At 42.7% G+C, this 51,160-nt stretch overlaps 1 protein-coding gene across 4 annotated transcripts; it reads left to right on the top strand.

Moving 5' to 3' along the window:
* Positions 1-3,665: 3,665 nt before the first annotated feature.
* On the top strand, positions 3,666-46,295 carry Atxn3 (ataxin 3). Of its 4 annotated transcripts, none has more exons than XM_052185224.1 (11): positions 3,683-3,764; positions 11,036-11,200; positions 11,425-11,469; positions 13,645-13,730; positions 14,088-14,154; positions 17,301-17,388; positions 21,711-21,843; positions 24,657-24,823; positions 26,312-26,408; positions 38,218-38,315; positions 45,638-46,294. In XM_052185224.1, the coding sequence occupies exons 1-11, from the start codon at positions 3,741-3,743 to the stop codon at positions 45,733-45,735; spliced, it is 1,068 nt and encodes a 355-aa protein (XP_052041184.1). In that variant the 5' UTR covers positions 3,683-3,740; the 3' UTR covers positions 45,736-46,294. The 4 variants fall into 4 exon arrangements, with proteins under 4 accessions (XP_052041187.1, XP_052041184.1, XP_052041185.1 ...); XM_052185225.1 differs by having other exon boundaries at positions 3,686-3,764; positions 45,641-46,295; XM_052185226.1 differs by having other exon boundaries at positions 3,686-3,764; positions 11,428-11,469; positions 45,638-46,295.
* Positions 46,296-51,160: the final 4,865 nt, after the last annotated feature.

Genomic DNA, 51,160 nt, shown 5'->3' on the forward strand with positions numbered 1-51,160 from the left:
TGGGTTGTTTCTACTATATATGTATATATGTATGTATGTATGTATGTATGTATATATATATATATCATACATATATAAATGGATAACAGTGAAAACCTGGGCACAGATGGCACAAAATATTGGCAAGCACAACAAAAAAAACATGGGATATATGAAGAATCCTAATGACCTAAAATGGATGAAATGATACGGCATTGTCTTAGTCAGGGTTTCTATTCCTGCACAAACATAATGACCAAGAAGCAAGTTGGGGAGGAAAGGGTTTATTGAGCTTACACTTCCACACAGCTGTTCATCACCAAAGGAAGTCAGGGCTGGAACTCAAGCAGGTCAGGAAGCAGGAGCTGATGCAGAGGCCATGGAAGGATGCTACTTACTGGCTTGCTTCCTCTGGCTTGTTCAGCTTGCTTTCTTATAGAACCCAAGAATACCAGCCCAGGGATGGCACCACCCACAAGGAGCCCTTCCTGCTTGATCACTAATTGAGAAAATGCCTTACAGCTGGATCTCGTGGAGGCATTTCCTCAAGGGAGGCTCCTTTCTCTGTGCCAACTCCAGCTTGTGCCAACTTGACACACAAAACCAGCCAGTACAGCTGTGAATAAATTTAAAGATGCTAACACACAAAAATGTTATAAAAATATTAAGTACAATGTACAGCTATCCCTCAAAACTGTAAAGACAAAAAAATATATAGTACTGTCTACTGGGAACACTAGGGAATAAGACTTAGAAATACTCCTTTAATTTCAATATATGAAAATGAGAGCTGGAGAGATAGCTCAGTGGTTAAGAGCACTGACTTGCTGAGTTCAAATCCCAGCAACCACAGGGTAGCTCCCAACCATCTGTAATGAGATTTGATGCCCTCTTCTGGGGTGTCTGAAGACAGCTACAGTGTACTTACATATAATAAATAAATTTTAAAAAGGAAGAAAAAATGAATTCATAAATAATGCTTTAAGAAACTAGCAATTAAGTATATAACATGGATATAATAGCTTCAGAAAATATTCACAAAATAGCAGGCAGGGCTAGGCATGCTGGCACACTTGGGAGGTAGAGCCAGGTGGTTCCTGAGGTTTGAGTTGGTTATAGTGAGAACTATATAGTAAGTTGTAGGCCAGTCGGGGCTAAGGCTGGGTTAGGGAAGCACTCGCCAGTAGCACTAGGCTTTGCCTCTCTTCCGTTTCAAGCATGTGTTCTTACTGCCAGCGCTAACGGCCCTCAGTCTTTGCTTGTTAAAGAGTACATAGGTATAAAACAATGTATGTCTCATACAACTTGTTGCCAAGCTCAATATTAAATAAATTAAATTTCCTCATGATTCACTTGCCAGTTTTCAAAAATACACTGTCAAGTCCAACTGCCCATTCTTGGAAACCACATTACATGAATTTGTTTTAGGTAAGAACAAATGTAGAAGTTATGATTATAATGAATCTGCTTCCTGGGTATCATTGACTCTTGTCAGAACACAGGAGATAAAACACTGTAAAATTTTAAATGGCAGACATTTAAACTGGTCTAGGGCAATAAAATTAATACCCAGGAAGATGGAAATATTTTTGTACAGTATTACTTGATACACAAACTTAGTGAAGAAAGCCATGGCCACAGCACAAAGAGCATAACAAGGTGTATCTCATGGGTTTTTTTTCTAATTTTTTAAATTATTTGTACCCATTTTTAAATAAGTGTTAGGCCCACATGTATGTATGTGCACCACCTGCATGCCCATTGCCCAGGGAAGTCGGAAGACGGCATTGGGTCCCCCGGAAATGAAGTTACAGACAGTGTGAGCCGCCTTGTGGGTGCTGGGAACCTAACTCAGGTCTTCCCAAAGAACAATAAATGCACTTAAGTGCTGAGCTATCTCTCCAACCCTTCATGGCTATTCTGACTCAGCAAAATGTATATCTCACTCAATTATTGTAATGCTTTCTTTGTACCACTCAAAAAGAATCTGCATGTATTCACTGTTCTGCACTGACCCGTAATAAACATGCTCAGAAGCTGAAAGCTTAGTAGCACATGAAGTGACAACCCTAGTATTAACCAAGCCAGCTCGGTCAACAGGTTCTCCAGGGAGGGAGCGAGGCTTAAAAAGAAAAAGACAGACAACACTGTAGCAGGACCCCAGCCAGTTTTGAGGCTGAAGTGGGTTTATTTTTTCCCAGTCTGCTTTTATAACATTTTACTTACATGCAAATAAAAAGTTCAGTTCTAGGTTAAGGAACAAACAAGAAGTCAATAAGCACAAACAGTCAAGGAACAATCAAGGCAGTAAACAAAGTCCCGGAATCATTGTTTCTCCAGGCTTATCTGGATGACCAAGCCTTCTTCCCCGCCCTAGCCCAAAGTCAAATTCTTGCCCAAAGCCTATTTCTTTGCTCTAGCCCAAAATCAGATTCCTTACTGAGCTTACTTCTAAGTCCTGGCTCAATGTCAAATTCTTGCTACGTTTCTAGAAGCAGCCCCAAAAGCTCTCTATATAGTATTGTATAGCGGGTACTTTAATACAGACATGTACACGATATATTGGGAGCACCCACAAGTCTTTCCTAACAATACCCCCACATTCCACCCCAGTTCCTCACCAAAGTCTTCGGAGTCTGTTTCCTAAAACTTCAAAGTGGTCTCTCTCCATTCTCAAATCACTACTGGAGTCCTAATCACCACAGTCTCTTCATTTCTCCCCAAATACCTTTCAAGTATTCTGTTCCCCAGTGATCCTCTAAAATCCTCATTTGATCCCATGTCTCTACTTTTAAAAATCTTTAACTTCCCATAGCTTTTTTTTTTTTTTTTTTTTTTTTTGGTGGGGAGGTGGTTGGTGGGCAGCATCGTCCTATTTATACAGGCATAGACCAGCTGTCCTCCAACACAATATACTCCTTCCTCTACCTTCAGGTGCAACGAGCCTTTAGGAGAATGAGCCTTTGTACCCAGTTTCTTTGCTACTTTGAAGAACCTAAAATGGTTTCACCATACAAGATCTGCGCCCATCCATTGCTTAATCTTTGTCAACCCCCTCCCAGATCCCTCCCTGGTGCGAGCCACTCAACATTTTGCTGGATTTTTCACTTCCCCACCACCACGCTTCCTCCTTCAGAGATTGAGCATTTACCCCGGGACCTGATAATCATTTCAACAGGCAACTATGTTGGACACTGTGCTGTTCCAATTTCTTCATGCCTACATTTCTTCATTTGTAAAATATTACAACAGACACACACATCAAAAATGCCGTATTAAATCGCACTTACTAAATAAGTTAGCCCTAACTAAATATTAGCTATAGTTTTTACAGAAATGCTAAGTATTGGGAGAATGCCTTTTCTGGAATTAAGGTTTTCAGTGGGAGAGGAAGTATTACATGCAGTTGAGCAGAAAGTACCGAAGAAGGTGGAGATAGAAAACAAAAGAACCTAAAACTTGGCCGCCAGGATTCTCATCTAGAACCCTAGAATCACAAGATTGTCCAGCGTAGAGAAGTTCCTCCGCCCAGCAGGCGGCGCCGCAGCATCACACTCGCAGCGGGAGGACCAGAGCCGCCCAGGTCACGTGTCCCGTGCTCCCTGGCTCGCGTGCCTCGTGACGTGCGCCCGCAGTAGTGATTGGTTGGCGGGAGGCACGTGGGTAGGGTGGGGCGGGCCGGGGCGGAGGGGTGGGGCCGGGGGCGGAGCTGCTGGAGGGGGCTGCTCCGCGCCGGGGCCGTTGGCTCCAGACAAATAAACATGGAGTCCATCTTCCACGAGAAAGTGAGTGTGGGCGTTCGGTGGGGAGCCGTCCTCGGCTTGGCGGCGGGCGTGGGGAGCAGCGTCGCCGCTTCAGGAACTCAGGCGGGGCCCGAGCGCCCCCATCCCGACCTAGCTGGGTGAGGGGTGCTTCCTGCTTTCTCCCCCTGGCTCCGCTTGTGAAGCTTCCCGCATGCGTCCCCGGCACCCTCCATCTAGAAGACCGGGCGGGTAGCCTGGGCATTTCTAGGGGTTTCACCCGTAGGACTAGCGCGGGCGTTCCTTGTCCACTTGCCACGCCTTTTCGGGTTTCTTCTATCTTCTCTCTTAAAGTCTAATCTAGCCTGTCGCCTTTTCACACCTGGCGGACCCTTCCCAACTCCTCCCACGCCTCCTAACCTATCCTCTAGCAGAACCAACTTTCTCTCTCAACTCAGTTCTATAATGGAATGTCCCATGCATTTAGATCTTGATGATCTGTCCCACGTCCTTCTGCAGTTGTGACCCTGGCTTTCCCATTGAAGGGCCTGACACTTATGAAGTAAAGTAGGAAACCCCGGAGGGAAGTCGTCATAAGAGTTTATTACGGAATGTTTGGGTTGCTCTCCCATTTTTCCGGACCAGGAGGCCAGCTTTGTTTTTAGGTATTATGGATAGATTAGTCTCTTCCTACTGTGTGATTTGGCTAGTCTCTTCCTCACCTTAATTCCTAAGTGACTACGCTTAAAAGTATTGTTGTGACATCCTGAGAAACTGGTCTATGCTCGCATACAATTATCAAGTCATTTGGGTGTTGCTGGGACAACTTTGGCGTGATACCATGTTTCATAATCATCTTAGGTTTGGAGAGGATTGCTAGTTGAGACTATTATTTCGTTGGAGCAGAGGCCTTTGTTTTGTATCACTTGTAAAGAAGCATTTACTCATAGCGTTTAAAGTCCATGCACGACAAAAGAAAGACAAAAATGATGTAAACCCAAGGAAGTTGTTAAATGAAGTGCTCTTCAGAAGACATTTCTGAGTGCTTTGGAACTGGAACAAGTTAGTCTGTGACAAGATTTCTTGTAGTCCAAGCTGGCTCCAGACTCCCCATCCTCCTGTTTCTGCCTCCTGGGTGCTGACTGGGATTTTGACTATGTGCTGTGACTCTGAGTGAGCCCCTTCCCCCATTCATTTGTAAATAATTTTCCAAAAGCTTTGGAATAAAACCCATTTTAAACATGTTATACTCTGAACACTTCATACACTGTTTCGTGAGAGGCTTGCCATGCTTGCTTTGTTTTGTTTTGTTTTTGTCCCCGTTCCCCCCAACCCCCACAGGGTCTCTCTGTGTAGCCCTGGCTGTCCTGGAACTCACTCTGTAGACCAGGCTGGCCTTGTATGAACTTGTGTGGAGGCCGGGGAGGGCTTTATAAAGCCTGTTGTCTCCTTCCACCTTGATGTGGGTTGCAGGCGTCTCGGGCTTCAGCCAGCCCCTCTACTCACTGCGCCATCTCTAGGGTGAACGAAAAGAGTAGTGGAAAGACATGGCTGCTCCTAGGTGTGGTGGTGGAGAAAGCTTATTAAAGAGATGCGGGGGAGCAGAGCCGGGGCAGACACATTTGGGAGAGCCCGGAGTGGACGTGACCCTGAGCCACATGGGGAGAGGGGAAGGAAATATGGCAGCCAGGAGCGAAAGGCGCAATTACGATAGAAAAGAGGGAGGGTAACCAAGATGTATGGATTACATAGGCAAGAGCCGCCAGCCAAGGGCAGCATAGTCCTTGGTCTGGAGGTTCAGGGCAGAGGGCTGGGTATACCAGCCATACCCTGTAACCGGAGGGACTAAGGGATGCTGGGACAACGTGGAGGCCAGGTCTGCTTTGATGTTAACTAGGTACCTCAGCCTCTAGGCCTGGGCTTGGAATTTAACATAGGACACTTTTTTGTTTGTTTGTTTTCCAGACAGGGTTTCTCTGTATAGCCCTGGCTGTCCTGGAACTCACTCTGTAGACCAGGCTGGCCTCGAACTAAGAAATCCGACTGCCTCTGCCTCCCAGAGTGTTAGGATTAACAGGCGTGTACCACCACCACCCAGCTAGGGCATTTAAACTATGCATTAAAGAAATTATATTTGGCCCACAGTGGTACGCCTTTAATCCCAACACTCTGAAAGGTAGGAGCAGGGGAATCTCTTGTGAGTTCAAGGCCAGCCTAGTCTACAGAGTTTTAAGATAGCCAGGGCTATGAAAAACCAAAAGAAAAAAAATTGTGTTTGCCACATATACACCCTTAGGTACACATCTGCATGTACACATATACAGACATGCATGCACAGATACCCATCTGCTTACCCCGAAGTCATTGAGTTACCAGCGGGTGTATATATTTAATAATACTTGAGAAGTACCTTTGCTGTATGTGTGTGTTTGTGTGTGTGTCTAGGTACTGTGTGTTTCTAGTGTCTACTAAAGCCAGAAGATCTCCTGGAACTAGAGTTACAGAGGCTTGTGAGTAGCCATGTGGGTGTTAGGAATTGAACCTAGGTCCTCTGGAAAAGCAGCCAGTACTCTTAACTGCTGAGCCATCACAATACCTTCTTGACTATATTGATCATTCCTCATTTGATTTCAGCGCAAGTAACTACTGAATCAGTATATGCAAAGTGCTAGGCTTACAAAGAACTTCCTCAGGCTGCGGATACACCTCAGCTGGTAAAGTGCTTGTTGTGTAAGCGTGGAAACCTGAGTTCAGATCTCAGCTTGCTTGTATCTGTGGTACAGAGGCAGGGAATGGGGCTAGGTGGATTTCTGGTTGTTGACCAGCCAGTCTACCGGAATCAGTGAGCACTGGGCTCAGTGGAAGTCTATCTCAAAAAATAAGGCGGGGGAGCAACTGAGGAAGACGTCTGACTTGGACCTTTAGCACACGTAGGTACACATCTGCATGTACACATATACAGACCCTGAAGTCATCGAGTTACCAGCAGGTGTATATACTTAATACTTGAGAAGTACCTTTGGTGTGTGTGTGTGTGTGTGTGTGTGTGTTGGGGTGCACATGTGGATATGCATTTAGAGGCAGAAGGACAACCTTGGTGTTGTTCCTCACAAGTAGGTGAATTTATGACCTCCAGTATCTGCCCATTTTCACCTCTTCAGCACTACGGTTACAGATAGGTACCACCATGCATGGCTTTTTAAATGAGGGTTCTGGGGACTAAACCTCAGATCCTAAGACCCGTATGGAAGCACCTTACTGACAGAGGCATCTCCCCGTCTTGGAGAGTACATTTGCTTTTGTCATCAATCTAACTGTATGTAGCAAGTGAACACTTAATGAAGCCGTAGCATATTTCAAGAACATGTACCTGTAACTGTAGAAGAGGCCATACTGGGAATATTTAGCATAATTGCTATTTTCCAGAGAATTCTTTTCCCTTCTATAATTTGCCTTTAACCAGGAAATTAACTAGAGCACTTCCTCTTGGAATTAGTTCTCCACTTAACCCCTTTGAACACTTACTGTTAAGTTAGAGTATAAAAGCAGTTGTCAGCCAGGCATGGCAGCACATGCCTTTAATCCTGGTACTTGGGAGGCAGAGGCAAGCAGGTTCCTAGTTTGTAGACTATCTTGGATGAGTGGTAGTGTAGCATGTTCATCGTCTGAGTCTAGCACAGTAAAATATGCACCCCAACTCGTAGAATTTTAATAGCAAAGAGTTTCTCTTCCTCTTGTGTGAAATACAAGTGTTTATTATATTTTATTGCATATGCGTGTTGGGGGTCGCTCCATGCCTGCCACTCTACATATGGAGGTCAGAGGTCAGTTGAGTGGGGCTTGGCCCTCTTCCCACTGTGTGGGTCCTGGGGATTGAACCTAGGTCGGCAAGGTCGCAGCAAGCCGCTGTTCCTGCTGAGCCATTTTGACAGTTCCTGCTTGAGTAAAACCTTGACAAAAGAGCTACTAGGATTAACTTGAGGAATAGCAATAAGGCAAAAAAATGCATGGTCAGAGGTGGAGGAGACAAGTAATCGATTGGTTCCTGTGGAATTTGACAGTCTGTGGCAATATGATTTTTAAATTGATTTGAACAATTTGTTGTTTCCTTCCGTTAATCATATTAGAAATTTAAAACATACTTCCTGTAGCAGTACCATTTTACTTGGTCACGGTTTGATTTTAAGTACTTATTATTCCTACTAAGAAAGCTGCTTGTTTTAGAGACTGAATGTAGCACATTTGGTAGAGCACTTGTGTGGCATGCATAACGCATACATTTTACCTATCCCAGTTCCACACGAACTGGGCATAACGAGATAGGTACTTTTGATTTTTAAAGATTTAATTATTTTTATGCATATGAGTGCCTTTATGAATCAAAGTGCACCACATGCATACAGTGCCCGAGGAAGCCAGGAGAGGGCACTAGATCCTTTAGGACTGCAATTATTAGCTAGTTGTGAACTCCCCTATAGATTCTGGGAACTGGACTCAGGTCCTTTGCAAGAATATCAAGGGTTAACTCCTGAGCCATCTCTCCAGCCTCCAGATCCCAATTTTTAATAGCAAGAATGTTTTATCAAAAACCTGGATGCCTTTCTGTATGTTAAACATGGCGCCCAGGAGCTAGAGATGTCTCAGGAATCCTGAGCACTGGCTGCTGCTCTTCAGAGGACCCAGGACCCTCAGCACCCACATGCTGACTTAAAACTGACTGTAGCTCTAGCCTCACAAGGTCCAACATCCTCTTTTGGCCTCAAGCATCTCCTATACAAGAACACACATTCTGAGAGCTTGCGGTCGAGGGAGCACAGGTGGAAATGGCCCTCAGGTGAAGTCACAGACTTTCCCTGAAGCCTCTGCATCCCCCATCCTTTCTTCCAGGAGCCAGCTCTTCCTCACTGCTTACTTCAACAAGGAAGATCTAACTTTGTGACTAAAAGATTAATTTCCCCTACTTAAGGTTTTTGTAAGAAAACCATATAAGCTTTTAATCCCAGCACTTGGGAGGCAGAGGCAGGTGGATCTCTGAGTTGCAGGCCAGCCTGGTCTACAGAGTGAGTTCCAGGATAGCCAGGGGTACACGGGAGTGGGGGGCAGAAAAGAAAAGAAAAAATGGCATACACGTAAATTTTTTATTACTGTGTATCTCTGCATGATATGTTGTATGAATAGGTGCATATCCCAGTGTATCTGTATAGAGATCAAAGGGAAACTTTATAGAATCTTCTTCCACTTTTGAGTCAGTTCCAGGGACGGGACCGAGGTCCCTAGGCTCCTCTCCCCCACCCCACCCTGCACTTTAACTGTCTTTGTTTGGTGGTGGTAGTACTGGGGATTGAACCCAGGTCCTTGTACAGTCTAGGTACATCCTTGGCTCTGGTGTCTACTTTTGAGTCTTGTGTGTATGTTTTGTTTTGTTTTTGCTTTTTGAGACAGGGTTTCTCTGTGTAGCCCTAACTGTCCTGGAACTCACTCTGTAGACCAGGCTGGCCTCGAACTCAGAAATCCGTCTGCCGCTGCCTCCCAAGTGCTGGGATTAAAGGCGTGCGCCACCACTGCCTGGTGTGTTTTTTACTTTTTTAACAGTATTTGAGAGATTCATCTATATTGTTAGTTACTTGTGTTTAATTTACTTTTATTCTTATATAGTGTTCTTTTGTTAATGTAATTCTGTGTTCTAAACTGTCTCTGGGTGTTTTCCAGTTTGGAAAGCTTGTAAGTCGTGCTGTAGTGAGTGCATTGCAGTGTATGTGTCTAATCACAGCACACGGCTGTTAAGCTTTGGTAGCGACTGAGGATTGCTATAGAGTGGCTTCACTAATTTATACTCTCTCTAACAATGGTTTTCTGTCATTCTAAACCTCCCACTGTAATGGCTGTTCTGGAATTGCATAGTAGTAACACCAAGTCAGTGTTTCTTTTGTAAAAGTACTTTTGTTTTCTTAGCTAGGTGTGGTGGTTGTAATACGGTTCTCTAGAGTCACAGAACTTACGGAATGTCTCTTTATGTTGAGGGAATTTATTGTGATGACTTACAGTCTGTAGTCTAGCTAACCCAACAGTGGTCAGCTGTGAATGGGAAGGCCAAGAATCTAGTAGTTGCTCAACTAGCTCACAGGGCTGGGTGTTTCAGCTGGTCTTCTGTAGAAGTAGGTTCCAACAGATGTGCTGGTTAGTAAGTGCAAGCAGGTGAAGAAGACTGAATCTTTCCTTCTTCCAATGTCCTTTTGTAAGCCTCAGCAGGTGTGGCCCAGATTAAAGGTGTGCACTTACTTTTTGTTCCTATAGGAGTGATACCTCAGTGGGGAAATGCATCTCAGGTGCTCTTTGGAGTCATCATCTGCCATGTAATATAGCTCAGACCAGGAGGGAGGCAGGCAGGCAGGCAGGCAGGCAGGGTTCAGTAGGCCTCACTGGCCCTGAACTCAAGGCCAGAGTTAACAGAAGGAGGTGGTGTGCCATCTGTCCTTCCTTCCAGAAGGGCCGCCTTAGGGGTCTGTGTCTTCAGGACTCCTCTACTCATGGGTCTCCTCCTTAGGAAAGCAATGCTGTTGGCCCAGGAGAGTGAGGAGCAAGGGGTCCGCTGTCTGGAGATGGGGCTGGGCTGGGAACCAGTTGTGTATAAAAGCCAGCTAGGCAGTGCGAGAAGCCCCTGGCCTCCCTTCATGGGGAGGACGATAATGACCCCCTAGGGAGCTGAAGTTGACTGAAGGAACTCTTACTAGTTTGTGCACTTGTGGACCTGGACTGTCCCAGTGTGGGACTGGTTTTCTCTTCTCTGTGTTACAAGGAATCTGTAAAGTTGGCTGATGAGAGCCTCTGCTCCAGAACTATGGCCTTAACTGGAAGTAAGACAGGGGTGTTCTCATTGACCCAGTTCTTGGATTTGAAAGGGCAGGCCTTTAAGGTCAGATAGCCACCTTGTTAAAAGATCTGTTAAAAGAATGAACAGTCTAGAGGTTTACGCTTCCTTTTTGCAGTAGTAATTTGCTATAAATAAATTCTAAATAAAGGGTAAATTCTAATAGGTACTGAAAAATTCAAAGGCTAAATGTTTTTATTGGTTAATTTTTAGGCTTATGTGATCGGGCAGATGAATTATACTATAAATTATTCTTCCTTTTTGTTCCTATAGTAAAGTAGCTGTAGAATACACATGGGCAAGGAAATGCATGTACTTGTGAAATCAGGTTTTCACAGGGCTTACCAGGTTTGTTTTGACTGCATTAGAAAGTTAGTAATTGCATTTTTTAGGAGCTGTTGTCCATATCCAGTGATGACATCTGCATTTTTTCTTTTGGAAACACTAGCAAGAAGGCTCGCTTTGCGCTCAGCATTGCTTGAACAACCTATTACAAGGGGAGTACTTCAGCCCCGTGGAGTTGTCTTCAATCGCGCACCAGCTAGATGAAGAGGAAAGGCTGAGAATGGCAGAAGGAGGAGTCACTAGTGAAGACTACCGCACATTTTTGCAGGTACTGATTTCAGGCTCGCTGAGTCCCATTTTATTTTGGAAATGCGGGAGCTCTTTAGAGGAAGATGAGCCATTCTCCCCCAGGAGTCTGACTTGTTAATTATAACTCTGCCCCTCACTTGGTAAATGGGACTGTACAGCATGTTCTTTTAAATGCGCACACTAATTTTAATCCTTTTTCCCATCCCCCTCTGCCCACAACTACTGTCCGTGAAAATTGAACAGCAGCCTTCTGGAAATATGGACGACAGTGGCTTTTTCTCCATTCAAGTAAGTAGTCCGGAGTGAAGTGCCGCCTCCTTTTCAGCCCTGCTTGTGCTTAGGCTCAGTCTGTGGCTGATGAGCCACAGTGTGACACCGCATTTCTGTAATGGAGGCTCAGCAGCTGCTTCTGTAAACTGTCTGCAGAAGATAAGACTCCAGACTCCAGAGTGCGCTGGGACAGAGATGCACACCAGGACAGTAGACTCTTCACTCTAGAACGGCGTTGGCCCCTCACATGCTTAGGACAGGCAGGCTCTTGCTGTGTAGTCCTTGCTGGTCTGAAACTTGTGATCGTCTTCCCCTCTGTGTCTCCAGACTGAAATTATAGGTGTGTGCTACCACAGTCAGTTTAGAATAGGGCCTTTAAAAATTATTTTCTGAGAGAGATTGCTTAATTTGCATGTAGGTGCTAATAACTCTAATAAATTACAGTGCTTCAGACTCCCCATCTCTGGCATATCTGAGAAATTTCAGTGTCTTGCAGTTTTCTATTGAAATCATCCTCCAGGATGGGATTCCTGTAGTGCAGGTTGTAGCCCTTCTGGAGGGTGGTATGGAGATTGGCCGCAAGGCCTTGCATGTGCTGAGCTCAGACTGCCACCGAGCCACATCCTAATACGTTAGGTTTTATTTTAATTCTGTGTTGATTTATTCTTTATAGTGCTGGGGATGATATTTAAAATCTTGTCACATATTAGACAAATATTCTGCTCTAGAAAATACCTCCAGCCCTGTGGTTTTGCACACACACACACACACAAACACAAACACACGCGCATGTTTTTTTTTGTGTGTGTGTGTGTGTGTGTTTATATGTGTGTGTCCTTCTGTAGCCTAGCATGATCTTGAACTTTCCAAAGTTCTTCTTTGGCATCCTAGGTGTTGGGATTGAAGTTATGGGCAGACATGCCTGACTTTATATGTGTATTTGAGAAGTCCATTCTGATGATGTGAGGGTTGTCCACATTCTTTCTGAATCTGTCTTTTGAAAGATCTACTTATGCAAGTGTCTTTCTTTATACATTCCTCCCATGCCACCCTTCTAGAGTCCCCATTCACTAGCATTTCCACCCAGTTCTTCACTTGTGACCTTGTGAGGCCCAGTGGGCCAGAGCTGAGTGCAGAGGTGAGCGTTGGCCCAGCCCCTGCATCCCCTGTGTGACAGACACTACTTCCGTTCTGCTCTCTGCACTTGCAGTTGTCTGAGTTGTGCGTGCTTCTTTGTTGCCTTCCTGGGATAACAGATGGAATATTGTCTTAATTTCTCTCTTTTTTTCCAGCTTGCTATCATCAGGTTTGATTTTCTGTTCATGACTCTGGAAGTTTAAAATATATCAAAACTTCTTTTTAAAGATTTATTTTAAAAATCCTCTATATACAGTATGTGCCTCTGTGTGGGTGTGTGCACATGAGTGCTGGTGTCTGTGGAGGACAGAAGAGGGCACTGGGACCCTGGAGTTGACTACCAGTGGTTGGGAGCCCTGACGTGGGTGCTGGGAACTGAGCTTGAGTTCTGTAAGAACAGTGTGTACTGTTGACCAGTCATCTCCCCAGTGCCCAAACCTTTCTTTTCAACCCCAGGGAGAATCTGTTTAGTTTGGTCACTGCCGTTGCAGGTGGTAAGTGTCTGTAGTGGAATAGTTTTACAAGCAGCACCCAGTGTGGAATGTGCTTCTGGGTGCTTGAGACAGTGTTATCTACAATTCTGTGGTCTTCTGACATTTCCCAGAGACCTGGTGTGGAAAAGCACTCTTTCAAAACGGACGTGAGGGGCTGGGGAGGTGGCTTTCCTTTTAAGAATGCTTAATGGTATTTCAGAAGATGACCAGGTCAGTTCTCAGCGTGTACGCTAGCCTGCTTACAACCGCCTGTAACTCTGATGTATGGGCACCTGATGCCGTCCCGCCTCCACAGGCCTCCTACCGTGGCCTGCACTCGCTCAGACACACTTAGATAAAAATAATAAAACAAGAAATCTTTAACACTTGCAATGAAATAAAATTAAGTTCACATCTGTATATTATTTATGGATTTAGTGGGATATCAAGGGGACATAATTTTTAAAAACTACATCCTCAAATTTTATATATGAAGTATAGTTGCTTACACAATGTAGCTGTGCTATTTTAAACTTGGACTTGAAGGTTTAGCTCATGAAAGTTGTTATTTTTCTTTTGACAGGTTATAAGCAATGCTTTGAAAGTTTGGGGTTTAGAACTAATCCTATTCAACAGTCCAGAGTACCAGAGGCTCAGAATTGATCCTATGTAAGATTTTTTCCTGTATTTTTTTTTTAATTTAAATTTGATTTTTAAAACTGTAATTTCTGAATGAGGACAAATTCATCATGAATGTCTTTGCTTTGATTTTGTACTTGATACCCTTGGATTTCACCCTGTCACCTTCTTGGTGCTGCCTTTATTCAGTGGCCCTGGTCTGGGTCATGTGGAGGTTTTTGTGCTTAACATCACTAAGCTCCTGTAGAAAATACATAGTTACATGATTTATAATTTTTCAGATAAGTAATTAAGTATAACTATATCCTAAATGATAGGAATTTTAGAGTACTTGCTAGTATATATCTCTACCATCCCAACTTAACAGTATGTTTTTTTTTTTTCTAGAAATGAAAGATCCTTTATATGCAATTATAAAGAACATTGGTTTACAGTTAGAAAATTAGGAAAACAGGTAATATATCTTCTATTCTCTTGTCCTTTTATCACACTCTGTATTCAGTTTGAAACTAAATTTTGAGATTGGTCTCTTTGGAATGAAGCCCAGGATTTTGTGCCCTCTACCCAAGTTTGGCCTCAATTCAACAGATAAAAATTTGCTAGCTTAAGAGAAGATAATTCTCTTCTTCATATTTTTTTTAAAAATAAACCCATATGTTATATCATAATGAAAATTCTATATCGAAAACAATACATATATGGCTTTTACAAACTATTACATATGTTTTTGTGTGACAATTTGTGTTTAGCACAGTACTATAACAGCCTGAGATCTTGTCAGGAATAAGCAAAACATTTAGAAGTTGGCATTAGTGGGATAGGCTTCTTTGGGCAATTCCAGTGTCTGGCAGTACATACATCTGTATAGTTACCACTGAACATGGTTTTTGTTTGTTTGTTTGTTTGTTTGTTTGTTTTTGTTTTTTGGGTTTTTTTGGTTATTTTTGGGATTTGGTTTTTTCGAGACAGGGTTTCTCTGTATAGCCCTGGCTGTCCTGGAACTCACTCTGTAGACCAGGCTGGCCTCGAACTCAGAAATCCGCCTGCCTCTGCCTCCCAGCGTGCTGGGATTACAAGCATGCGCCACCACTGCCCGGCTGAACATGGTTTTAAAAGTCATGTTAAGGCCTTACTAGAGTGTTAGACCTTACTAAGGGTTATTGAAAACCAGCTTATACAGTCAAAGGGAATGAACTGCTAATCTACATGCAGTGTGGATGAATCTCAGAAATGGGAGCTAGGATCTCGTGACAGAAAGTAGACTGACTAGTGCCTGTGCAGGGCTGAAGATGGGAAGAAGGCACACGAGGGAAAGGCCCAGAGGGACCTAGAGGTGGCACTGTGACGAGTGTACTCCTTGTCCTGGTCATGTTGATGGGTTAATGTGGGTAATAGAGATACTATTAAATGACAAAATATAAAGAGGACAGGTTGTCATCTAAGTATGTGCAGTTTATCCCAGTGCTATGGCCCACACCTGTGACCTAGGAAGCCCAGCCTGGACCACATAATGAAACCCTCAAGAGAGATGGGGGAGAGGGAAGGCAGTCTACTGCATGTCAGTCATGCCCCGGTAAAGCTGGTTTTTTTTAAAATAAAAAGAAAAGGCCTGGAGAGATAGCTCAGTGGTTAAGAGCACGGATTGCTTCTCCAGAGGTCCTGAGTTCAATTCTCAGCAACCACATGGTGGCTTACAACCATCTGTAATGGGATCTGATGTCCTCCTCTGGTGTGTCTGAAGACAGCTACAGTGTACTTATATAAATAAAGTAAAGGAATATTTAAAAAAAAAAAGAAATAGTTAAAAAAATATAAAAAATAAAAATAGAAAAATGTGGAGTGTGGTGGTATACACCTTTAATCCAAGCAGAGCCAGGGAGATCTCTGCGAGCTCAGCCAAAGCTGCAGAGTGAGACCCAGTGTTAAAAACCCAACAATAAGGAAGGTACGTAAGAAACGGTTCATTGAACCTAGAGACGTGGTTCAGCAGCTGTGATGTCACTGCTCTCAGGACCTGGGCTGCGTTCCCAGCGCCCACGTGCTGCCTCATAACTGTCTGTAACTCCAGCTCTATGACACCAAGCAGACCCATGATGCACATACATGCATATATACATACATGCATACATACACATGAAATTAATTAAAAAGAAAAAGTACAGTGAGTTAAGTCAACATATATTAGTTATATAATATGTGTATGTGTGTGTGTGTATATGTGTGTGTGTGTGTGTATATATATATATATATATATATATATATATTCACCGTGTTCTTTTTCTTTTTTCTTTCTTTTTTTACAGTAAACCATACTGTTAGCTTTTAATTCAGCCATCTGGAAGTAGCCAGTCTTCAGTGATTGTTTGGTGATGTAGATCATTGGCAGGCTATATACTTATAATAAACACAAGGTCCTAAGATTCCATCTCTTGCTCCAGAAAAATAAGGAAAAAGCAATTTTTAGATTCTTTGTAAGGTGCACTTTGTAAGGTGCACTTGAGAGAACTAGTTAGAGCTGTGTGTATAGTGGGGTAGCTTAACTGGGACACGACTCAGTTCTGAAGGCTCAGGGTCAACTCCATTTAACTTCTCTGCCCTCCTCCCTTGTAGCCACTGAGGGTTTATTTGTTCCTTTAGGAAATTATGATCCAGCATTATTTTCCTATATCAAATAATCACTGGAGTTTTAAGGTCTAGAAATATAAAATCCATAAAAACTTAGGAGAAATAGGAAAACATTGTTTTGAGCTTTTAACATTTTTAGTTCTTTTTTGGATTTTTTTACATTTTGGACTCTGTTTATCTTTAACAGGCACAAAGATGGCAAGAATATGTATATTGATCCTTGGTTCTGATTCATATTCTTGTTAAGAACAAAGTTGGCTGGATGTGGTGGCTCATATGTTTAATCCCTGCACTCAGGAGGCGGGGGCTTGGCTGCTCTGTGAGATCTGAGTCCAGCCTCTGGCCCCTGTGTAAAGAGAGGATGATTGGAAAAAGTACTCTGGCTGGTATCAAAATCCAGGAAGAGCCCTTAGTTGTGCATGGAATTTTGGAACCTTTTTGCATTTTTCTGTTTTAAGTTAGGGCACCTCTGAGGTTGTGACTTAATGCTGTTAATCACATGCATTGATAGCTTCGAGGTTTTGTTAGAATGAAGTGCTGGTCATAAATTCTCTTCCTAGAGTGTCTACCTTTTAGGAATTGGAGTCTTTTGGCCAAATGAAATGTGTTGCTGTCATTTTTTTTTTTGTTTGTTTGTCAATATGACATGAGTCTGTGTTGGCCTGATAGTGTGAAACCCTTAGCTACAGGTATCAAAGAGGGCACTGTAAGGTCAGTCTGCTGCTCTCCTCTTAGAATTTCAGGTTAATGCCGTAATTTTCTTGTTAAAAATTTGTTTTTAGAAAAGCATTTAATAGTGACAAATGTTGAGCATTTTTTTAAAGTCACAGTATTCAGTACTTTAAAAATTCTCAGTTTGATATATTTCTATTATTTAGATAGTCTTATTAAGTTTTGGTGGGTTATATGCTTACCGTGAGAAATTATTTTTACATATAATGTTTATTAACTTAACTGTTGATGTTTTTTTCCTAGTGGTTTAACTTGAATTCTCTGTTGACGGGTCCAGAATTAATATCAGATACATACCTCGCACTCTTCCTGGCTCAGTTACAGCAAGAAGGTAAATAACACCAGAACCACTATCTTTAAAAGTATCTTAAATAAAGCTGAGTCATGGTTTGTGACTATAAAAGCTCTGATCTCTGATTTGTGAGTGTAACAGTACTGATCTCTGTCTGTGGTTTGGGTGACACAGTGCCGTGGGGGTGTTCCCACACCACTGGGACATCTCCTGAGCCTGGGGCCTCCTTTCCTTTTATTTTAAAGATTTATTTATTTCATGTATGTAAGTACACTGTAGTTGTCTTCAGACACTCTAGAAGAGGGCATTGGATCCCATTACGGATGGTTGTAGCTACCACATGGTTGCTGGGATTTGAACTCAGTGCTCTTAACCGCTGAGCCATCTCTCCAAACCCTTTCTTTCCATCCTTAAGTGCTATCTTTCGCTTTTACATTCTCCACATCACAGGGCTGACAGGAGGAGGGGCCTGCTCCTCTCCTTCCTGTTGACTCATTTTCAGCCACTGTTCGCTCCGTGGACTCCAGTGCCTTTGAGTCACCTCCACTGGGTTAGCCGTGCCCTCTGTGCAGTCATCTGTGAGCTGCCTTTTTTATTGGAGACTTTGGATGTCTGGTTATCTGTCTCTTTTCCTTACATTCTTAGTCATTTCCACACTAGTATATATTCCTCTTTTTTTTTTTCCGGTTTTTTGAGACAGGGTTTCTCTGTGTAGCCCTGTCCCTGAAACTCACTCTGTAGACCAGGCTGGCCTTGAACTCATAAATCCACTTGCCTCTGCCTCCCAAGTGCTGGGATTACAGACGTGCACCACCACGCCCGGCTCTATTCCTCTTTCAAAGATCATTTTCTTCACTCTTGTCTTGGCATTGTTAATAACAACAACTACCTTCCAATACCTTCAGATGCTCATCATAAGCACCATAGTCTTTGACCATCACCTTCTTTCCATGGCATTTTGCTGTTCTGACGAGGCTCTAAAGTTACCATGAGATCCAGAAATCCTCTTACATTCTTCAAGGAGTTTTGTTTTTGTTTGTTTTTGTTTTTATTATATGTAAGTACACTGTTGCTGTCTTTAGACACTCCAGAAAAGGGCCTCAGATCTCTTTACAGATGGTTATGAGCCACCATGTGGGTGCTGGGCTTTGAACTCAGGACCTTTGGAAGAGCAGTTGGTGCTCTTACCCACTGAGCCATCTCTTCAGCCCCTGTTTTGGTTTTTTGAGACATTGTTTCTGTATGTAAAAGAGCTGTGGCTATCCTGGAACTTGTTTTGTAGACCAGGCTGGCCTCAAACTTAGATCTGCCTTCCCCTGCTTCTCAAGCACTGGTTTTAAAGGTGTGTGCCACCAATGCCTGGTGATTGTCTTCTTTTTTAAAGATGTTTAAAAATTGCCAGGCAGTGGTGGCGCACGCCTGTAATCCCAGCACTTGGGAGGCAGAGGCAGGCGGATTTCTGAGTTCGGATTTCTGAGTTCGGATTTCTGAGTTCGAGGCCAGCCTGGTCTACAGAGTGAGTTCCAGGACAGCCACGGCTACACAGAGAAACCCTGTCTCGAAAAACCAAAAAAAAAAAAAAAAAAAAAAAAAGATGTTTAAAAATTTATTTTCTGTGGTAAGATGTTTGCCTCATGATTCTGTGTGCACTGCAGGCATGCAGTTCTCAAAGAGGCCAGAAGACGGTTTTGGGACTCCTGAAAGTGGATTCACAAACAGTTGTGAGTCACCATGTGGGTGCTAGGACTAGAACCGGCAAGAACTGCCAGCGCTCTTAACTCTGAGCCATCTCTCCAACCCCTGACATTGTCTTCAGGTGCATCCCTGCCTTCTTTTTTTTATCTCCCCCATCATTCCTCAGTAACAAGAATCTTGACCACAGGTGAAGTAGATCTTGACCCTAGACATTCCTGTACCATAGCAGCCGAGCATGGCTTCACACTGAGGTAAAACACGTTGGGTATAATTTCGCGCTTACAGGTTTCAGTGACTCCTTGTTAGTTTTTCCACACCTTAGCTCTCCGTTTGTTACCCATTGCTATTCTTTGTGGCTTTCTCTTGAAGTCTTCTGAGAACATAGACATAATTCTCCTTCCGGTAGCAAATCTCTCGCCTTGCTTCTGTAGCTTGTGTTTGAGCCTGTTAAAATAGATAGCCCCAGCCCTCCACATAAGGGCAGCCCCTCTGCGTGCACTGTATCCCCGTGGCTCCTGTCTCGTCAGCATGCAGTTTTGGGCTAATGCTCTCCTGGGGTGAATATCCTTCCCATTCCCTTAAAAAAAAAGTCTGTGCATGGGTAAAAAGCTGTTTGTCTCCATTGATTAAAGATAAAGAGCTTTTCATAACTCTGCAACCTTAGCTGCTTGCCCATTTAAAATTTTCTTAGAATTATCTCTAGGGCATTATCTTTTGAACTCATTCCATTTGGGTTGCTGTAAACCAGAGATCTCCAAAAGTCTCTCTTCTCACTATTGGGGTGACTTCTATATCGCCAAAGCCAGAATTCAATTCTTAGATCTCCCAGTCTAAACAGAACACAATAAACTTTTTTTTTTTTTTTTTTTTTTTTTTTTTTTTTAGACAGGATTTCTCTGTGTAGCCCTGGCTGTCCTGGAACTCACTCTGTAGACCAGGCTGGCCTTGTACTCAGAAATCCGCCTTCCTCTGCCTCCCAAGTGCTAGGATTAAAGGCATGTACCACCACTGCCTGGCCACAATAAACTTCTTATTAAAAAACAAACAGCCCAAAGTAAAAACAAATATAAAAGGAGATCATTCTCCCTTTTTCTCTGTAAATATTTTCATGATAAAAGGCTCTAATACCGAATTCTATTTATTTACTTATTTTTATTTATAACTACACAACGACACTATAATTATTCCTAAAGTGCTGTACTTTGTGGTGCTGGGGACTGAAAATCCCAGCTGTGCATATGTGATGCAGAACTCCAGTCTGCTCTGTATCCCCGGCTGGCTAGCCACAGAGCTGTGATGCCTGGTGCCCAGGGAGGCCAGAAAAGGGCATCATCAGATCCCTTGGGACTGGATACAGATGGTTGTGAGCTGCCACGTAAGTGCTCGGAATCAAATGTGAATCCTCTGCAAGAGCAGCGTGCGCTGTTAACCTCTGAACCATCCCTCCAGCCGCAAAGACTTAGCTTCCATGGTTGTTGTTTGGTTGATTGGTTTTATTTGCCTGTCTTTATGTGCTTTCTCACAGGTTTCCATTTCAGTAAGAATCATTCTTGCACCCTGGTCTCTATATGTTATATTGATAAAGCAGAGTGCTTTTCTAAAAAATAAAATGTATATTATGTCACACCCTTACATTACCTAGCACACTCAAAATAAATTCTAAAGTCTTAAATAAAATCCAAAATTACTATGTTGTTTGCCTAAGGCAGAATGTCTTCTCTTCAGGACATGTTCAATAGGTACCACAGTGAGCTGGCATGCTGATTCTCGGGTTAGAAACAGTTTTGTTAGCAGAAAACACATTAAGACATCTGATAGTGAGCAGCCTTCTCATTCTTTGTTTCATTGAAGTACAACAAAAATGAATAGTAGAAAATGTTAAATAAAACTAAACTTAGTTGTGATTGAGAAAACTTATTAGCTTTCTTAGCTATTAGGTATGTATTTATTAAAAATTGCTTTGTACCAGTGTTTTGGTTTGTTTGTTTGTTTTTTGAGACAGGGTTTCTCTGTGTAGCCCTGGCTATCCTGGAACTCACTCTGTAGATCGGGCTGGCCTCGAACTCAGAAATCCACCTGCCTCTGCTTCCCAAGTGCTGGTATTTTTTTTTTCTAAAACACCAGGCACACTAGATTTGGGGTACTGACTTCCCAGCTCCTGTTTTTGGTTAGAAGGCTTCTATGTATGGAGCAGGGAGCAGGGTGCCATTTCCAGCATGTATTCCAGTGATTTATTTTATCCATGTTACTAGTTAGTGGACATACTAACCAAATACATCTTCACACCAGCCATCTGAGGAAGGTTCCTTTATTCTTGTTCAACAAAGGATACGAACAGGGATGGCGGAGATAGTTGACAGACTCTGTGGCACTGGCAAGTGACAGAGATAGGCTAAAATGCAGGCAGTCAGCTCCGGATCCTCCTCTCTGCTCCACTTTACCCTTTCAGAGAGTAGACTGCCTTTGATTCTTGTAGCCCCTGAGACTTAGCGATGAGCAGTGAGGCTTGAGATACTGTGTGACTCACTGCAGATTACCTTCCTAGTCCAAGCGAGAGTCACTAAATCAGGTCCTTTCTGGTTTTCCTACTGTGCGCTGTCAGCTATAATTTCTAACAAGTTTGAATTTTTTACTAGTTGTTTTAGTTTGTTTTTGCCTCTTTTTAGGTTATTCTATATTTGTTGTTAAGGGTGATCTGCCGGATTGTGAAGCTGACCAGCTTTTGCAGATGATCAAGGTCCAACAGATGCATCGGCCAAAGCTTATTGGAGAAGAACTAGCGCATCTGAAGGAACAGAGGTAAAGTTAGGGTGGTGGATATGATACAGCATGCCTTAGAAGAACTGAGTGTTCGTGCTTCCATTTCGCGTGTCTGTGTGAGTACGCACAGACGATTGTGAGCTGCATGACGTGGGTGCTGGGACCAGACCTCGGCCCTTTGGAGAGCAGGAAGAGTTTGGACCCCTGAGCCATCTCCTGACATTTAATGTGTGATCATTTTACCATTGGTGATTTGGGTAATTTTTATTTTGTGCATTTCTTTTGTAGTTCTGGGGGATCAACCTCTTGTTCATACTAGGCAAATGTTTTATTCAGTTATGTGCAGCCCTTTATTTATTTATTTAATTATTACTTTATTTACTTATTAAAAGTTTTTTGATCATTTTATTTATATGGACACACTTAAATGGAGGACAGGGAGTTCAAGACTTGGATGTGTGTATGTAATTTTATTTTAAATATTTATTTGATAATTTTATACATGTGTATAAATATTTATCATGTCATCATTATCTTTATCCCGTCTGTTCCCTCTGAATCCCTCCCAGCAGGTCCCCTATGGTCATTATTTTTTCTCCTCCTCCTCCTCCTCTCCCTCCTCTCCTCTTTTCTCCTCTTCCTCCTCCTCCTCCTCTCCCTCCTCTCCTCTTTTCTCCTCTTCCTCTTCCTCCTCTTCCTTCTCCTCCTCCTCCTCTCCCTCCTCTCCTCTTTTCTCCTCTTCCTCTTCCTTCTCCTCCTCCTCCTCCTCTCCCTCTTCTCCTCTTTTCTCCTCTTCCTCCTCCTCCTCCTCTTCCTTCTCCTCCTCCTCCTCTTCCTCCTCTCCTTCCTCTCCTCTTTCTCCTCTTCCTCCTCCTCCTCCTCTTCCTTCTCCTCCTCCTCCTCTTCCTCCTCTCCTTCCTCTCCTCTTTCTCCTCTTCCTTCTCCTCTCCTCTTTCTCTTCCTCCTCGTCTTGCTTCTCTTCTTCCTGACTCACTGAGTTTGATTAGACTTGCTTACATGGATAACCTACCAGTGTTGTACCACTGAAGAAAACTGACTCCCCTCCCTTAGCAGCCCTAGCTCTTCAGATAGGGACAGGGCCTCTGAGTACCCCCCACCATGATGGAATGTTGGGTTGATCTTGTGTAGGTTTTGTGCTGGTAACCATAGCTGCTGTGAGTTTATGAGAGCAACAGCAGAAGATAACATGTCACAGCATTTCTTCCTAATCTCCTGCTCTTACATCCTTACCCCTCTTCTCTGAAGTTCCTTAGAGTGATGCTATAGATGTCCCGTTTAGGTCTGGGCCTTTAACAGTTGCTTATTCTCAAGCACTTTGAACAGTTCTGCTGTTTGCCAGGGGAGAGGGCAGCTTTCCTGACCAAGCACTAACCTGTAGGTCTAAATGTATTTAGAAGGGTTATTGACATGCCCGTTTAGTGAAACAGTAATAATAGTTTCCCCCACTGAGGACCTGTGACCAACACAGCCATGGGCTTTTGACCAAGTTTATGGTACCAGGCATGAACTACCTAATGTGAAGTGGCCCTCAAATCCAGTAAAAAATGTTTAGGCTGGGCCTGATGGCACACCTTTAATGCCAGCCCTTGGGAGGCAAAAGCAGGTAGATTTCTGTGAGTTTGAAGCCAACTAACTCTACATACTGAGCTCCAGGACAGCCAGAGCTAGATAATAGAGGCACACTAAAATAAATAAAAAAAAAATAGAAGAAAAAGTGGTTGTTTGCCCCACTGTAGTCATGCCACTAATGTCTAGCATAGCACACGGAGGCTGGTTAAGAGGTTTAGGGTTTCTCTTCCAGCAGACTTCCTTTATGGAATCTTCCAGCACCATGAAAGCTTGTCAGGACAGTGGAAGCTTCTAGCTCAGTTCAGCTTGGTCTCTGTTATGTAACCAATGTCCAGCCATTAGATCTGTTTAGTTCTGGTGGGAAGCCAAGAACAATGGCTGCAAAGAAGATCCTTTCTCTGACTAGCGCTGGTCTGTAGTCCGGTGTGCTTAGAATGCAGTTTGACATGTTCACATACTATTTGAGGAGCCTGTGTAGTAATTTGCTTTTTGAAATAATATCTCAAGTAGCTCTGGCTGACTGGGATTGCATGTATCTGTGCCCCATGTTTTATTTATGGCGATGGACACTGAACCCAGAGGACTGTGTATGCTACACAGATATTTTACCTACTGGGCTTCATCTCCAGAATATACCTCCTCTAACCGAAATGATTTAGTGTCATATTATTTGTAGTGTTTTGGCTCTAATCCTGGATTTTATGCATATACTCTTATCATTGAATAGTCCCTTCCATGTTCCCTTCTGTTGAAAGACAGGTCTCATTAAGTTATCAAACTTGACATCCTTCTGTCTTTGCCTCAAAAGTAGCTAATTCTCAACAAGCATATACCACTGTGCCCAGGGAGGCTGTGTTTTAGTGAAGTTTATGGAATCAGCACTTTGAATTCCAAAAATACATTAGGTTTTTATCAGAACTCAGTTGTTGTTGTTAGTAGACCTTATCTGCTAGAACATGTTTTTGATTTAAAATCTTTCATTTGTAAGTGCCTTCATGTTTATCAAACTTGATCTAAAGTTGAAGAATATGGGGCTGGAGAGATGGCTCAGTGGCTAAGAGCACTGGCTGCTTTCTAGAGGGCCTGGGTTTGGTTCTCAGCACAGCCTCTGTCTCCTGAGCTCCAACACCCTCCTCAGGCACTTCACACACATTGTGCAAAATATGCACACAAACAAAATATCCATGCACATTGTTTTGTTTTTTGAGACAGGGTTTCTTAGAGACCAGATTGTAATTATTATGAATTCATTTGTTGTTTAGTGCCCTCAAAGCAGATCTGGAACGAGTCTTAGAGGCAGCAGACGGGTCGGGAATATTTGATGAAGAGGAGGATGAGTTACAGAGGGCTCTAGCCATCAGTCGCCAGGAAATCGACATGGAGGATGAGGAAGCCGATCTCCGCAGGGCCATTCAGCTCAGTATGCAAGGTTTGGACACTTTGATGTGTACTTTAGTCGTTTCTGGAGAAGTGGGTCATGTCCTTAGCTTTTCTGAAAGTTAGTGTGTTTGATAGTTCCTGCAAAAGCAAAAGTTCCGAACTTCAAGTATTTTAGATATTCTTGATCTTAAATAATTTTTATAACTTGTATTATACTAGGACTGAATTGTGTTTAGCACATCTATCATTTTAGTTGTTATGTTGTTGAGTGTGATACTGAACCAGTACAATACTAATTGAATTACTTTTCTAGTGGCCAGATGCCCCTTACCCAAGCCAACTGTTTTAACAAATGCATGCAACAGTTACTGGCTATAAAGACTTATATAGATTATACAGATTAAGACTTAAGCTTACTTTTGCAGGAGACATCTCTTTCATTGATGTAAAGTCCATCATCAGTGGAGGAAAGTGAAGATAAAGTCCCTTAGGAATGTAGGCAGAGAAAAGTGTTGAGACATTCAAACAGTTTCCTGAAAGCACAAAGTACTTTACTTTTGTGATTTTGGTTTAATCTAATTCATATGAAGCTGCATCTACTTGTAAAGAGATTACTCATCATCTGAATTCCTTAACTGTCTTAGTGTATTAGATACTTAATACACTAAGTATTAAATGTCATAGCCATTGTCATCACCCTGGCCTCCTCACCTCCAGGCTTACCTGTGTATACTCTTTGTAGTGTGAAGTCCCGGGTTTTATTAGGAGGGGTTTGGTGTGGTATTGAAGTAATATATAGAAAGCCATCTTACCATTTTCATAATTTACATAGACTCTCTGCTTGGTACAATTACTGTTGAGAGCTTAGAAACATTCAGGTTGTTATACGCAGATGTTATGGTCATCCATCAGCAGTTGTGAGGAATGGCTTGCCTTTGGAGGTGGAGATGCAGCCCCAGGCAGTGGTGGTGCACGCCTGTAATCCCAGCACTTGGGAGGCAGAGGCAGGCGGATTTCTGAGTTCGAGGCCAGCCTGGTCTACAGAGTGAGTTCCAGGACAGCCAGGGCTACACAGAGAAACCCTGTCTCGAAAAACCAAAAAAAAAAAGAAGGTGGAGATGCAGTTTTGAAAGTTAAAAAGCACAGAAGTGTGGTCTTGATAGTTTTTTGTTTGTTTGCTTTTCGAGACTGTCCTGGAACTCACTCTGTAGACCAGGCTGGCCTCGAACTCAGAAATCCGTCTGCTTCTGTCTCCCAAGTGCTGGGATTAAAGTTGTGCGCCACCACTGCCCAGCGGTCTTGATACTTCATATCCGAGGTGAACAGTGGGCACGTATCCTCACATCTGATGTGTCACAGACAGCATCAGCTTTGGCTGCAGTAACATGGGATTGTAAGTCCTTAATAGATTTCCATAGGCTTCTTCTAGTTACAGAACAGTAGTGGAATGTGTTTAGGAAGAAAACTTTCTAGAAGCTTGCTCCAGTAAGAACAAACATACTACTGCTTGTACAGATACATAAAATAATTTTTTTAGGTAGTTCCAGAAGTATGTGTGAAGATGGCCCGCAGGCGTCAAGCACAGACCTTTCTTCAGAAGAGCTGCGGAAGAGAAGAGAAGCCTACTTTGAAAAGTAAAGTAGTTGGTACAGATTAAAGTTACATATTTAATACCTGCTTATTTTGTCTGTTTATAAATTACTGCTTATCGCCTAAACCTAAGAATATATTTTTAAAACTTTTTACAGAGAATAAGGTGTGAAATACTTAATACTTACTTAGAGAAAAAACATTGCCAGATCTAGAATAAAGGAAACCTTGTGAAATTTTACTTATCAAAGGGAAAATGGACTTAGGACAAGAGGAACTGTGCCTGTGCCTGTTGATCCTTTGTATGTAGCATTGGTAATCTATGAATCCGTCAGTAGACAGGGAAGACAGCATCTGAGGAGGGTGGAGCTTGTTCCCAAGTGCAGGCGGTACGCCATCCCTGGTCTTGCTCTTGTCACTTTTAAAGAGGTCCGAGCCCATCGGCATCAGAGGCATAGAAGCATAAATCTGAGGCATACGCTTCTGAAACCATATGTTGTACTGTTTATAAGAACTCTGAAGAGAAATAATTCCACTTTTATAGTGTCTTCCTTTATAGTAATCATCACTCACAAGTCTTCCTTTTATCTTTCGTTTTGGGTAGGGCTTTACTGTGTCCTGCTGGCCTCACTGATGGCTGTCTTCCTGTAGTCCTAGTTGGCCTCACTGGTGGCTGTCCTCCTGCCTCAGTTTCCCTTGTGCTAGGACTACAGGTATATGTCTCTATACCTAGCTTTTTATTTTAAACCATTCTCCACCTTAAAAGTTACATAATAAATAGTAGATAATTGAGCCCTCTGACCTCAGATCGGAAAGGTAAGGCCAGGGGTGGACTCTGCCCTGTAATATACCACATCTCTCAATTCAGTGATGCATTTATTTTCACATTATTTCTAAAAAGACTGGGATGCGGCTCAGGGAGTGCTCACCCAGCATGAATGAGAGCCCGACCCCGCTCCCCCCACCCCACCTCGCTCCCCCCCCCCCCCCCCCAAGCACAGCTCAGCAGCATAGCAGCACCTGGGCCTGAGCAGCTGTGTCTTAGTCATAGGTGGCAGATTAATAAAGTTTGGACCGGGAGGGCGGCGGCGGCGGCGGCGGCGGCAGCAGCGGCAGCAGTGGCTGCTCCAGCTGAAGGGCCATCAGCAGTGGAACCAAGGCGTCACAGGGACCAGTTAGGCCCTGCGCCCACGACCACTGACCTTCGCTGACCAGCCGGACAGCAAGCAGCTGCAGTTGTGCGGCGCCTTTCCTGCAAGGAGGCCACTTCAGAACTCGGCCTCCCACCAGACAGGAGAGGAGGATCCATCTTGGTTCCGTACTCCAGGAATCGGACAGACTGAGGTACACAAACATAATCCGAGGCCAACACCGCGGTGGTCTGAGCCCGACGGGCGTTGGCCTGCACCCAGGCCCTGGGCGGGTCGGGGGGCCATCGGGGTGCCAACCCAACCAGGAGGTTTTTTGCCCAGGCCTGCGAGCGCGCCGCCGCCATTTTGCCTGCAGGACGACAGAGAGCTCAGGCGGGCAGACCTGTAACAGGCATAGCCTAAGGCTAACAAAGCGGGGGTCCAGGCCCCAAAAGGCACAGGACTGACCCCAAGAACTGGGCGGCTTGGTGGGCCATCTGTGAGTCAACCCGCCCAGGTGATTGTTAGCAAAGCAGACTCTCCCGGCGCTTTCAGGGAGCGCGGGCGCACACGCCCGCCATCCTAGTCACCTGGCAAACCCAATTAACAGTCAAAGCCGTAGGGGAACTTTGCTCGGACCTTGGCCTCCCAGGCTTTTGCCTGGACTCAGGGACTGGGCGGCCAGGCTAACCTTGTGTGCGATAGCCCGGTTGGCAGATCGGCTGCCCAGCGGAGTGAGCAGAACTCAGGGGAGGTCACAGTAGCATACACCATCGGCACTCCCTGGGAGTGCACACGGGCTCCATCTGCTCCACAGACACAATCTGGGGCAAGGCCTCAGGCAGAAGGCCTTAGCTCTACTCTCTCCGCTTCCGGATCCAGATCAGCCTGGGCGGCAGCATTACATCTCCAAGTCCTGCAAGTGGCTAGCTGGGCTTCCGGGCGGCCAGCTGGGAGAAGTCAGTGTGCTCCAGTGAATCCAGCGGGCCCCAGCGGGAGCCTTCGGGTGCCTGCTTTGGGATCTGAACAGCCTGGGCAGCAGCACACTGTCTACAAGCAGTGCAGGAGGTAAGCTGTGCACCAGAGGCCAACTGGGAAGGGGCAGCTTGCACTGGTGAGTCCAGCACTGACAAGATAAACTAACACCAGTGAGATCTAGATGGCAAAAGGCAAACGCAGGAACGTCACTAACAGAAATCAAGGCAATATGGCAACATCTGAACCCAATTCTCCTCTACCAACATGTCCTGGATACCCCATCACACCAGTAAAACAAGATTTGGATTTAAAATCACTGGTCATGATGCTGGTACAGGAACACATGGAGGTCATACGTAAAGAAATTCAGGAGACAATGGATCAAAAGGTAGAAGCCCTTGCAAGGGAAACACAAAAATCATTGAAAGAAATCCAGGAGAATACAAAAGCCAACAAGGAGGAAATGCAAAAAACACTTAAAGAAATACAGGAGAACTTTGCTCAACAGGCTGAGGTCATGAAAGACGAAACACAAAAATCTCTTAAAGAAATACAGGAGAACTTTGGTCAACAGGCTGAGCTCATGAATGAGAAAACACAAAAATCTCTTAAAGAATTACAGGAAAACACAAACATGCAAGTGAAGGAGCTAAGCAAAACCATCCAGGATCTAAAATCAGAAGTAGAAACAACTAAGAAAACTCAAAGGGAGACAACTTTGGAGATAGAAAGCCTTGGGAAGAAATCAGGGGACAGAGATACAAATATCAACAACAGAATACAAGAGATAGAAGAAAGAATCTCAGATGCTGAAGATTCCATAGAAACCATGGACTCAACAGTTAAAGAAAATGCAAAATGCAAAAAGCTTGTAACCCAAAATATCCAGGAAATCCAGGACACAATGAGAAGACCAAACCTAAGGATTATAGGCATAGAGGAGAGTGAAGATTTACAACTTAAAGGGCCAGCAAATATCTTCAATAAAATTATGGAAGAAAACTTCCCTAACCTAAAGAGAGAGATGCCCATGAATATACAAGAAGCCTACAGAACTCCAAACAGACTGGACCAGAACAGAAATACTTCCCGTCACATAATAATCAAAACACCAAATGTTCTAAACAAAGAAAGAATACTAAAGGCAGTAAGAGAAAAAGGCCAAGTAACATATAAAGGAAGACCTATCAGAATCACAGCAGACTTTTCACCTGAGACTATGAAGGCTAGAAGGTCCTGGGCAGATCTCATGCAGACTCTAAGAGAACACAAATGCCAACCAAAACTACTATATCCAGCAAAACTCTCAATCACCATAGATGGAGAAACTAAGATATTTCATGACAAAACCAAGTTTACCCAATATCTATCCACAAACCCGGCCCTAAAAAGGATAATAGGAGGACAACACCAATACAAGGAGGGAAACTTCACCCTGGAAAAAGCAAGATAGTAACCTTTCATCAAACCCAAAAGAAGTTAAGCATTCAAATTTAAAAAATAACGTCAAAAATGATAGGAAGTAACAATCACTATTCCTTAATATCTCTTAACATCAATGGACTTAATGCCCCAATAAAAAGACACAGACTAACTGAATGGATACGTAAACAGGACCCTACATTTTGCTGCTTACAGGAAACACACCTCAGGGTCAAAGACAAACACTACCTTAGAGTAAAAGGCTGGAAGACAATTTTACAAGCAAATGGTCTCAGGAAACAAGCTGGAGTAGCCATTTTAATATCAGATAAAATTGACTTTCAACCCAAAGTCATCAAAAGAGACCCTGAGGGACACTTCTTGCTGGTCAAAGGAAAAATACAAAAAGAAGAACTGACAATCCTGAACATCTATGCCCCAAATGTAAGGGCACCCTCTTTTGTAAAAGAAACTTTATTAAAACTAAAAGCACACATTGCACCTAACACAATAATTGTGGGTGACTTCAACACTGCACTTTCCTCAATGGACCGATCAGGAAAACAGAAACTAAACAGGGACACAATGAAACTAATTGAAGCTTTGGACCAATTAGATTTAACAGATATATATAGAACATTCTATCCTAAAACAAAAGAATATACCTTTTTCTCAGCACCTCATGGTACCTTCTCCAAAATCGACCATATAATTGGTCACAAGACAGACCTCAACAAATATAAGAAGATCGAACTAATCCCATGCCTCCTATCTGATCACTATGGAGTAAAAGTGGTCTTCAATAGCAACAGAAACAACAGAAAGCCCACATACACGTGGAAACTGAACAATACTCTACTCAATGATACCTTGGTCAAGGAAGAAATAAAGAAAGAAATTAAAGACTTTTTAGAACACAATGAAAATGAAAACACAACATACCCAAATCTATGGGACACAATGAAAGCAGTGCTAAGAGGAAAACTCATAGCCCTGAGTGCCTCCAAAAAGAAAATGGAGAGAGCATACATTACCAGCTTAATGACACACCTGAAAGCCCTGGAACAAAAAGAAGCTATTTCGCCCAGGAGGAGTAGAAGGCAGGAAATCATCAAACTCAGGGCCGAAATCAATCAAGTAGAAACAAAGAGAACCATACAAAAAATCAACAATACCAGGAGCTGGTTCTTTGAGAAAATCAACAAGATAGATAAACCCTTAGCCAGAATGACCAAAGGGCACAGAGAAAGTATCCAAATTAACAAACTTAGAAATGAAAAGGGAGATATAACAACGGAAACTGAGGAAATCCAAAAAATCATCAGATCCTACTACAAGAGCCTATACTCAACACAACTGGAGAATCTGGAGGAAATGGACAATTTCCTTGACAGATACCAAATACCAAAATTAAATCAGGACCAACTAGACCATCTAAACAGTCCCATAATGCCTAAAGAAATAGAAGGAGTCATAGAAAGTCTTCCAACCAAAAAAAGCACAGGACCAGATGGCTTCAGTGCAGAATTCTACCAGACCTTCAAAGAAGAGTTAACACCAATACTCTTCAAACTATTCCACAAAATAGAAACAGAAGGAACACTACCCAATTCCTTCTACGAAGCCACAATTACGCTGATACCAAAGCCACACAAAGATCCAACAAAGAAAGAGAACTTCAGACCAATTTCCCTTATGAACATCGATGCAAAAATACTCAATAAAATTCTTGCCAACCGAATCCAAGAACACATCAAAACGATCATCCACCATGATCAAGTAGGCTTTATCCCAGGAATGCAGGGTTGGTTCAATATACGGAAATCCATCAATACAATCCACTACATAAACAAACTCAAAGAACAAAACCACATGGTCATTTCATTGGATGCTGAAAAAGCATTTGACAAAATTCAGCATCCCTTCATGCTTAAAGTCTTGGAGAGAACAGGAATTCAAGGCCCATACCTAAACATAGTAAAAGCAATATACAGCAAACCGGTAGCCAGCATCAAACTAAATGGAGAGAAACTTGAAGCAATCCCACTGAAATCAGGGACCAGACAAGGCTGCCCCCTTTCTCCTTATCTTTTCAATATTGTACTTGAGGTACTAGCTCGGGCAATTCGACAACATAAGGAGGTCAAAGGGATACAAATTGGAAAGGAAGAAGTCAAACTATCATTATTTGCAGACGACATGATCGTCTACCTAAGTGACCCAAAGAACTCCACTAGAGAACTCCTACAGCTGATAAACAACTTCAGCAAAGTGGCAGGTTATAAAGTCAACTCAAGCAAATCAGTGGCCTTCCTATACTCAAAGGATAAGCAGGCTGAGAAAGAAATTAGGGAAATGACCCCCTTCACAATAGCCACAAACAGTATAAAGTATCTTGGGGTGACTCTTACCAAACATGTGAAAGATCTGTATGACAAGAACTTCAAGACTCTGAAGAAGGAAATGGAAGAAGACCTCAAAAAATGGGAAAACCTCCCATGCTCATGGATCGGCAGAATCAATATAGTTAAAATGGCCATTTTGCCTAAAGCACTATACAGATTCAATGCAATACCCATCAAAATCCCAACTCAATTCTTCACAGAGCTAGAAAGAGCAATTATCAAATTCATCTGGAACAACAAAAAACCCAGGATAGCTAAAACTATTCTCAGCAACAAAAGGAAATCTGGGGGAATCAGTATCCCTGACCTCAAGCAATACTACAGAGCAATAGTGTTAAAAACTGCATGGTATTGGTACAGTGACAGACAGGAGGATCAATGGAACAGGATTGAAGATCCAGAAATGAACCCACACACCTATGGCCACTTGATCCTCGACAAAGAGGCTGAAAACATCCAATGGAAAAAAGATAGCCTTTTCAACAAATGGTGCTGGTTCAACTGGAGGTCAGCATGCAGAAGAATGCAAATTGATCCATCCTTGTCTCCTTGTACTAAGCTCAAATCCAAATGGATCAAGGACCTCCACATAAAGCCAGACACTCTGAAGCTAATAGAAAAAAAACTGGGGAAGACCCTTGAGGACATCGGTACAGGGAGAAAGTTTCTGAACAGAACACCAATAGCGTATGCTCTAAGAGCAAGAATTGACAAATGGGACCTCATAAAATTACAAAGTTTCTGTAAGGCAAAGGACACCATCAAGAGGACAAATCGGCAACCAACAAATTGGGAAAAGATCTTCACCAATCCTACATCAGATAGAGGGCTAATATCCAATATATATAAAGAACTCAAGAAGTTAGACTCCAGAAAACCAAACAACCCTATTAAAAAATGGGGTACAGAGTTAAACAAAGAATTCTCACCTGAAGAACTTCGGATGGCGGAGAAGCATCTTAAAAAATGCTCAACTTCATTAGTCATTAGGGAAATGCAAATCAAAACAACCCTAAGATTTCATCTTACACCAGTCAGAATGGCTAAGATTAAAAATTCAGGAGACAGCAGGTGTTGGAGAGGGTGTGGAGAAAGAGGAACACTCCTCCACTGCTGGTGGGGTTGCAAATTGGTACAACCACTCTGGAAATCAGTCTGGCGGTTCCTCCGAAAACTGGGCTCCTTACTTCCAGAAGATCCTGCTATACCACTCCTGGGCATATACCCAGAAGACTCCCCACCATGTAATAAGGATACATGTTCTACTATGTTCATAGCAGCCCTATTTGTAATTGCCAGATGCTGGAAAGAACCCAGGTATCCCTCAACAGAAGAGTGGATGCAAAAAATGTGGTATATCTACACAATGGAGTACTATTCAGCCATTAGAAACAATGAATTCATGAAATTCTTAGGCAAATGGATGGAGCTAGAGAATATCATACTAAGTGAGGTAACCCAGACTCAAAAGGTGAATCATGGTATGCACTCACTAATAAGTGGATATTAACCTAGAAAACTGGAATACCCAAAACATAATCCACACATCAAATGAGGTACAAGAAGAAAGGAGGAGTGGCCCCTGGTTCTGGAAAGACTCAGTGAAACAGTATTCAGCAAAACCAGAACGGGGAAGTGGGAAGGGGTGGGTGGGAGGACAGGGGAAGAGAAGGGGGCTTGCGGGACTTTCGGGGAGTGGGGGGGCTAGAAAAGGGGAAATCATTTGAAATGTAAATAAATTATATCGAATAATAATAAAAAAAAAAAAAAAGAAAAAAAAAAAAAAAAAAAAAAAAAAAAAAAATAAAGTTTGGACCGTTTTTGCATCTGCTTGTGTCTAAAGATAATGTTTACCTTTTTCTGTTTTATTTTCACAACTCATAAGTATATAAAGGAACATTCTGATCAGCTGACACCTTCATATGAGATATTTCTAGTCTTTATTCAGTGACTCCATCTTTGCCCTTGTCTCTCCTACAGCATCGGACTCGTTCCGAGTCAGTCAGCATGCCATTACTTTTTTGTATGTGCCTCCAAAGTACTCTAGGACGTTTGTCTGATCTGTAGGGTCGCTCCTGGTTTTGTGGTGTTTTTTGAGCAGTCTCCCTCACTGCTGTGCAAGTCCTCAATTCCCGATCATCCTGACTCTCACCCTCGAGTGCTGGAGTGTGGGTGTGCACAGCACATCTGACTTGACTGTTTCTTTATTTCTCTCATAAGTGCTGTCGTCACAATATAGTAATAATAATAATAATAATAATAATAAGTTAGCAATACACTATATATGGTACACAGGTCTCAGGGTGCTCGGAGGAGTTAGTCCCTTTCCTCCCACCATGTGGGTCCTGTCAGTGGCCCAGGTCATCCAGCTTGGCAGCAAAAGGGTCTTCACTCGCTGAGCTTTGTCACCAACTCCTTTCTTTTATTTAAACATTTTAACTTTCTTGAAATAAAAATTTGAAACTTCCACTAATTTTTACTTTTAGTAATAGTGAAGGTAATTCATTAACATCCCATGATGAATAAGTAATCTATAACAGTCACAACTTAAAAGCCATAACTAGTGTTTTTGAGCTGATAGATTTGGGCCAATCTTGCACCCTTTGGAAAAAAAACAGTTTGGGTATGAGCATGCTTCTTTTCTAGTGGTTGATTATGCATTAAAGATTGCTTCTAGCTTTAGTCTTTTATCTTCTGCTGAGAACTTAGACAGCTAGAGAATGTTTTACCTAGTCACATATAGCTGAGCTAAATTAAGGGTTAATTTTGTGGTGTTTATTTTTAACATTGACTAGCATTTAAAAGTGCTAGTGTGGACTGGAGAGATGGCTCTGGAAGAGCACTGGCTGCTCTTCCAGAGGTCCTGAGTTCAATTCCCAGCAACTACATGATGGCTCACAACCATCTGAATTGGGATCCGATGCCTTCTTCTGGTATGGTTGAAGACAGCTGCAGTATGCTCACAGACATAAAATAAATAAATAAATCTCAAAAAACAAAAAGTGCTAGTGTACTACCGAATTTTTAGAAGTTTTTTGGGGGGAGGGGCTGGAGGATGGCTCATTGGTTAAAAGTCCATCCTGCACTTGCCTTTTTCTTGAATCCTCCAGTTCTTGGGTGGAGTAGTTCCCTGCTCTTCTAGGCTCTGACTTTGGCTCTAAGACTTTGACTTCCTTCTTTCCCTCCAAGCTGGCCTTGTCAGCTTGTTACTGACAGGTCAACAGTCCTCCTTCATCTCCCCACTGCCACTTAAAGCCTCATACTTAATGGAGATATAAAGTATGACACATTATAGGATTTCTTTTCTTGTGAAAAAATATTACTAAAAATACTTATGCTATAGCTTTCGTGATGTGACTTAGTTTATCAGACAATTCAGTTTAAGAAACAGAAATAGGTAGGGATGTTTAAGTGAAACACTAATTAATAGTGAAATTAGGGGCTTAAAACATCTTAGGGATTGTTCTGAGCCAGACTTTTGAAATATAGACCAGTTTGTGAAAAGGGCTACTGCTACTGCCTGCTGAGGATGGTGGGGGTCAGACACACTGGAGAGGACCTGTGTTCAGTTCCCAGAATCCCCACACGGTTCATAATCCCCCAGGTGTCAGAGGATTCTACACTCCATTCTCACCCTTGAGGGTATGAGCATGAGTACACACACACACACACACAATCCAAAACATTAGATCTTTTATATATACATATTAAATTAGTAAAACAGTTTCTTCAAGTTTTTGTATGTATAGGTTTTTTTCATGTACGTATCAGTACCACATGCATATGCAGTCCTGAGGAGCCAGGGAGGATATTAGATCCTCTGGGACCAGGATTACAGATGGTTTTGAGCTGCCATGTTGGTGCTGGGAATTAAACCCAGGTCCTCTAAAGAGCAGCCTGTGCCCTCAACTGCGGAGCCATCTCTCTAGTCCCTAATTAAATCTTACAAACAAACAAAAACCCAAAAAGTATATATAGCTACGATATAGTGTCCGTGAAGCTGCCACGAGGTGGGGGATTCAGGGCTGAATCTCCATGACTCTGCGTACCAGGAAAATAGCTGTGTCTCACTGACTCGTTTATGCCCTGTGTAGCTCATGTGCGAGTTTAATCTGTAGCCAGAGACCAGGTTTTAGCTCTGCAACCGCTGTAAGACTGAAGGAAGCCGTGGCGGGGAGGGTTCTGAGGGCCTTGGTCCATAGCCGCATCTTCAAGGCTTCACAATGGTGGCTCCAGGGTGGCAGCCGATTTTCTTCTCATTTTGCATAATTTAAGGTTACAGTAACCCCATGAATAAGTACAGTATTAAATGAAAAATTAAAAGTAAATTAAAGGGTCTCTCACTGAAGTTGCACCTACACATGGAATCCCCAGTGCTCAGGCCTTCCTTACATCACGCATGTGTAAAAGTGTGCAGCCCTGTAAAGTCAGTATTTTGCCTCAAAGGCCAATAAGGAGAAGATGGAGGTGCTATTATCTACATTAAAATAAAGACTAAGGAGGACAAGCAGGGTGCCCTTGGGAGGCGGAGGCCAGCAGCTCCTGGAGTTCAAGGTCACCCTGGGCTACCAACCTGGACTTGAGACTGTTTCAAAACTGAGGAGAACAGGAAAAAATATGCTAGCTATAACTGAGCCAGATGTGAAGAGGCATCGTGATCTCAGCAACTCAAAGGAAAGTATTTTTTTTAAAGATTTTATTATATCTATATTCTATTTATTATATATAAGTACACTTTAGCTGTCTTCAGACACACCAGAAGAGGGCATAGGTTCTCATTACAGATGGTTGTGAGTCACCAACCATCCCACCATTGCTGAGATTTGAACTTAGGACCTTTGGAAGAGCAGTCAGTGCTCTTAACCACTGAGCCATCTCTCCATCCCCCAAAGGAAAGTATTTGATTGGGGCTGGATTACAGTTTCAGAGATGTAGTCCACTATCATGGCAGAGAGCATGGCGGGATGCAGGTAGACGTGGTGCTGGAAAATCAGCTCAGAGTTGTACATCTGAATCTGAAGGCAGAGTGAGAACCTGGGTCTGGCATGGGCATTTGAAACTTCACACCCACCCCCAGTGACACACTTGCTCCAATAGGACCTTTATGAGTCTGTGGGCCATTCATATTCAAACTGCCACATTCTAGTCCCTGGTCCCACAGGCTCACAGCTTTGTCATAATGCAAAATCCATTCAGTTCAGCTTCAAAGGTCACCATACTCTTCTTTCAGTCTTAAGACTGCTTCAAAGTTTAAAGTGTCTTCTGAGAGTCACGGCAATCTCTTCACCGTAACCCCCTGTAAAGTCAAAACACAGATCACCGACTTCAGCACACAATGGTACTGAATAGAGTTATGTCTATATCTTTAATTCTTCAAGTATGCGATGAAGTGGCTGTGTGACAAGGCGTAGCTTCAGGTACCAGGACACAGGTAAGCTTCAGGCTGTGCTCTGAGTCCTTACAGACTAGACAGCATCAAGATGACCGTGTGAGAAGGCCAGGAGGCTGCTTGGAGCGAGTGGGACGGTCAGGAGAGGGGCTTGAGTGGCGGTGAGGGAGCCAGCCAGGGAAGGCACACTAGAGACTGATGGTTTCTCTTATCACAGGTATTTTCAGTGGCTTCTAACAGTGATAAAAATACAGAAACCAACATTCATTTGCATAAAAATCACTACTAGGGAACCTTGTACACAAAGTGCAAATACGCACCTCTTGTCTGATAATTCATATATGTAGGTTTTTAGAATCAGAAGGTTGACATTTTTATACTTCTAATTATTAAACTAATTTCTCACCTGAGGGATTCAGGCCAGTGACCATTTTGATGTATGGAACGCTTATTTCCTACAGGATTAGCTGCTCTCGTGGCAGACTTCCTGTGCGGTGTTTTAACATATATTCACTTTTGAATGTTTCAGGCAGCAGCATCAGCAACAGGAGGTAGGCCGGCCTGGACCCCGTTCACACCCACGTGAAAGACCGACCACCAGTTCAGGAGGGCTTGGGAGCAGCCAAGGTATGCTTTCTGCCTGTTCTCTGTGTGCTTTACTTGATGCCCAAGGTCCTTGTCAATTTTACTTTATATTATTATTATTATTTCTTTTTCCTCCTCCTCTTTCCTCCTCCCCCTCCTCTTCCTCCTCCTTCCTCCTCCTCCTTTCTTCCTCCCTCCTCCTTTCTTCCTCCCTCCTCCTTTCTTCCTCCCTCCTCCCTCCTCCTCTTCCCCCTCCCTCCTCCTCTTCCCCCTCCCTCCTCTTCCCTCCTTCCTCCTGCCTCCTCTTCCCTCCTCCCACCTCCTTTTCCCTCCTCCCTCCTCCTCCCTCCTCTTCCCTCCTCCCTCTTCCTGCTCCTCCCTCCACTTCCTCCCTCCTCCTCCTTCTTCTACTGCTAGCGTTGCTTCTGCTTCTTTTTGGTAGTTTTTGTTTGTTTGTTTGTTTGTTTTCTTTTTTTCTTACTTCTTTTCAAGACAGGGTTTCTTTGTATAGCCTTAGCTGACCTGGAACTCACTCTGTAGACTATACATAGAGTCATAAGAGATCTGCCTGCCTCTGCCTCCCAGCACTGGGATCAAAGATGTGCAACACCTCCTGGCTTTTTCTTTTTCTTTTTTTAAATTTATGTATTTTATGTATTAGTGCTGTGTCTGCATGTGTGCCTGCATGTGTGCCTGCATGTGTGCCTGCATGTGTGCCTGCATGTGTGCCTGCATGCCAGATGAGAGCATCAGATCCCATTATAAATGTTGCTGGGAATTGACTCAGAACCTCTGGAAGAGCAACCTATCCTCTTAACCACTGAGCCATCTCTCCAGCCCTCTTTTCTTTTTTAATTGTGTTATAGAACTCTTAAATGAATTTGTAATAGACCAAGTTCCTCTGAACTATAAAACAGACTGGAACACTTGGTAGATGTTTGGGTTTTATTTATTTAATGTTGTTTTGTTTTTGAGACAATTTCATTATGTAGCTAGGGCTAGCTCGGAACTCACTGTGTAGCCCAGATTAGCGTCAAATTCATGATCCTCCTGTTTGGGCTTTTTTAGTAGTAGCAGTAAGAGGCATGCACCACCACGCCCTGGTTGGTTTTAAAATCACACATAGTACTTTAACTTCACAGTTGACATATTCTTGAGAAATCCTTCAGAGATGATTCAGAGGTAATAAATATTAGTAAGTAGAAAAGAAATATTTTTACCACTTAGTAAGGGCAAACATGTTAATATAGTCTAGATAACAGCTGGTGTCCAGGTTACTACTCACCCGTCCTCCATGCAATAGAAGTTAAACTCAAGCCAGGTATTCGTAGATGTTGAGTGGAGAAGAAGCCCTTTCTGTCAGATGACTTCATAGAATCTATGCAGAGCTCTCAGAATAGAACAGCATAAAACAGTCAAAAAACTGATGAAGGGAGCTGGAGAGATGACTCAACAGTTAAGAGCACTGACTGCTCTTCCAGAGGTCCTGAGTTCAATTCCCAGCAATCACATGGTGGCTCACAACCATCTATAATGGAATCCGATGCCCTCTTCTGGTGTGGCTGAAGACATCAACGGTGCACTCACATACATAAAACAAACAAACAAACAAATAAATAAATCTTTTATTTTTTTCCAAAACAGGGTTTTTCTGTGTAGCCCTGGCTGTCCTGGAACTCACTCTGTAGACCAGGCTGGCCTCAAACTCAGAAATCCGCCTGCCTCTGCCTCCCAGAGTGCTGGGATTACAGGTGTGAACCACCACCGCCTGGCCAAATAAATCTTTAAAAAAAAACCAAAACAAATGAAGGATTGTGGATATGAGATGTGTCTCACTAGCGAGCACACTATACAGAACCCTGTAACTACAGCTGCAGGTGGCTTTGACACCTCCGGTCAACTTGGGCACCTGCAGTCCATGTGCACATAACCTACACATGCCTCTGTCAGAGGAGGGTCACAAAAACGAAGATTTCAGTAAGACTCACAAGTTGACAAAACCCAAATGTAGCCAGGGTTCAGTTGAAAACCACTGTGATGCCAGGAACCATGAAAGAAGAAGGAACCACATGGACAATTTTAATTAATCATTGCTTTTTGTTTTTTGTTTTGTTCTGTTTTGAGGCAGTCTCATTCTGTAGCCCAGACTGGCCGTGAATTCACTATTGTCCTACTTCTGCCTCTTGAGCGCAGAGACTCTGGTCATCCATAGCCCCCTGGATTTCACATACACATTTTAGAGCAGAAGAATAACTGAAATGCAGACGCTCAGTGAGTGGACTAGATGGCAGGCTTGTAGTAATCTTTCCCACTAACACAGCAAACTGACCATAGACAATGAACAGAGCAAGGGAGGCCTCTGACATTGCAGCTCAACCTAACTCACAGGAGCCTCCTAACAGGATGCAGAAGGGGTGGTGAAAAAGTCTGATGATTCTTTTCATCATCTCAGGCGGCAGAAACTAGAAGCAAATGGAAAAAATTGAGTGAACATCAAATTCGTGTAAACCCAAAGAAATACTTACTAGGACTTCTGAAAGCTGAAGGCACAACCCCCAATCAAAGAAATAACTATGCCAACAGTAATTTGAAATGGGAGGTGTCTGTCTTAGGGTTTCTATTCCTGCAAAAACATCATGTCAAGAAGCAAGTTGGGGAAGAAAGGGTTTACTCAGCTTACACTTCCACGTTGCTGTTCATCACCAGAGGAAGTCAGGACTGGAACCCAAGCAGGTCAGGAAGCAGGAGCTGATGCAGAGGCCATGGAGGGATGTTCCTTACTGGCTTGCTTCCCCTGGCTTGTTCAGCCTGCTTTCTTATAGAACCCAAGAATACTACCACCCACAGGGGCCCTCCTCACTTGATCACTAATTGAGAAAATGCTCCAGCTGGATCTCATGGAGGCACTTCCCCAACTGAAGCTCCTTTCTCTGTGATAACACCAGCCTGTGTCAAGTTGACACACAAAACCAGTCAGTACAAGTGACCCCTTGTCAACTTGACAAACACATTACTATTAAGCCTCAACCCTTACTTTCTTATTCATCCCCAAGATCTAAATAACTCTAAGAGTCTCACACTCTTTACATAGTAAAAGTTCAATCCCTTTAAAATGCCCAATATCTTTTAAAATTTAAAGTCTTTTAAAAATTCAAAGTCTCTTAACTGTGGGCTCCACTAAAATACTTTCTTCCTTCAAGAGGGAAAAATAGCAGGGCACAGTCACAATTAAAAGCAAAACTCAAACTCCAATGGTTCAATGTCTGGGATCCAACTCACGATCTTCTGGGCTCCTCCAAGGGCATGGGTCACTTCTCCAGCTCTGCCCTTTGTAGCACACAGCTTGTCTTCTAGGCTCCAGCTGCCTGTACTCCAGTGCTGCTGCTGTTCTTGGTGGTCATCTCATGGCACTGGCATCTCCAAAACACTATCCCCGCTGTAACCAGGCTTCACCAATAACCTCTCATAGGTTCTCTTTATGGTAACAAGTCTCAGCTCCTTTGCATGACCCCTTCAAGTCCTTGGTCATCAATTGCAACTGAGGCTGCACCTTCACCAATGGCCTTCCGTAGCCTCTCACAGTGCCAAGCCTCAGCTGCTCTTCATGACCCCTTCATGCCTTCAAAACCAGTACCACCTGGGTGACTCTTAACAAAATACAGCCATGGCTATGTCTGGAACACAACCTCTGTGCTCTCAGAAAACACTTGACAGAAGATTTCACCTCAGTGATGCTGGTCTTTTCTTAATCACAGCTAATTCCTTAGCTCCAGCTAATCAGCATCAGTAGTCCCAGTAACACAAAGATTTGCTTTAGTGGTTCTGGTATCTTGTTAATCACAGCTGATTCTTCAGCCCCAGCTAACCAAAACAACACAATCTTCACAATTAACACATGGCCCTGATAAGTCTTTAATCTTCCCTCTGAAATTTCACAAGCCAGTCCTCCATCTTCTATGCTGTTCTCAACATTATCTTTCTTTTTTTTCAATTTTTTATTTTTTTTTTTAATTTTCTATATTCTTTGTTTGCATTCCGAATGCTTTTCCCTTTCCCGGTTCCCCCCTCCCCATCGGTCTCATAAGCCTCTCATAAGCCCTCTTCCCCCCCCCCCCCCCCACATCCCAATCACCCCCCTCCCATTTCTCTGTCCTTATATTCCCCTACAATGCTGGATCAAGCCTTTCCAGGATCCGGGCCCTCTCCTTACTTCTTCATGGGAGTCATTTGTTATGCTAATTGTGTCTTGAGAATTCAGAGCTTCTGGGCTAGTATCTACTTATCAGTGATTGCATTCCATGTGTATTCTTTTGTGATTGGGTAACCTCACTTAGGATGATATTTTCCACTTCCAACCATTTGCCTAAGAATTTCATGAATTCATTGTTTTTAATTGCTGAGTAGTATTCCATTGTGTAAATATGCCACATTTTCTGTATCCATCTGGGTTCTTTCCAGCTTCTGGCTATTATAAATAAGGCTGCTATGAACATAGTGGAGCATGTGTCCTTATTGCATGCCAGGGAATCCTCTGGGTATATGCCCAGGAGAGGTATAGCAGGGTTCTCCGGAAGTATCATGTCCAGTTTTCTGATGAACCGCCAGACTGATATCCGAAGTGCTTGTACCATCTTGCAATCCCACCAGCAGTGGAGGAGTGTTCCTCTTTCTCCACATCCTTGCCAACCTGCTGTCTCCGATTTTTTGACCTTAGCCATTCTCACTGGTGTGAGGTGAAATCTCAGGGTTGTTTTGATTTGCATTTCCCTAATGATTAATGATATTAGTTGAACATTTCTTAAGGTGCTTCTCAGACATCCGAAGTTCTTCAGGTGAAAATTCTTTGTTTAGCTCTGTTCCCCATTTTTTAATACGGTTATTTGGTTCTCTGGGGCCTAACTTCTTGACTTCTTTGTATATATTGGATATTAGCCCTCTGTCAGATTTAGGGTTGGTGAAGATCCTTTCCCAATCTGTTGGTTTCCGTTTTGTCCTTTTGACTGTGTCCTTTGCCTTACAGAAACTTTGTAATTTTATGAGGTCCCATTTGTCAATTTTTGATCTTAGAGCGTAAGCTATTGGTATTCTGTTCAAGAACTTTTCCCCTGTGCCCATGTCCTCAAGGGTCTTCCCCAGTTTCTTTTCTATTAGTTTCAGTGTATCAGGTTTGATGTGGAGGTCCTTGATCCACTTGGAGTTGAGCTTGGTACAAGGAGATAAGAATGGATCAGTTCACATTCTTCTGCATGCTGACCTCCAGTTGAACCAGCACCACTTGTTGAAAAGGTGTTGTAAAGGTGCTTTTCCACTGGATGTTTTCAGCTCCTTTGTCAAAGATCAAGTGACCATAGGTGTGTGGGTTCATTTCTGGTTCTTCAATCCTATTTCATTGATCCACTTGCCTGTAATTGTACCAATACCATGCAGTTTTTATCACTATTTCTCTGTAGTAATGTTTGAGGTCTGGGATACTAATTCCCCTACTAGTTCTTTTACTGTTGAGAATAGTTTTAGCTATCCTGGGTTTTTTGTTATTCCAGATGAATTTGAAAATTTCTCTTTCTAAGTCTATGAAGAACTGAGTTGGGATTTTGATGGGGATTGCGTTGAATCTGTAGATTGCTTTTGGCAAGATCTATATTAATCCTACCAATCCAGGGGCATGGCAGATTTTTCTATTTTCTGAGGTCTTCTTCAATTTCCTTCTTCAGAGACCTGAAGTTCTTGTTGTGTAGATCTTTCATTTGTTTGGTTAGAGTCATACCAAGATACTTTATGTTATTTGTGGCTATTGTGAAGGGTGTCATTTCCTATACTCAAAGGATAAGCAGACTGAGAAAGAAATTAGGGAAATGACAGCCCTAACATTATTTTTCAAGCTCCTACACAACATCCCACAGAGCTCTTAATACCGAATGGATGTCTAGCCCACAGTTCCAAAGTCCTTCCATAGTCCTCCCCAAAACATGGTCAGGTTGTCACAGGAATACCCCACTGTGCTGGTACCAATTTGTCTTAGTCAGGGTTTCTATTCCTGCACAAACATCATGACCAAGAAGCAAGTTGGGGAGGAAAGGGTTTATTCAGCTTACACTTCTTCATTACTGTTCATCACAAAAGGAAGTCAGGACTGGAACTCAAGCAAGTTAGGAAGCAGGAGCTGATGCAGAGGCCATGGAGAGATGTTCCTTACTGGCTTGCTTCCCCTGGCTTGCTCAGAACCCAAGAATACCAGCCCAGAGATGGTACCACCCACAACGGGGCTCCCCCCCCCCCTTGATCACTAATTGAGAAAATGCCCCACAGCTGCATCTCATGGAGGCTGTTTCCCAACTGAAGCTCCTTTCTCTGTGATAACTCCAGCCTGTGTCAGGTTGACACACAAAATCAGCCAGGACAGTGACAGTTCTATGAGTGATGGAGCGGATAATGTGCTTGTAATGCTGAAACCTTAAACCCAGGATTACATATGCAGCAATTTCATTCGAAGATGGGGAAAGAGTTTCAAAAATGTCTCCAGCAGTTCTATCCTTAAAAGTTAAAGAAAGGGGTGGCTCTGCAGGCCTGGCAATCCGAGCACATCTCCATCAGCCATCATCAGAGATGCTTGCTCTTGCAATGGATAGGAACAAATACAGAGATCCTAAACAGGATGTGTCAGGGAACTTTGAGGGAAAGGTAGCAGAAAGATGGTCAGAACTGGTGGGGACAGAAGTCACCAGGGAAACAGTGCCTTCCAGACAAAACAGAACTGATGCACGTGTGAACTCAAAGGTGGTGGCAGGGTGGCAGGGTCAAGCCGGATGGAGTCTCGCACCCGAGAGAGGAAAGTTAGTGAACACCATCTCCCGTCCCTGACTCAGAAGCTGTCTTATTGCTAGACCTGACAGTCCTAATCTAACCACTAAGGCCCACATGGCGGAAGAGGGCACTAGCTCTGTCTGTCCTCGGTACATGTCATGGCACACAGTACCCACAGATTTACACACAGTTAGCAAAGTCTTTGGGAAAAAAACGAGAAAAAAAGGATCTAGTATTCAAGTAGAATATATTTGCTAAGAATTTGCTTTTTTTTCCCCCTCCATCTTGGACAGGTTTCAAGTAGCTTGGGCTGGCTTCAAATGTTATATATAGTCTAGCACAACCTTGAGTTCCGATTCTCTTGCCTCCATCTCTTAAGTGCTAGGATTACAGCAGTGTAATAAGTGCACACTTATCACAGAGTGTGATGCTCTGCTGGGGATGGAACCCAGAGCCTTGGGTGTCCTAGGCGAGCGTCTGACTTAGCTGCTCCTCTAGTTCAGAAGTCTGCCTTGAGTGAAGAGCCTGCAGGAATCGTTCTGAGATTTTTTTTTCTTTCCCAGCAGGCGACGCTGCCAGAGAAGAGGACATGCTTCGGACAGCTGTGACCGCGTCTTTAGAAACTGCTAAAGGCAATTTGAAAGCAGAAAGAAAAAAATAGTACCTTTAAAAATCATTTTGCTACTCATACTTTGTAACATTGTCTATGTGATTACAGTGTAAGGTCCACTTCGGCAGTGTGTTCACCAGAAGAGATAAAGACACTGCAGTCGTTTGTAAGCAGAAAGGCAGAAACGTGTCATAGGACTAAGGAACAATGGAGATGCTAGCCAAAGAGGTAGTGAAATGAAAGAAACTTAAGGTAGTTTTCTAAATGTCCCTTTTTGTTTTTCAAATGTGCAATATCTAACTGAAATTATGGAGTTTTTCTTGGCTCTTTTGGACCAACTGATTAGCTCTTGCCACAGAACTTGATCCTGTAATGTTTCGGTTTCCCTCTGCATTGGAGGTGACTTGGCTCTCTGGAGCTTTTACTTGATTTCAGGCCAACCTTTTATGAAATGTCTTTTGTATGTCTTGTTAGGGAAAGACCAGTCTGTCTTCTCATATATATGTAGGGCACATGGGTGCTTCCTGGTGTTATTTTCTCTGGTTTTGGTTATTCTCTCACAACTCTAATGTGATCTGTTGCTTTTAAAGCCTTTTTTTTTTTTTGTTTTTTTGTTTTTTTTTTTGTCCCCCCCCCCCCCCCCACACACACACACACAGGGTTTCTCTGCATAGCCCTGGCTGTCCTGGAACTCACTCTGTAGACCAGGCTGGCCTTGAACTCAGAAATCCGCCTGCCTCTGCCTCCAAGTGGTAGTTTTAAAGGCGTGCACCACCACCGCCCAACTTAGAGCCTTTTTCAGTGGGATCATTATTTCTTAATTCTGGTGCTTTCCTCTGAAGTCAGCTCTGCTCTGAAGTCAGCTCTGCTCTTATAAACGACCTGAGTCTTTTTGTGAGCATGCACGTTCTAGATACCCTGTGAAGGCTTTCAGTTGTGTCTTGGCTGACTTCTATAATCCTTCCTGTACCTTATTTCCTTTCTTTTCCAGTTGAGAAAAGGAGAGGCAGAGGACGCAAGCATATTTCCTTCTACTTAACACGCACCATGAATGTACCACAGGAGAAACTCGCCCTTCCGACTTGGTGGTGGCTTTGTTCTGGGCTTTCTTCTGTGACAGGAGCTTTGTGTTCTATTCTTGATTAAGTCCTGGAAAAAAGATGCCTGCTTCAGTTTTGTTTTGTTTTGTTTTGTTTTAAATTTTTTTAATTTTATTTTAGTAGAAAATAGGCTGCTAGTCTATGATGGTCTAGAATCTGAAAGTAATTTACTAATGAAAATATATTTAAATATAGTGTGCGTTGACCCTTGCAATCATGGTTAAATGGCTTAAGAATTACAGAAGTCACAATGCTTAAAGGGTCTGTTTGTAAATAAGAAAGTCCTTAGTTTTGATAAAGATTAAGCAGGATGCACAGCTGGTCGTGCTGGGTCAACCCTTGACATGGTTTGGGTGGGAATCAACTGTGTGTCTTTGTCATGGTGTCATGGACCCTGACACCTGCTTTCCCTCCTTCCCCTCTGAAGCCCCTTTGAATGTTGACTTGTGCATATATAAAGTCCAAGAAGAGATTTCAGCCAGCAGTTTAGGAGGGTGCAGCGTGCTATATTGCTCTACTGGTGTGCGCTCTGCACACGTTTTTTATCAGGGAAAGTTTTGGATGTAGGATTTATTGCTGTCTAACTGAAAAAGATACAAATATTTTATTTATGATTATGAAATGGCTTTTTCTTGATAGGATGGGTTGTTTTGTTTTGTTGTGCTAGGGATTAAAACCAGGGCCTCCTGTGTGCTAGGCAAGCACTCTACCTCTGAGCTATACCCCAGATCCAAAACAGGCGTTTCTTTGTTGGTTTTTTTTTTTTCTTAGCCATTTTGTGCCAATTACAGTTGTTGTTTTTTTTTTAATTTGCTTCATGAAAAATTAGGTAGTCCTATTTTTAAATCTATGAGGTTTTCTTTTAGTAATTGCAAAAATTTAGAAGAGCTGTGCAGCCGTAGGGCATTAGAGTTAGGACTTTGCTTACAGTTGATTGTTATACTGAAGTACATGACTACCCCAAGTGTGCTGGTCACATATCTAGACATTGGGCCTTTCCTTTACCCTTTGAAAAATCACATTAAACTTTCCATACATTTAGACTGATGTTCTGCCTGATAGAAAAATGAGAAAGCCAATATGCATTTCAGTTTTAACTTAAGAGTTTATAAAACATTCATATAATACATCATACTTAAATCACGTATGAAATACAGCATGTTGATTTTTTATTAGAAATGTTTTAAAGAGAAACTGAGCATACACTGAATATATTTGAGTACATTTTTTAGTTTGTTATAAATTATGGTATTTGTCCAGGCAAATCCGAAATCACCATTGAACTTCCTCCCTCTTTGGATTGGCCTAGGCTTACCTAAACATTTAGATTTCATTATTAGTGAGTAGCCAGTGTGAAAAGGTGCCAGTGCTTATTATAACCACAGTATCCAAAGCGTAAGAGTTCTGTGACATTATAGTTCCCACGCCGGTAGCTGCTGTTTATAGTACTGCAGTACCAACAGAGGTGAGGGAATCACCGCCCCGGTTGTGTTACAGACTTGACTGACATTTCCATTCTGTTTTTACCAATTGGAATACTTTAATGTTTAATATTTAAACTACTGATACCACTTTTCTAATCTGTAACTTGCTCTGCCAGATAAAACACATACAACTGTGATGCTAGTGTTATAACTAAATATAAGAACACTTTGGTAGGCCAGGCATGGCGCTGTATGCCTTTAATGGTACTCGGTAGTCAGAGGCAGGCAGATTTCTCTTCAAGTTCATGGCTAGCCTGGTCTACATAGTAAATTCCAAATGTGCTGAAGCTGCACAGTAAGACCCTGTCTTAAACAAACAAACAAACAAACAAAACCTTTGGAAAGACCACTTTCATATTTTGGGATGTCATGAGCTTATCTATATTTCAAAATTCATAATAGCTGTCCTTTGGCTTAAACCGTAAATCTATACCCCCAAAGGCAGCACTACTATGCAGACATTTCACTGATTTAAATTGTCTGATACAGTCAGTGCAGGTGAACTCCGGGGTAACATTTTAAACCTTGGCCAAATAACTTACACTTCACAGACTGTCTGAGGCGGTGCTTCTTTTTTTTCCTGAAAACTTGATTTTTCTTGATGAAGCCAAAGTTAATGAGGATGAATTCTCAAAAGAAGTAGTCTGCATTGTTTTATTTAATATCAGGTTGAGTGAAATCAGTTTTGTGTCAGAGTCTAAGCCACACTATTTTAATACCTGCATGTTTGATACTATTTAAATCATGCTGGTGCCAAGAATTACTAAATTCTTAGAACTGGCCCTGTGCCCTGCATATGTCCAGCTGGGCAGTGCAGAACCCAAATGTGCTCTCTGAGAGTCTTAAGCTAGGGAGTGTGGATATTTTAAATTAGTAAGAGATTTCAGTTAGTATTGAAACCTCCAATCACAGTTCATGTTAGGCAGTGTGATGTGCTCAGTGATAGGGCAGTCACCTAGTGGCCCTGGCCTTGGGTTCAGTCTCTAATACTGCAAAAGGAGAACAGAGGCTCACAATGTAACCTACGTCTAGAGAGGTGTTAAAGGAAGTATTTTCAAAATGAATTGTTTTGTTGTAGTTTAGTCCTAACAAGTATAGAGCTATGATCTATGACCTTAATTAAGAAAAACCAGATTGGGGGGTATAGCTCAGTGGTAGAACATTGACTGCAAAAACCAGATTGAATCAGCTAATCAGTAGTGTAGATAATTTTTTTTGATTTTCATATTTAAAATAAAAACTCTCCCTTCATTCCTAATTTGTTTATAATCAAAGAGAAAAATTGATTTTGTATTATTTTTCAAAGTTTTATATAAAAAGATTTTGTTGTAATCTATCATGAATGAAAAGGATACTTTTTTTTTAATTTGAAGAATAATTTTTTTGAGTGTGTGCCTAAAATGTTCTGTCATTTTAAGAATTAGCACAAAAAAATAGATAGTCCCTAAATTTATGGCAGTTTAATAGTAGAAGTCCACAGCCCTAGGTGAGGCACTAGTGCAAAGTGTGTGGGAGATGCAGTTAGGTCGCTTGAACTCACTTGTCTCTTCATAGTGTAAAAGTGATAAGTTTCCTGGAATTTTTTTAATGATTTTTTTCCCAGGAAGACAGACATTTGAAATGTGATTATCTAATTTCTACAACACTGGACTAATAGGAATAACTTTTTTTAAAAAAAAATGACTGTTCTGTATAAAATAAATATATGAAACTCAAGTGCAAAAGCCGTGAAAATCACAAGCATCGTCTTCTGTCAGTGTGATGCACTGTGGCCGAGCAGTTCCCTCAGGACCCGACTCTCCAGCCCTTCCTCCTGTGCCTCAAGTGTCGGCTGCCACTCCACCGGGCTTCCGTCTGTCTGCTCTCTTGAAAGCGGGGCTTCCAAAGCACTGTTGAGCACTGAGGGTTCTGTTGATGTGGATGTTAACATAGTGAGCTGTATTTTAAATATCAGAGATTATTAAATAAAGAGAATGATTTTCTATTAACCTTTGTGTCTTTATTGCTAATTTAGAACCTTGCTATTCATAGTCTGGTGGGAGGCAAGCTATATATATCTGTCTCTTGGAAACATTTCCTAAATGCGTTTTCAGGCCACAGTCAGACCCACTGTACCAGGCAGGACCTTGGAGCTGGAACTTGGAGAAGAACAGTCTGTGGAGGTGCTTGTTTTTACACAGCTGCAGTGATGCATGAAATAGGCCAGGGGGGCCCTCACAGATTCCTGTCAGAATACGTTGTCACCTGATCCCAGATACATAAGCCTTCCACAGTTGTTTTGCTTTCTTTTCTTTTTTCTTTTTTAGATTTATTATTATATGTAAGAACACTGTAGCTGTCTTTAGACATACCAGAAGAGGGCATCCGATCTCATTACAGATGGTTGTGAGCTACCATGTGGTTGCTGGGATTTGAACTCAGGACCTTCAGGAGTGTTCTTAACCGTTGAGCCATCTCACCAGCCCCACAGTTTTGTTTTCATTGCTTAATGACTGAGCCCAAAGACCTTTATTCCTGTACCCTCTCCTCAGATCTTTTCCAAGAAAAGAATTCCACATTCTTCTTGAAATCTGGTTTCAAATCCACTTGTTCTTAACCTCAAGAGACAAAGCACATTAATAACTTGTTTTTGTTCTTTTGAGACATTATCTGTATAACCTTGATTGACTCGGAGCGTTTGGGATCTCCTGCTTCGACTCCTGTGTGCTGACTTTGCAGGCATGTGCTACTGTTCTTGACTAGCATATTTTTTTTTCTCTTGAGACCATTCTCTACCCTGCGCCACGGACCTTAGCTACCCTTTGTCTCTTATGTCACCACAGAGAAATTCATGTAGTATTTGGTGAACAATTTGGGTGCTTTCTGTGGACCATTCATTGTTGTAGATTCTTG

The sequence above is a fragment of the Apodemus sylvaticus genome, chromosome 6, assembly GCF_947179515.1.
Source record: "Apodemus sylvaticus chromosome 6, mApoSyl1.1, whole genome shotgun sequence".
Classification (NCBI taxonomy): Eukaryota; Metazoa; Chordata; class Mammalia; order Rodentia; family Muridae; genus Apodemus; species Apodemus sylvaticus.

What these genes read in the sequence shown, in the direction of transcription:
- Atxn3 (XM_052185224.1), top strand. Translation starts at nt 3,741, where the DNA reads ATGGAGTCCATCTTCCACGAGAAA. An exon ending in AGGCTCAGAATTGATCCTAT is followed by an intron (nt 13,731 to 14,087) that starts GTAAGATTTTTT and finishes TTTTTTTTCTAG; the next exon opens with AAATGAAAGATCCTTTATAT. An exon ending in GGCTCAGTTACAGCAAGAAG is followed by an intron (nt 17,389 to 21,710) that starts GTAAATAACACC and finishes GCCTCTTTTTAG; the next exon opens with GTTATTCTATATTTGTTGTT.